The sequence below is a fragment of the Biomphalaria glabrata genome, chromosome 12 (genome assembly GCF_947242115.1).
Source record: "Biomphalaria glabrata chromosome 12, xgBioGlab47.1, whole genome shotgun sequence".
Taxonomy (NCBI): Eukaryota; Metazoa; Mollusca; class Gastropoda; family Planorbidae; genus Biomphalaria; species Biomphalaria glabrata.
The window spans coordinates 31107348-31174975 of record NC_074722.1 but is presented as its reverse complement, the minus strand read 5'-3'; the positions used below and the strand labels follow the sequence as shown (position 1 = coordinate 31174975).

Sequence of the window (67628 nt, the reverse complement as noted above, 5' to 3'; positions counted from 1 at the left end):
TCAAACTTAAAAAAAATGTGGCGGGATTTTCTTCTCTTTGTACCGACGTTTCGGCGGGCCGGATGAAACCACGTCACGGGCCGGATATGGCCCGCGGGCCGTATTTTGGGCATCACTGATCTAGACTTTATATCTAAAAGATGACCAATTTAATATGTGAAAATATTGATACAAATAAACTTTAACTATGGTGAAGTAAAAGGCAACTACTCATACAATGGACATAAATATATTCAATCTCGGTTGAAGCTGAAATGCAGCAGAATTATTCAATTGTCTTCTACACACTCGAGCTTTTATAATAGATTTTAAGGTACTTCAAATCAACTCGAACCCTTGAGAAAACGAAAGTTTTAGTAGAGTGGTGGTTTTTAATGAGGCACTCTGAGAAACATGCTATTAGTGAGGCCCATGAGGAACATGCTATTACTGGGGAACATGAGGAACATGCTATTACTGAGGCCCATGAGGAACATGCTATTACTGAGGCCCATGAGGAACATGCTATTACTGAGTCCCATGAGGGACATGCTATTACTGAGGCCCATGAGGAACATGCTATTACTGAGGCCCATGAGGAACATGCTATTACTGAGGCCCATGAGGAACATGCTATTACTGAGGCCCAAGAGGAACATGCTATTACTGAGGCCCATGATGAACATACTATTACTGAGGCCCATGAGGAACATGCTATTACTGAAGCCCATGAGGAACATGCTATAACTGGGGCCCATGAGGAACATGCTATTACTGAGGCCCATGAGAAACATGCTATTACTGAGGCCCATGAGGAACATGCTATTACTGAGGCCCATGAGGAACATGCTATTACTGAGTCCCATGAGGGACATGCTATTACTGAAGCCCATGAGGAACATGCTATTACTGGGGCCCATGAGGAACATGCTATTACTGAGGCCCATGAGGAACATGCTATTACTGAGGCCCATGAGGAACATGCTATTACTGAGGCCCATGAGAAACATGCTATTACTGAGGCCCATGAGAAACATGCTATTACTGAGGCCCATGAGGAACATGCTATTACTGAGGCCCATGAGGAACATGCTATTACTGAGGCCCATGAGGAACATGCTATTACTGAGGCCCATGAGAAATATGCTATTACTGAGGCCCATGAGGAACATGCTTTTACTGAGGCCCATGAGGAACATGCTATTACTGAGGCCCATGAGAAACATGCTATTACTGAGGCCCATGAGGAACATGCTATTACTGAGGCCCACGAGGAACGCAAACGAAGGGGATGATGGTTTACATTAACAATGGTTGCTGCGACGTATAGGCCTACTAGATCTTCATTCATTGGCCTCCTTCAGTCGTAGGACGACTATGGTTCATCTCAGAGCACACTTCTTCATGTGGCCGTGGAGCCCTATTTTGGAGAGACACTCCCGTCCACAGATAGCGCAGGTTAAGGTGGCTTTTGCTTCGGTGGTAGAGGAGCTGGCCGTTTTTCGGATTGTACGTTTTTCTTCCTGAGCTGAGACCCATGTACTTTCACTGTCCATAGCTTTCTTGGTCACTGTCTCTCTCCATCTGTTGCGGTCTAGAGCTATGTCTTCCCAATGGTCAGTATTGATGTTCACTGATTTGAGGTCACGTTTTATTACATCTATGGTCTACCAAATCTATATAACTCTTTCATTATTTAGCGGCAAGGAAAAGTTTTAATGAAGTTATAGCGTTGTTTATTTATAAGGGAAATAATTTGCACCAAAATTCATAATATACTATGAGATTATCACATTAAAATTCGTGAAAATAAATTATATCATAATTATCTTATATAATACAGACGTTACTTCAAAAAAGAAGATGATTACGTCCTACAGTATAGGGACAAATGATTTTTATTATAACTTTTTATATAATACAAAATTTGTTTAGCAAAATAGCACTATTTGAAAATTGTATTTAAAAGGTGACCAATTTTATGTATGAAAATATTCTTACAAATAGACTTTATATTCAGTGTTTTTATTCGATCTTCCACATGTAACCAATTTAGAAAAACAACCAATTTTGTTTGAAGCTGAATATTTGCATAATTATGTATTTATTGTCCCAACACGAGTTGAGATATTACATTCTGAGGGTACTTCAAATCACCTCGAACCTTTGAGAAAACAAAGTCTTAGTAGAGTGGTGGACCGGATCTCGAAAACTATGTCAACAACAGGTCTAAACTTCCCACAGGTTGTGACGTTGCAGGTCAGTCTCCAGGCCTTCTATAACGATTGGCTTCAACCAAACACATACGAGAGACCAGGGCGATGACGTGCGTGAACACATTAGAGAGAGCAGGGCGATGACGTGCGTGAACACATTAGAGAGAGCAGGGCGATGACGTGCGTGAACACATAAGAGAGACCAGGGCGATGACGTGCGTGAACACATTAGAGAGAGCAGGGCGATGACGTGCGTGAACACATAAGAGAGAGCAGGGCGATGACGTGCGTGAACACATAAGAGAGACCAGGGCGATGACGTGCGTGAACACATAAGAGAGACCAGGGCGATGACGTGCGTTAACACATAAGAGAGAGCAGGGCGATGACGTGCGTTAACACATAAGAGAGAGCAGGGCGATGACGTGCGTGAACACATAAGAGAGACCAGGGCGATGACGTGCGTGAACACATAAGAGAGAGCAGGGCGATGACGTGAGTGAACACATAAGAAAGACCAGGGCGATGACGTGCGTGAACACATAAGAGAGACCAGGGCGATGACGTGCGTGAACACATAAGAGAGACCAGGGCGATGACGTGCGTGAACACATAAGAAAGACCAGGGCGATGACGTGCGTGAACACATAAGAGAGACCAGGGCGATGACGTGCGTGAACACATAAGAGAGACCAGGGCGATGACGTGCGTGAACACATAAGAGAGACCAGGGCGATGACGTGCGTGAACACATAAGAGAGACCAGGGCGATGACGTGCGTGAACACATAAGAGAGACCAGGGCGATGACGTGCGTGAACCCATAAGAGAGACCAGGGCGATGACGTGCGTGAACACATAAGAGAGACCAGGGCGATGACGTGCGTGAACACATAAGAGAGACCAGGGCGATGACGTGCGTGAACACATAAGAGAGACCAGGGCGATGACGTGCGTGAACACATAAGAGAGACCAGGGCGATGACGTGCGTGAACACATAAGAGAGAGCAGGGCGATGACGTGCGTGAACACATAAGAGAGACCAGGGCGATGACGTGCGTGAACACATAAGAGAGACCAGGGCGATGACGTGCGTGAACACATAAGAGAGACCAGGGCGATGACGTGCGTGAACCCATAAGAGAGACCAGGGCGATGACGTGCGTGAACACATAAGAGAGACCAGGGCGATGACGTGCGTGAACACATAAGAGAGACCAGGGCGATGACGTGCGTGAACACATAAGAGAGACCAGGGCGATGACGTGCGTGAACACATAAGAGAGACCAGGGCGATGACGTGCGTGAACCCATAAGAGAGACCAGGGCGATGACGTGCGTGAACACATAAGAGAGACCAGGGCGATGACGTGCGTGAACACATAAGAGAGACCAGGGCGATGACGTGCGTGAACACATAAGAGAGACCAGGGCGATGACGTGCGTGAACCCATAAGAGAGACCAGGGCGATGACGTGCGTGAACACATAAGAGAGACCAGGGCGATGACGTGCGTGAACACATAAGAGAGACCAGGGCGATGACGTGCGTGAACACATAAGAGAGACCAGGGCGATGACGTGCGTGAACACATAAGAGAGACCAGGGCGATGACGTGCGTGAACACATAAGAGAAACCAGGGCGATGACGTGCGTGAACACATAAGAGAGACCAGGGCGATGACGTGCGTGAACACACAAGAAAGACCAGGGCGATGACGTGCGTGAACAAAGACGGAAGGGGGGAGGGGGTCGACCTGAAATCGGCCGCACCTTTTGCCACCCAAACGCCTAATATGCTCAGGTTTCTTTTTTACTTGTTTTCAAAGTTTTTGTAGAAACATTAGTGTCAGGCGTTGACCAATGTTTTTGTATGTGTTTCAGGCGCGGTTGCTGTCCAAGACCCTGCTCCTCATGGGAGGATGCTCTGGAGTCTGTGTGTGTGTGTGTGTTTTGGATGTTAACAGGAAAGGTCTATCAAAGTTATAAATAAGGGCGTGTAAGTTGAAGCAGGGAAAGACAATCGAGTGACACAAAGTCTTATAGTTTTTACAATGGGTTTTGTCATGTTTTTTTTTTAATTAATGAATATTAAAGCCATTGTAAGTCTTGATTTTGGTTCTTACCCATCGATATTTGGTGCAGACAACAGGTGGCGTGGTGGTTTCATTAGGCAAACAAAGGCATACAATTATTACAAAATAGAATAACGTGTAGGCTTTATGGGTAAATAAAGTAGGCCCGTAATCGTGTAGGGGGAACATGCTCCCTACAATTATTAATCACTATACCGTAACAATGATTGGAGTGGATATAAGTTAACATATCAAATAGTAGGCCTAGTGTCCTACACTAGAACAATTATCATAGAGTTTCACAAACTTATCATAAAACACGTATTCTCCCTTTAAGAGACAAATTTAGACAACTTTTACTTCATAAAGAACATACATTCATGTTTTTAGTTCTCTCGTAAATTTGATGTTAGATTTAGATTCAGTTCCTATATTACTTCAATGTGGCGTATTTTCTATAATTTACACGTGACAAATATATTTCATTTGTGTTTCTACAACACACCAGCGGCCCAAATTATTCTACGCTTTAAAATCCTTGGTCCTGATGATTGATTGATTGATAATCACAAGTTGTTCCCCTTGCCATGTACCTAATGTTTCTGAACTTAAAACTAGGACAACTTAACCATATTCAAGACCGAAACACCAGCGGTTACATTCAACAAGATGTTGTTTTTTATTCGCAATTTCAACAATCTATATATCTGAAAGACAACAATTCAATGTCCAAAGTAGTGCTCAGTAATGGATTTTCTAACTTCTAACTACAGATAAATTAATAATAAACATTAAAACACAAAAAAAGTAATAATTTTTTACTTGAAAAAGGTGCCGGTACGCCGTACCGGTGCGTACCGTCACAAAAAACAACACTGGTCTAAAGTATAAGACAATAATTCCTTCCGCTTATGCACCTATTAATACTTTTTTGCTGTGTGTGTGTTTTTTTTTTAAGACGGCTTATACCGATGGGTTATTCTAAATAAGATGCATATCTAGATCTATGACTAGCAAAATAAAAAAAAATATGTAAAGAGTAGATGACATTACCAAAGAGAGTATTGCAAGTGAAGGGGCGTTTCATTAAAAATAGTGTATAGTGGGCATTATAATACAGACAGATGAGAAGGCTACAACTAATGGGCCTAAGAAGTGTTTATGCATACTCCATAACAAGAGATTGCGTGCCGTTTGATTGAAGGGTAAAAGAGACAAAAATAAAGGAGATTTATATAAAATTAAGTGCTAGAAAATTGTGGGGTAGAGTTGCTTGAATTTAAAAGTGTTCAAGGCGATATACACATATGCCAACTATTTCAACAGTAATGTACTTTTCACAAAGCTTATATCAACTCACTCTGTCTGTTTGTCTGGTAAAAAGTGTGTACACATTATTTCTCCAACACTCATTCTCGGATCAAGCTGAAACTTCGCACAATTATTCATTGACGTAGACAAGACATGAATCAATAATAATAAAAAAGTAACCAATTGGACAATTAATTACTGGTAATCCATTATTTTGTTTAATAGCAATAGGGAAAACTAATCTTTCAGTACCTACAGATATGGCTAAATTATATAATTGTTATTTTATTGCTATCTCTTCCTCACGCATTCTCCGATCAAGTTGATGCTTTAAACAATTATTTATTGTAGCTAACAAAACATGAAAAAATAAACCAAAAACACTAAATTAGTCAATTAATTATTGGTAATATATTATATTGATTAATATAAAATAAGGAAATAAATTGTACATTACTGACAGATATAGGTTTAGGGACGAAGTTCTGCCCCTTTACATAAGCTTTTTTTTTTAAAAGGATTTTTTTATATTTTGCTTGTGCTACAAACGGGTATCAGGTATATCTATGTGTTTTTAGAATTCAAGGGCAGCCGTTTTACTAGACTATACAAGGGCCTAACTGATGGGCCCAAGAAGTGTTTGAGCTTACTTTATAATAGAGAGTTGCGGGCCCTTCCTTTGTGGGATGAGCGAGACAAAAAGGGACATAGAATGTGAGAGCTAGAAGGATGGGTTGGGGGTGGGGCGAAACGTTGTACTACTGGCCGTTATATTGACGGGGTTTAAGAGTGTTCCGCGGGATAAAACATATCTACCAACTAGTGAAACCGTTGCGCAGCGCTGGGGCTCGGGGTATGTAAACAGTCCCGTGTACCGCAAAAATGTTACTGGATAGATTTCAGCTTCAGCCGGAATACCAGCCAAACTCAGAGAATGTCTCCAGCAGATAATGAATTAAGATGATGTCAATGAAGGACTACAGAATGTACACCTCGTCATTATCCATAGCAATTTAACCTCAACATTTGGAAAAAAATTTGATCCAGTTTTGTGATGTCAGTTGAACTGTAAAATCGAAAAAATAATTGGCTCATTATTACCCAATATTATAATAGGTTCCTTTAGTATTTGTGTCTGGAACTAAGCTTAATTCGAATCAGTTTTGTTCTTAGGAGTGGATCGTGCTTGAATAGTAATTTCACAAACCCCCTAGAAATGACCTAGATTTTGTCTTTTAGTTCATTCTTCTTCCACTTGTTCGCGAAGCCCATTAAGTGCCAGATTCTGCTATTTTAGACTCTAAGGCAGGGGTTCTCAACATGTGGGTCGCGACCCCTTAGGAGTCGATTGGCCAGGGGTCGCCTAAGACCATCAAAAATATAGATTGTTTTTGTCTATTCTTCTATTGCTTGTGGATGGGGGTCGCCGCAGAGTGGGAATTGTAAAAAGGGGATCGCCGAGCTTAAAAGGTTGAGAACCGCTGCTCTAAGGCATTTATTTATAATTTCTAGATCAGGATGAAACCAGCGTACTGAACAAATGGAGTAACAAAATATGCGCGAGCGTGTAAAAGTGCGTTGCCTTCAGAGATTTAAACAAATCTAGTCAACTTGATTCAACCTGGTGAACAGCTTACGTTTAATTTTAGAAAGAACATAGGAGATTAATTAAATAAATTAAATTCTAGTAAAAATTTCAAATTCAGTAGTTTGTTCTTTGATTTTATTGAGAAAATTTATCTTTAGTTTGATGCCCCTCACCGCATGATGCCCCGTGCGGCACGCACCACTCGCACATGGCTAGCTACGCCATTATAGCTCCGGATTTAAGACTGTGCGTCTACCAAGGGCTTTGCCCTACACAAGCTAACAAAAAAATGTACCCTTTTTAAAACTCAAATATACGTATACATTTTTCTTTAAAAGAAAATTGAGATTAAATCCACCATAACTATTTTTATTTCCTCTAAAATATGGCACGCTTTTTTAGATGTCATTCATAAGTCAATCATTATTAAAGCTTTCTGTCCTCCACATCCGGCCCTGCCTCACATTGCCAGGTTCGGCCCTGATTACATTTGATTCGGTACTAGGAATAACACAATATTTGGCAGATTGTGCATTCCCAAAATTGGTCCAAAATCTGCAGATCACAACTGTAGCTTAGAAACTAGACCTAGATACAGTGTTTAGTTCCTATATGTGCCTAGCGTGTTTTATTTTCTTCTCCTTTTAGATTTCCCCCCTTTATAATTCTGTAGCTTTTTGTAAAGGCATTAAATGAAGCCAGAGATCTATTCTAAGGCCCCATTCACACGGATTTCTTTGAATTTATGATTAATAAAGTAATTCCCATGCCAGAGTGGAAAGTTTCATAATAAAAAGGGTGAAGATTATGGAGGGTTTAAAAAAAGCGTCCTAATTTACAGACGTAGGTGTATCGGGACAATGAAAGAAACCAAAGTCAAGGCTGTTACATTGTGGTATCAACTGTGCTTGTAGCAATTCACGAGTTGCCTCTCAAAAACTGGGCAATTCAAACCCTCAGTCTTCGTTTCCCCCCCAAAATAAAAATCTAAATGAGGTAAAATACCAATGCAACGCTACTGAAGTACTGACAATTGATAATTTTAAGTGCTCTATAAATAAATAATAAATAGTATAGGAACAAATCTAACATTGACATGGGCTTGTATATGGATATTAAACAAGTGGTGTGTGTGTGTGGGCTAAGTTTAACTCGATCGCACTACAAATATAGTATATACACGACTTATATTACATAGAATTAGGCCTGAGTCACTTAGATCAAAGTCACGTAGGCCTTAGTCACATATGTTTAAGTCACTTAGATCAAGGTCATGAATAATTGTGCGAAATTTCAACTTGATCCGAGAATGGGAAATGGGAGAAAAAAAAAAGTACGAAATTTTACCAGACAGACAAACAGACAGACGGAGTGAGTTAATATAAACTTTGTGAAAAAAAAACTACGAAAACAACTAGAATCTAAATATACAATTTAAAAATGTCTGTGCGTAACATAATGTGTGAATGCTAACGACCCGCAGGGGCCGCCCACGAGTACGTGACACAAACTCACTTCATTATTATTATCATTATTAAATTATTTAAACTGGTAGAAGGAAATGCAATGTTTTCATTGAAAACAGAATTTCGAAGAGAGACTTATGTTCAATATCTTACGTCTGCTAAACATTTCCTACGTCTGCTAAACTTTTCCTACGTCTGCTAAACTTTTCCTACGTCTGCTAAACTTTCCCACGTCAGGTAAACTTTCCCTACGTCTGCTAAACTTTCCCTACATCCCCTAAACTTTTCCTACGTCTGCTAAACTTTACCTACGTCTGCTAAACTTTCCCTACGTCTGCTAAACTTTCCCTACGTCTGCTAAACTTTTCCTACGTCTGCTTAACTTTCCCTACATCCCCTAAATTTTTCCTACTTTTGCAAAACTTTCCCTACGTCTTCTAAACTTTCCCTACGTCTGCTAAACTTTCCCTACGTCTGCTAAACTTTTCCTACGTCTGCTTAACTTTCCCTACATCCCCTAAATTTTTCCTACTTTTGCTAAACTTTCCCTACGTCTTCTAAACTTTCCCTAAGTCTGCTAAACTTTCTCTACGTCTGCTAAACTTTTCCATGTCAGCTAATCTTTCCCTACGTCTACTAAACTTTCCCTACGTCTACTAAACTTTCCCTACGTCAGCTAATTTTTTCCACATGTTCCGCTAAACTTTTCCTACGTCTGCAAAACTTTCCCTACGTCCACTAAACTTTTCCTATGTCCACTGAACTTTTCCTACGTCTGCTAAACTTTTCAACGTCTGCTAATTTTTCCTACGTCTGCTAAACTTCCATACGTTTGCTAAACTTTTCCTACGTCCGCTTATCTTTTCCTACGTCTGCTAAAGTTTTCCACGTCTGCTAAACTTTTCCTACGCCTGCTAAACTTTTCCACGTCTGCTAATCTTTCCTACGTCTGCTAAACTTCCATACGTATGCTTAACTTTTCCTACGTCTGCCAAACTTTTCCTACGTCTGCTAAACTTCTCCTACGTCCGCTAAACTTTTCCTACGTCTGCTAAACTTTTCCTACGTCTGCTAAACTTTTCCTACGTCTTCTAAACTTTACATACGTCTGCTAAACTTTCCTACGTCTGCTAAACTTTCCCTACGTCTGCAAAACTTTCCTACGTCTGCTAAACTTTTCCACATCTGCTAAACTTTTCCTACGTCTGCTAAACTTTTCCACGTCTGCTAAACTTTCCTACGCCTGCTAAACGTTTTCTACGTCTGCTAAACTTTCCCTACGTCTGCTAAACTTTTCAACGTGTGCTCTGTGCGCCTGTTACAATCTGTTTGGCTAAATGGTTTCCTAATGAACACGTCATCACTGCAGTTTAGAGTAACTTTGCCTCCAAAACTTAATGAATGGCAGCTCGGTTTTAACGTGTCTCTGTGTTTCAATGACTTCAAGTCAGAGGGACTTCATATTTAATACATCCATCCGCCCCAGTGGCGCTACAGCCCATGGAGGGCTCTGTCCTGCCTCAACACATCTCTCCATTCAGATCTCTCCTGAACCTTTTGTCTCCATGTCAGAACTGCAAGCTGTTGTAAATCTGCCTCCACATCATAGGACCGTTGGGGCACCACACGTGATCTGTTGACCATCTCTTTCTATACATCTCTTGCCCTTAGCCAGAGTCTCTTACACAGACAGATGTGTCTATTCTTTGACATTATCTTCTTTTGTCGGCCTTTCTTTGTCCTGGAACTGCTCCCTACAGGAAGGTCTTTGTGAGCCCTGTGTATCTTGTGATGTGGACCACAGTCTCAGTTGCGTTTTTTGAGAAAGATAAATAGGTCCATGATGAGCATAGAGCCGTGAGATTTATGGCAAACAAATATTCACATTCAGATTAGTAAAATCTGTACACCACTCAATTAGAGTCACTTCAGTGCAGAAGACTAATGTAAAGTACACACTTAACCATAATCTACAAATACAAAAAAAAAAAAAAAAAAAAAAAAAAAAAAAAAAAAATCGGAAAAATACACAAAGATAAAAACACATTTCTAATTCCATATGCTAGGACAAAAAAATGCTTCTTCTTTCCTAGTGCTATTAAAGCATGGAATGGGTTGCCTGAGTCAGCCAGGAAGACTTACCACTTGGAAGAGTTTAGTTCACTGATAAACATGCATAACTATATCTGGACACGCGAAGGGCGTAATTATCTTCTTTTTTTTTTAGAAGTAACGTCTGAAATCTATAAGATAACAAGTTTGTCATTAAGATCCTATTTTTCTATCGCATTATTTGCTTTAATACCTACGAGTTACTAGATTATTAGGCTCACGAAGGAAAACAAGGGAATCCATTTCAATAACCTGCACTACATCCTTGGTGTCAGAGCGAGTCGTCCCTCAGACTCTATAGTAACTTCACTGTATTTACATAACGAAATGCTGTCTGGTTACACCAGTGTTTCCCAAACTTTTGACCTATGTGTACCCCTTGCATATGTAATTTATTAACAGAACATTATAAAAGGGTATAAAAAAAAAATCAGCATAGTTAATAAAGTGCAACGCGTACCTCCTCCAAAGTCTTCCTGTACCTCGGGGCGTACGCGCTTTTATATTTTTTAAATGCTTAGTACTCCTTGCCCACCACCACCACACTTTAATTTATTAACAGAACATAATAAAAAGGTATTTCAAAAAAAAAAATCAGCATAGTTATTGAGATGCAACTTTGGAAAACACTGGGTTACATCTAAAGTAGAACGTTTATTTATATCAACAAGGGCACAATCGAGTGTGAAAAGCGTGGGTCGTATTGTGGGATAGCGTCCCTTGGAATTCCGTGTCTGGATGAGATGAGGTACTGGGCAGCGGGAAGTGAGATCACTGATAGTCACTAGAGGGGGAAAATGTTTATAAGCACAAAGTAATGACAGGATTGAGGATACAGTGCCATTTCTTCAGGCTTTTAAAATACACATGACAGTACATACGTAAAAAAGTTGTATGTAGCAACACATTGATATATCGATAATCTAAAATTATTGACTAATCATTTCCATAAAACAGAGTCTTTTTTTTCTGTCTCTTAAATAATATCAGACAAGCGTGACACGGGCCGCATGGCTGAAAAAAAAAGTGGACAAAGCCTACAAGTGGTATCAAGTACCGGATGGGGCCCACGGGTCGTAGGCTGACCACCTTAAAAGTAAGTAAGACTAAGTTGAAAATTAACACAAGAATTTATTCTTCTATAATTTACGGGTTTAAAAAATGTGTGTAGTGCGTAGGCATTAAAATGATCCAACACGTAATGGAACAATGTAATCAGGGCCGGACCTAGATAATTGGAGGCCCTAGGAGAAGTGAATTTGGTGTCCCCAAATATTATAGAAAAAATAAACAGCCGAAAAAAAAAAAGAATTAAAAAAATTACAAAATTTATTTAAAACCTAGTCAAGCTAGTAACTCCAACAATAACATCGGGCACAAGTATAGCTTTTTCTTCTGAAAAAAAAATTCCCTTGAGCCCTGTGCGAGGCCCCCAATATTTGAAGGCCCTAGGAGGCTGCTAGTTTGCTTATGCCTAAGGCCGGCCCTGCTGTAATAAATACATAAATTATGTGTCATAGGGACATTGGAGATTTTCACGATAAACTAAACAATATCAAGGACTCTAAATTGAACCTTGTCATCTAAATAGGAAAAGAATTGAACTGTAATTTTAGAACTATCTCACACAAGCTATCTTTGTATCAAGTCATGCTTCATTTCACGATCGAAATAGCAGCAATTAAATTTACAAAAGCGATTTTTTTTTAAATCGCAATTTTGATCCAATATGTTTTTTAAGGCCAACATTTAAATGGTAAGTACAATACTATCATTCCTATGGGCGTAGCCAGGATTTTTTTTCGGGGGGGGGGGGGGGGGGGGGTAGGGGGGGGGGATTTCCCCCCCCGCGAAATTTTTTTTATATGTATTTATGTGTGTGTGTGTACATATTCTTTATTGCATTCTGACCCTTCATTCTTTCGGAAGACGTTTATTGTGCCCTAGAATAGGTTCTTCCATGAATTAGTGGGAAAATTGTAGATTCCCCGCCATTACTAGCAAGGGGATCTAGGGGAGCGCTAGGAGCTCCCCCAGCGCGGGGCGCCGCCCCGCCGCCAAGCACTATTTCTGATATTGAAAGCCAACAAAATGCATATTTTGAGGTATCTACAGTGCATTTTCCTGCTATTAAAAAGTTTTATTACAAAAACCTAATGTGCTATTCTTACTGACTTAGACCCTCCCGCGCCGTTTGGCGCATTTGCCGTCAAGCTGTTTCCATAAAATTGTAGATTCCCTGCCAATACCAGCAATGGGGTCTGGGGGAGCGCTAGCAGCTCCCCCAGCGCGGGGCGACGCCCCGCCGCCAAGCACTATTTCTGGTATTGAAAGCCAACAAAATGCATATTCTGAGGTATCTACAGTGCATTTTCCTGCTATTAAAAAGTTGTATTTCAAAAACCTGATGTGCTATTCTTACTGACTTAGACCCTCCCGCGCCGTTCGGAGCATTTGACGTCAAGCTGTTTCCATAAAAATCTGTCACTGGTAATGTCTGAAGCCTCTTCCCACCTGCCATGAGGACCTCAATGAATGAGTGGCGTCAAGTTGTACTAGGATATCATTGCAACTCTTCTTATGCGTAATTCATTTTGTCGGAGAACATGTCCCGCAAACCTCATGCGTCGCTCTCTCACAATCTTACTATGGGGTCGACTCCCAGTTCGGCATAGGATTTCCTTGATTTAAACCCGATCTCTATAACTATAACTCAAAACCCCTTTGGCTACGCTCATAGATTTTAGAGTGAGTAATTTGCTTTTATTTATATTGAAGAGGTACTTTTTAGCTTCAAACTCCACTGGAGGGGAGTTTAAACTCAAAGCCCCTTTGACTACACTCGTAACATTTTGAGTGTATAATTTGTTTTGTTTTTATTATTAAAGAGGTATTTTTTACCTTCGAACTCCGCTGAAGTGGGGTTTAAACTCAAAACTACGCTCATAACATTTTGAGTGCGTAATTAGCTTTTTTTTTTATATTGAAGAGGGGGTTTATCGTAAATTTTGGAGGGGGTTTTAAAATCAAAATCTCCCTTAACTGTGCTCTTGGAATTAGGGGATTTTCGTTTGCATTTTTTTTGTTTTGTTTTATAGAAGAGGGGGAGTTAACTGCAAAAACCCCAAGTAGGGGGTTTAAAACTCAAAACCCCTGGTAGGGGTTTTTAAACTCGAACCCCCCCTGGTAGGGGGTTTTAAACTCAAAACCCCATTGGTTGTGCTGGGGCAAGTGATCGTTTAGTATTAAAATCTCACCTAAAATAAACAGAATCAAAGCAAAAAATCATTCACTAAATTCCGATCCCCCCCCCCCCCCCAGGGGGGATTTCATTTCGGGGGGGTTTGAACCCCCAAACCCCCCTCTGGCTACGCCCATGATCATTCCATCCTATTTAGGAAGTTATTAATACCTTTTGCATGATGTAGCACTTACTAATTCCAGTTTTCTTTCTTTTCTTTTTTTTAAAGTTTGTTTCTTAACAGGTCTAGATCTACATGTTAAATCTAATTCTTCTCAAGATCTCGATAATTGTCAGAGTGTTTATCAAATGTGTTGTTTTTTTTTTTTTTTACAAAGAACACTGGTGACTGAACATCTGTATGAAAGCGTGCACGCGCCTGTGTGTGTGTGGAGAAAATGTCTAAAATTTGAAATATAAAGACTGTAGTTAACGACGTGAGGCCCAATTTTAGAATGACTACATTTAGATCTATAAGTAGGCCTCTATTTGAAATATAATTGTAGCGCATTCTAAAAATAGTACAAGTGAATATAACAGGCAATGAAAATATGTGTTGTTTTTAGCGGCCCCCGAAAGGGGAAAAGACGCTATTAATTTTGTGCAAAATGTCTGTCTGTCTGTCCGTCCGTCCCGTTTAGATCTTGTAAACTACAAAAGATATTGAAAATCCGACATCACAATATTTTAGACCATTCAAAGTTCTGATGCAACGGCTACTTTTTTTTTCTGAAAGCGAAAAATCTAATTTTTTAAATCAGTTATGCAAGCAGTTTTTTTAAAGAGAAAAAGCTAATTAGTATGCATTATAAGTTAGACCTAGATTAAATCGAATAGTAATCTTGTAAATTTCATTTTCGTGAATTTTTTCTATTATAACGAAAATGTTTGTTTTTTTGAGCATTCGTATAAGAGATTGATTAAGTAGCTAACACTTGAGGATTAATTCTGTGGATTACTTGTGTTTCTGTGGATTATTTTGTGATTCTGTGGATTTTTGTGTGTTACTGTTTAGAGTGGACGGCGCGAGGGTTGTGTAGTAAAGTACTGTGTAGTTTGTAGTGTAGTTATCGTCTCTTTTCTGTCTCTGTACTTGTGATAAACCCTTGTAAAAATGTCAGTTAAGACATTTTTTATTGAAAAAAAGGACCTGGATGGTGGACTTGTCCACGCCCCAGGTACCTTGCTTCTAAAGTTGTCAGGCCAAGGGGCTGTTAAGGCCACTGTGGCGAGCCTAATAGAGTGCCTGAAACTAACACCGGACGAAGTGAGTTCTCTCTATCGCTTCGAGAACCCCTTTGTCTGGTTCCTGGTCCCAACATCCGCCCGAGTGAGAACCCGTATACTAGGGAAATCATTTGGGAATGAGAAGGACTTCAAGGTAGATGTCTGTACCTTAGAAGACGAAAAAATCAGGGTTACCCTTCACTGGGTAGCACCAACCATAAACAAATCAAAGATAGGAGAAATCTTTGGAGCCTTTGCAGAAGAAGGCTCCAAGATAGAGCCAATCAAGCTAGGCAACTCAGATAAGTGGGCGGCTTGGATCAAACTCCGCAAACAGACTGAACTCCCCCATTATATTCAGTTACGATATGAGGACGATCCGAGGACCTACAAGGTCCTCGTGACCATCCCGGGACGTAGACAACAGTGCTGGCATTGCGGACAGGATCAGCACTGGTCAAACCAGTGTCCAAATAGGGCGAACCCCAGACGGGACCAAAACCCCACAGAAGATGCAAAGGAGGTAGGAGGGAAAATCTCTTATGCCATGGCCCTTAAAGGGGAGGGAGAGAAAAAGCAATCCGAGATTGATCAACAGCTAAAAAAAGATGGCTTCACAATGGTTGAAAGCAGCAAAGGAGGGGGAAAAAAACAAATAGAAGCTATGGGAGCTACTCCAAGTGGTCTCCCCCCACCTAACAGCCTTGAAAACAAATCTAAGCAAAGTAAAAAAATTAAAACATCCGGAGGGGCAAGTTCAGCACCCACCACCAAAAACCAAAATAACAAGAAAGAGGGCCCTCTATCTCTCTCTTCCTCATCAGAGGATCTAAACGAGGATCCCCGGGTAGAGGAGGAGAAAAGAGAGGAAGAACAGTTCAAGCTCGAGCTGAACTTTCCAGACTCCCCGTCAGTGCTAGTCATAGATGAGGGCGAGGACCCTAACACACATTCAAACACATAAACAACATAGCAACTCTTAAAGATAAAATGCATACACACACAATAGAATAACAAACACGCAAACCAATCTTACACAATCATGGCAGACATCAAAATTTTGACACTCAACATCAGAGGGATTAACAATAAACACACATACATAGCACATCTCACAAGGAAATAAAAGCCAGATTTTATCTTTCTGCAAGAGACCAACACACAGAGTACAAGGCCAAAAAAGCAGTCTCTCTTATGGGCCTCCAGGAGGGTTATTTTAGTTAAGGTAGAAAGCCACGAGGAACAGCCATTTTACAAACATCCAATAGGTTTTCAATCACACACTCATATCAAGACAATAGCGGGAGGATAGTAATAATTAGGACAAGCTCACAAAAACACACATACACATTAGTCCACATTTTTGCACCCGCTCAAAAAAAAAAGAGAAACACGAATTTTTTGGAATGCTAAGTGACATTCTGCACACTCAGTACGCAGGAGAAAATGTGATAGTAGGAGGTGATTTAAATTACATTGATTTCCAATTAGACAAGCAAAACACAAACACAGAGGGTCCTGCTCCTCGTGTAACAATTAAAACGCATGACTATTTGGGGGGGGGGGGGTCATCAAGGCTTTCCGGTTAGTAGATGCCTATAGAGAAGTAGAGGTCACGGGCCGGGTCACCACGTTCAGGGACAAGGCACACCAAATAGAAACACGGATAGATAGAGTGTCAAGGGCGTGCGAAACAAAAAGTGTAACACATCTCGTAGAGACGTTACAATATACAGACCATAAAGGAGTCTTAGTGGAACTGCTGAACCCAAAACTAAAACAGAAAAAACAAAAACACCGATCTGGAAACTTAACAACGACCTCCTAAATGACCCGCTCTATTTAAAAACAATCGCAAACCTCCTCAAAATATAATACATGACTCAAACACACCCTATTTCAAAGTCACACAAATATGGACGCTAAATAAAAGCTCCATTAAGCAGCAAAGCCTAATACTGGCCACACTAGTCAACTCAAAAAGGAAAAAAGAAGAGGAAAGACTTAAAAATTTACTAACACACGAAGAAGACGAAGCAGCCAAAACACATATACTAAAACAACTAGAAGAACTATTGAACTATCAATACAAAGGAGCGGAATTGAGGTGCAAAAGTAAAAAAATAACCGAAGGGCCTAACAAACTTTTTTTATCAGCAGAACAAAACATTCAAATTGACAGAACTATTGACAACATTGTTGATAGTAAAGGAGAAACTATACACGACCTGGACAAAATAACAGACACATTTACGAAACACTTTACTAATTTGTATGACAAGGAACAGACGGACGACAACGCACAAAAAGTATTTTTACAGAACTGCAAAGAAATACCAATGACAGAACAGATAGAGACAGACGCTCCCTTTACGCTAGACGAACTGAGGGCTGCTTTAGATACAACACAAAACAACAAATCCCCTGGCCCAGACGGTCTGACGTTTGAATTTTACAAAGCCTTTTTTCCCCAAATAGGACCCCTACTATTAAATCTATACAGCGACATGTTAGTGACAGAACAGTTACCTAGAGATTTCAACTTAGCATACATCACACTTCTACCAAAAAAACAAGAAAACAACACCTCACCTAGCGACTTTCGACCGATCTCACTTCTAAACACCGACTACAAACTCCTGACGAAAATGATTTTTTTAAGACTAAAACCCCTCATACCACACTTAATAGGACAGGACCAATACTGTAGCAACCCAGACAAAAACATCGACGAACTTAACCATTTTTTAAGAGACATTATATATTACTGTAAAGACAAAGACTTGAAAGCAGCCCTCTTTTCTATTGACCAGGAAAAAGCCTTTGACAGAATAGACCATGATTACCTTTTCAAAATACTAGACAAGACGAAGACAGATGGAAGAATGAAGAAATACATAAAGCTAGTTTACACTGATGCCACAAGCAAACTCATAATAAACCAAACCCTTAGTGGCAGTATCCCTATTAGAAGATCTGTTAGACAAGGGTGTCCCCTTTCTCCCTTTTTATACACCCTTTGCCTAGAACCCCTTTTAGAAACCATCAGGCTAGATAGTGGAATAACGGGGATAAAAATCCCAGGCCCCACGCCCGTAGTTAAAGTTAAAGCATACGCTGATGACACCACCCTTTTTCCCTCCTCCGAAAAAGACATAGCCGCAATCATAGATAAGTTTATTCAATTTGGGAGGGCAAGCGGGTCAAAAATCAACATAAATAAATCTTGTATTATGGGATTGGGCAGGTGGGAAATCCCCTTAAACATCCCCTTTAACCTTAAAATAGAGAAGGCAATTAAAATATGTGGCATCACGTGGACAAGCAACCCAACATATTACCACACATAGCAGTGGGAAAATATTTTAAACAAAACCAAAAACACACTTAAAAGATTTCATTATACAGCAACTACTATATTTGGTAGAGCAATACTAGTAAACAACCTGGTCATCCCGAAGATAGTTTATTTAGCAAACATCACAGAACCTCCACCAACTTTTATACCAAGCATAAACACAATCATTAGGAATTTTATATTTAAAAGCACTATCAGGAACATTAAACACACAACACTTATACAAAACAAAGAGGATGGGGGGATAAACTTACAGGACATCAGAACCAAAATACAAGCACTTAGATTAAAATACATAGGACAAGTAGCCAAGAACCCAAACAATTTTCCATTAACAATATACTACTACGGCTTAAGGTTAAATAAAATAATTCCAATAAAAAATGACACCCCACACCACTTTGGTACAAACACACATCCATTTTACAGATCCATATCAAGAATACTCCCCGGCAATGAACATCTAATACACAGTAAATTAAAAGACACATATACAACACTTAAGAAACAGTTACAAGAAAGATTATTCAATAGGATCAAATGGAGTAGAGAGTTAGGTGTAATAGATTTCAGAGACACTTTTATAAACCTACACAGCAAACACATTACACCCAAAGCCAGAGAAATAACATACAGACTAATCTTCGGGATGACCCCTGTAGGAAGTAAGAAAAGAAATGTACACACATGTGTTTTCTGTCACACAGATAATGGTAACAATGAAAGCCATATGTTTTTAAAATGTAAAATATTTGATAATGTTAGATGCACTATGAAAGTCCTACTAGAGGCAAACTGTAACACCAATGTTAATCTTAACCTAGCTATTGTTTTAAATAAAATGCCTAAAATCAAAAGTAAGATGATTCATACATTTAATCTAATAATAGTGAGTGAATACAGAAGTCTTGTGTGGCACAGTAGAATTAAAGTTGTTAATAACAATGTATCTTTAAATCCTTATAATCTAGAGTTAATATTTAGAAAAATAATTGAACATAGAATTGATAACTATACTGGTTAGATAGAAATTGTAATTATTGTATAATTTATTGTCCTTCATTAAATTGTCAGACCTCAGAGATAAAAATCTAAATACTGTAATCATTCTGTAAAGTTACTCTATTGGTATTATGTCAGTTAGTTTAAGTGGTTATGCGAGTGTGTGAGAGTGTGTATGTACCTGGGTTAAAGAGAGTTTGGGCTGAGAGATGCGGGATAGGAATCAAATTGAACTTTATTTATCTATGGAAAACTACTAAAGAACTGTTTTTTAAAGGGAAGTCAACACTTTTGAAGAATTATTTCTCCCTCGCGGTTACGTCCTCTTTGATCACATGATCGGAGAGCATGTCAGAAGTCAACATTAAGTGTGTCTGTACAACACTCACAGAACACGGCAAGCCCGTGGAAACGTAACAAGAACAGTATGACAATGTCTATATCTTAGCGGCAGCCTCATTCTAGACATACTGGGAAACAAAGGAACAAGAAAACAAGACGCAACTGAATGGAGCCTGCGAAGAGACTAGAAACAAAAATAACCAAAACCAATAATCCTAAAGAATATAGATAAGGGCAGACAATTGAAAGTCAAGAATATTTTATGAATAATGTAATAGTTAAGACAAATAAACTATTTTTTATTTATTTATCTTTTTTTTTTTTTTTTAAATTTTTTTTTAAACCCCTCGTAATGAGAGAAAAAAGAATCCTTAATCGACACCCCTATCCTGAAATAATTTACACATGACCCTAACAGAACCCTGAACAATTGTGATACAGCAGCACCTTTGCTTGGTTAACTATCCCAGAACGATTCTAACAGACCCAAGGGCTACCTTGATGATGCTAGAGTAGCCCTCTGACATCTCAAGGAGACCTTTAAAAATTGTCGTGAGAGGGATTAACCTGTTCCCTGATCAGTCTTTTTAAATACACAAGGCATACAAGGCAGCTGTATAAAACCTATATTAGCTTGCCTACTTGCTACTACCTGGGAACATAGCATTGCTACAAAGTCAATTTCCGGAAAGATTGTTAATGTTGCTGTGCAGCTTTGTTAATAAACTCATTTATGTAGAAGATTGTTACTGTTAAAGCAAAAATACTGAGGCCACTTATCAAGGAAGTCCTTTTTCTCTGTATTACTTTATAGAAAAGATGTTGTTCTGTTGTGTAAAATTAAATATTATTATATGTCTAAAATACTATTTGACGAGACAGAATGGAGGCTTAGGATGAAATCAGTCACTTTTTCCTCTTCGTACTACCACCAAGAGCAATACATTATGTCCCCTTTAACCATAAAGTGACAATGACAATGCCAAGTGCTTAAAAGGAAACATAAACTAATTGGATACAATCACACTACAGATTTCCCTTTGTTTCGTTTAATTTTTTTTTAAATGTCTACAAGATAAGATAACTTAAATTCAGTTTGACTACAATTGACAGCGTTGTCAAACTAGTGGATATTAAATGAATTGTAATTTCTTGACCACTCATGTTTTATTTTTATTTTTTTGAAAATGACTACAAATTAGTAGAAATTAAATGAATTGTAATTTCTTGACCACTCATGTTTTATTTTTAATTTTTTTGAAAATGACTACAAATTAGTAGATATTAAATGAATTGTAATTTCTTGACCACTATTGTTTTATTTTTATTTTTTGAAAATGACTACAAATTAGTAGATATTAAATGAATTGTAATTTCTTGACCACTCATGTTTTATTTTTATTTATTTATTTTTTTTTTAAAATGACTACAAATTAGTAGATATTAAATGAATTGTAATTTCTTGACCACTCATGTTTTATTTTTATTTATTTTGAAAATGACTACAAATTAGTAAATATTAAATGAATTGTAATTTCTTGACCACTATTGTTTTATTTTTATTTTTTTGAAAATGACTACAAATTAGTAGAAATTAAATGAATTGTAATTTGTTGACCACTCATGTTTTATTTTTATTTTTTTTGAAAATGACTACAAATTAGTAGAAATTAAATGAATTGTAATTTGTTGACAAAAAAAAAAAAAAAAAAAAAAAAAAAAAGTATAAGAGATTGATCCTTTTCAAAAACAATTACATCAATTCTAAGACTTCAGTTAGGCCAGGAGATGCGCTGTAGCTGAGCGGTAAAACGCTTGGCTTCCGAACCGGGGTGAATACTGGGATTTTCAACTTCGGAATCCTTGGGCGCCTCTGAGTTTACCCAGCTCTAATGGGTACCTGACATTAGTTGGGGAAAAGTAAGGCGGTTGGTCGTTGTGCTGGCTACATGACACCCTCGTTAACCGTAGGCCACAAAAAACAGATGAACTTTACATCATCTGCCCTATAGACCACAAGGTTTGAAAGGGGAACTAGTTAGGCCAGATTCACATCTAACTTTGCATTCACTTGCACCTATCCTTTGATCTGCTGGACCGTTGGGGCACTACACAAGATCTGTCAACCTTCTTTCTCCATTCTTATCTCTCATTTGTCTTTGGTATAATTTCATTTGGATGTTCTTTCTGAAAATATTGAAACCTGCCTGGGTGGACCACTTCGGGGGCCGATTTTGAGTTTGTGTTTCCACACAAACTGTCTTTGTAACCTTGTTTTTTGGTGTGTATGTGTGTGCATATTACATTTTGTGGAGATGGATTATTCTAAATAAAGTGCATCTTTCGATCTGGATCAATAAATGACAAAATAAAAAAAAAAATAATGTATATAAAGCGTGGACTAGATTGCGCATAGTGATCTTTCTTCTTTCCTACTGGTCATCGGGAAGAGAAAAGCTTCAATGATTTATTTTTCAGCACTTCTCTAGTCTACAGATAAAGAACGTGCGTAGCGGGAGGGAAGTGTTACAATCTAGGCTGCAACGGGGGGATTAAAAGAAATGTGTGCTTTGTTTAAGAATGTTCTCTACGGACCTTTCCATCGAGGGATGCTAATAAAAAAAAAAGTGTGTGTGTGTGTGTGGGGGGGGGGGGGCTAACTGTTCATGGACGCGAATGAGGACTTACTGTTAGAGGATAGGAGTCATTGCAATGCTGGCTGTTCCACTGACTATTTTACCTTTACCTGTTGAAACGTTGGGGCACTAAGTATGACTCGTTGGCCGTCTTATTCCATTCCTCCTTGTCTGAATATACAATAAGCCAAAACATGTGTTGTTTTGGGAGATGCGTTTTATTTAAAAGTAGTGTGTATTGTGTGTGTGTGTGTGGGGGGGGGCGTTATTTGAATGCATACTAGAAGGCTATACAACCGGCAGCCTGGTCGTGCGGTATGCGCGCTGGACTGTTGTTCGGACTTCTCGAAGGTCCAGGGCTCAAACCCTGCCCGCTGCCATCTCCGGTCGTCCTGCGGGAGGTTTGGACTGGGAAGTAAATTATCCTTAACTGCGAAGGAACATCCGAAACGTAAAACATTTGAAAAACAAACAAACAAACATACAAACAACTGATGGGTCGAAGAAGAATGTTTTGTGTATACACTATATTAGTGGGTCTCAACCTGTAGCGCAGCAAGGGTATCTGCTCGTTCAATATGATTTCTAAATAAAAAACGACGTGCTATAATCACATAAAAATCACGACTCAGTGGAAGGCGAAATTTCGAATAGAATAACAGGACCTAATAAAAGAAAAAGAAAGGGAAAGGTCAAGAGAGAGTATGTATTCGCGAGCTAAAGGTGGGTCAAGGGAGAGGGCGTCCCCCCCCCCTTTCTTAATATCATTTCGACACAGTTTTAAGACACGTGACTGTAGACATTACATCTTTTTTTTTTTTTGAAACACAAATGTAAAAGAAAGGTTTAGCTGGTGTTGGAAGAAATCGGGGGAGCTTTATTCTTCAGTCTCCTGGTTTAAAACCCTGCGAGTAAATGAAGCGTTTCTACGTAGCAAATGAAGTGGAACTGTTTCAAATCACGTGAAACTTGCGCCTGGGAAACCAATAGTGTTGGATCAATGAAATGGTCTATCCTTGTTCAGAAATAGAACACTCCTTGATATTCTAAGTAGAAAAGGGTGTGGGGGGGGGAGATCCAGATTGAGGGGAGGGATGGTGAAAGAAGTTAAATATAGAATTCTAAACACTACCTCCATAATTTGATATTGAGGCCTACAAAAAGAAACACTTTTTAAACGAATTACTTTGTATAACGCCATGTATTATTAGACATTGCCTCGATACCAAAGATTATCTTATATTATAAATTTCAGACGTTACTTAGTTACTTAATTATTCCGATGTTGTTCATATGTCAATTAAGTCATGCATGTTAATCAATGACTTAAACTCTGCCAAGTCACTGGTTTTCCTGGCTGTCTCGGGCAACCCATTCCATGCTCTAATAGCACTAGTGAAGAAGGAGCATTTGTACAAATTTGCACTAGCATATGGGACGAGGAATGGGCCTCTATCTTTGTGTCTTTCTGAGTATTTTATTCGGTCTCATTTTCTATTTGTAAATTAGGGTTGAGTGTTTTATGTATTATAGCTACTTTATTTTTTAGTCTTCTGTCCTGAAGTCTCTAAATCTATTCTACTAACGGTGTTGCTCTAATCTAATGTGAACATTTGTTTGCAATAAATTTCAAGGCTCTATTTTGCGTCTACTTAAGTTTTATTATGTTTTCTTGAGATGAGGGGTCCCATTGCCCCTTCAAAAAGTCCAAATAAAAATACGTGGTCACACCTGAATTGACCTTGTTTGATTACTCAATAAGCGTTTACATACATGGATTAACCTAGTTCTTTTTGAGTTGTTATTACTTAACTTTTTTACAACTCTTGAATTGAACTAGTTTCATTGGAATTGTTTGTTTTTTTCATTATTACTCAACATATTCACACCTGGATTGACTCATTTGACACCCTGCTTGTAACCGTTGGCCAAAGAAACAGATGACCTTAACATCATCTGCCCTATAGACCGCTTGTTCTGAAAAGGGTAGTTTACTTATGACCCATTTCGATGTTGCTTGTACTTTTACTCAACACTAGATTGACCTAGTTTCATTGTTGTTTTTTTTTAATAAACTTGTATATGTCAGAACGAGTGACCAATCACAATCAAAGATTTCTGATCTCTACGCTGACTGTGAATATAAGTGTGTCAATGGGCTTTTAGGAGAACCGTCCTGTTAATCTAAGCTGAAATCAAGTCTTATGACACAACACCAGATTACAGTCTGCTAGTCTAGTCAATAAGTTCCCGTCTGATGGCGTCAACGTTACAGATGTTAACCTTTTATTGAGAAAAAGGATTAAGAAGGATATAAGATTATTTTCTGTCTAAATCCTATGTACCGAGTTTTCATTTCCCATTGTGTAGGTCTATACTATTCTTCCTCTCTCTCTCTACCCTCTCTCTCTCATTCTCTTCACTCTCTCACTCTTATTGTTCCCAGGGTTTATAGGGTTTATTATTGCCGAAACATCCTCTCCCTTTTTTCAGCTTTGAATAAACGGGCCACATTTGAACAATATGGCCTCTCTCTCTCTTTCCTCTTCTCTCTCTTTTTCCCCTTCTCTCTTTCTCTCTCTCCTTCTCTCTTTCCCCTTCTCTCTTTCCCCTTCTCTCTTTCTCTTTCCCCTTCTCTCTTTCTCTTTCCCCTTCTCTCTTTCTCTCTCTTTCTCTTTCTCCTTCTCTCTTTCTCTTTCCCCTTCTCTCTTTCCCCTTCTCTCTTTCTCTTTCCCCTTCTCTCTTTCCCCTTCTCTCTTTCCCCTTCTCTCTTTCCCCTTCTCTCTTTCTCTCTCTTTCTCTTTCCCCTTCTCTCTTTCTCTCTCTCCTTCTCTCTTTCCCCTTCTCTCTTTCCCCTTCTCTCTTTCTCTCTCTTTCTCTTTCCCCTTCTCTCTTTCTCTTTCCCCTTCTCTCTTTCCCCTTCTCTCTTTCCCCTTCTCTCTTTCTCTTTCCCCTTCTCTCTTTCTCTTTCCCCTTCTCTCTTTCTCTCTCTTTCTCTTTCTCCTTCTCTCTTTCTCTTTCCCCTTCTCTCTTTCTCTTTCCCCTTCTCTCTTTCTCTTTCCCCTTCTCTCTTTCTCTTTCCCCTTCTCTCTTTCCCCTTCTCTCTTTCCCCTTCTCTCTTTCTCTTTCCCCTTCTCTCTTTCTCTTTCCCCTTCTCTCTTTCTCTCTCTTTCTCTTTCTCCTTCTCTCTTTCTCTTTCCCCTTCTCTCTTTCTCTTTCCCCTTCTCTCTTTCTCTTTCCCCTTCTCTCTTTCTCTTTCCCCTTCTCTCTTTCTCTTTCCCCTTCTCTCTTTCTCTTTCCCCTTCTCTCTTTCTCTCTCTTTCTCTTTCTCCTTCTCTCTTTCTCTTTCCCCTTCTCTCTTTCTCTTTCCCCTTCTCTCTCTCTCTTTCCCCTTTTCTCTTTCTCTTTCCCCTTCTCTCTTTCTCTCTCTCCTTCTCTCTTCTTCTCTCTTTCTCTTTCCCCTTCTCTCTTTCTCTCTCTCCTTCTCTCTTTTCTTCTCTCTTTCTCTTTCTCCTTCTCTCTTTCTCGCTCTCCTCTCTCTTTCCTTCTCTCTTTCTCTCTCTTCTCCTCTCTTTCTCTTTCTCCTTCTCTCTTTCTCTCTTTCTCCTTCTCTCTTTCTCTTTCTCCTTCTCTCTTTCTCCTTCTCTCGTTCTCTTTCTCCTTCTCTCTTTCTCTTTCCTTCTCTCTTTCTCTTTCCTTCTCTCTTACTCACTCTCCTTCTCTTTTTCTCTTTCTCCTTTTCTCTTTCTCGCTCTCCTTCTCTCTTTCTCTTTCCTTCTCTCTTTCTCTCTCTCTCCTTCTCTCTTACTCTCTCTCCGTCTCTTTTTCTCTTTCTCCTTCTCTCTTTCTCGCTCTCCTTCTCTCTTTCTCTCTCTCCTTCTCTCTTTCTCTCCTTCTCTTTTTCTCTTTCTCCTTCTCTCTTTCTCTTTCTCCTTCTCTCTTCCTCTCTCTCTCCTTCTCTTTCTCTTTCTCTCTTTCTTTCTCTCCTTCTCCCTTTCTCTCTCTCCTTCTCTCTTTCTCTTTCTCTTTCCCCTTCTCTCTTACTCTCTCTCTCTCTCCTTCTCTCTCGAACATCCGTTTTGTTTGTTCTTTTTTTTTTACACACGGCATCGTAATGTTCTCTTACATAGACTTTTGACTTGATTTTAAACTGGAACGGACCCTCTTTTTAACGCCCCCCTCGACACACACATACGCGCATGTGATTTTGGCCCATGGATTCTAGTATCGCTTTTACTTATCCGTCACCCCCCTCCCCGCCCTCCCACCCAAAAACGAATAAGTTAGTCCTACGTAAAATCTCTTGACTCTTCTTCTGTTTCTCCATTCAATATCAATATTTAATTTATTCTATGCTGCTTTTCGATCGGTAATCCCACGCGTGCACTTTTTTCGGCCTTTTTTTTTTTTTTTTACAATGACAAACCCCTAACTTGATTTTAGCATCGTTCAACGGATCGATACCTCACCATCTTCCAACGGATCGATACCTCACCATCTTCCAACGTATCGGTACCTCACCACACACTATCCAGCCCTTGTTTTGTAGATAAGGCATCTTCATTTAGTTTTAGTTAGTTTTTTTTTTTTGTTTTTTTTTCATCCATTATTTACAGGGCAAGCAATGTACTTTTTAGACCCCCACACACATTTCTTTAGACCATCAATTTCAGGACTAGAGGGGAACAATCGCATTTTCCGAGGACCCCCCATCCCGTTGTCCACAATACAGTTATTTGAGCAAAAGGAAATTACAATTTGTTTTAATTGTATTGTTTATAATGACCTCTTTTGAATGTCCTCCCCCTTCTCTCATTCTATATTCATTATAGCCATGATCAATCAATCAATCAATCAATCAATCTTTCTTACTTTCTGTCTGTTTCCATACCTGCCCACCCCACTTGTTCCATTCTTTTTATTTATTACTTTTTGTCCCCTACTGACCTACTGACAAAACTGATAAGCTGACACGGGCGCGCTAATCTTTGTGTCAGCTAATTCATACACAGGTAGTACTGTAGATATTTGTACAGAAGCTAATTTAAATTACTTCGATCACACTTTGGGAACTATTTTGTCAAGGGGAACAGTGGTTCTTAAACCGGCAAGATTCAAAACATTTCTCAAGTACAATGCCCTCCGTTTATTATTATAATGCAATATAATTGAATTAGTAATATTGCTTAATGCACATTTCCTCGTTCCATATGCTAGGACAAATTTGTACAAATGCTCCTCCTTTCCTAGTGTTATTAGAGCATGGAATGGGTTGCCTGAGCTAGCCAGGAAAACCAGTGACTTAGCAGAATTTAAGTCATTGATAAAATACATGACTAGATTGACTAAGAAACACGCGTAGGACGTTATCATCTTATTTGAAGTAACGTCTGTGTTTTATAAGCTAAGAAGACATTTGCAGTATGTTGCACACATTTTAAATAATTGTAAACTTGGTGTTTATTAAAGTTTTATTATTTCGAACATTTAATAATCTAAACATTTTTTTGATCACTGCCTGATATCAAACTGGGGTCATTTTAATCTAAACACTACTGCCATCGCAATGGAATCACACACATCATGAAAACCTCTTCATGGTATTCTGGCGCAATCCTGTTCAATAGCCTCACTCACTTCAGGTACTGTTTCAAGTTTCGTAGCGTAGACTTTGTCCACCATTGTGGAATGGTGCAAATGTGCGTTTAATAAAACAAAATTAGTGTGTTTGTTTGTTTGTAAAATGTTTTTACATGTTTCGGATGTTCCTTCAGAGTTGAAGATAATTTACTTCCTAGTCCAAACCTCCCGCTGGACGATAAAATATGTCATTGGGCAGCGTTTGAACTCTAGACTATCGAGACGACCGAATTGTTTCAATAATTTTAAATGTACTGTGTATGTGTGGATGACCACAATGATAATTAGCTTGGACCATAGACATTGAAATATATATAGGTCTGTGACAGGAAGGAATTTTAAAGAACTGACGTGGCTGCAAAGTTTACATTGCACCTGTTGGGAGGAGAGAGTAATCCGCCCTTTTTTTTTTCGCCCGCTTTTCAAGCCAGGACGAATCTGAGGTCTAGTTTGGTATTGTATAAAATTGTATTGTTATGATTATAATATGAAACCAAAACTCTGGCAAACATTTAGAACAGATAAAAGAATTCAGGCGAGGCCTCCACAGAAAAGAGTTCTACAAATTCCCTGGTGTCCATGAAATACCATTCTCGACAATGCCTCGCTTTTAAAAAAAATTTACTTCTCTTCCACATATTCCTTCTTCACTCTTATCCCTCCCTCACGCTTATCCCTCCCTTCCAATTCTTCCTCCTTTTCACTTATCTCTCTCTCTCTCTCTTTCTCTCTCTTCCTTTTATTCCTCAATTTACAGCTCCTTTCTTAGGAGTGAGTGTAAAGCAAATGACTGAAAGGCTTTGGATTTCAATAAACTTCAAAATAAGCATAAAAAAACAAACTAGATAAACGTTTTTAAAAATACATTGAAATTTAAAAAAAACAATACCTCCATTATTTAATTGAAAAAAAAATAATGAGGTAAAAATATTAGGCCACACCGGGTATCGAGCTCGTGTGATAATAACACCGTCATCTTCTTAGATGAACAAATCTACTAACTGCCAGCGAGCATAGTATAACAAAGTCAATAATTCATTGATACCTTCATTACACGTATCTGATTAAGAGCTAGATCTTGTTGCTATTAAAACAAAATAATTAATTACCAGTGATTAATTGACTATGTGGTTACTTTTTAAAAATTGATTCACGTCTTGTCTGTGTCAATGTTATATTTGGGGGGGGGGGGATGACAAGTGACCTGCGTTGGAATTTGGATTAAAGTGAGGTGGATTCGCGCAACACGTCGACCTCACTCTCTCGCCTTAAAGCCCATCCTTTTCCGGAAGCAAGATTTGGTCAAGACGTCCGGGGACAAGTTTGGGTGCAGTAGATGACCAGAGACCTTCTGTGTGTGTTGCCCTGCTCTTGAGTTCTCCACAGCACTGTGCTGGTACTTGCCTTTCTGTCCGATTAGTCTAGTTTTGTGACGTTACGCACAGGCCGCCAAGTCCAGACTTCACATGCTAGGTTTGTCAGAACCTCAGTGTACTGAGTGCCATGGACACGTCAGATACCCTCTACCTGGTTTAGCCGGCCAGTCAAAGCCGTTTCCGGGGTGTGGCCGCTGCGCATGCTACAACTTCTGGGAGCCACAGGTGAGAGTTGGGTACCGAGTGGGGACCAAGAGTGAGCCAAGCTACCCTCAAAAAGAGGGTACGACAGCCTGTCCTCTAGAGGTGCTACCCCTCCTAGAAACCCCATACACCCCCTGTGTCAATGAATAAGTGAGCGAAGTTTCAATTTGATCCGAGAATGGGTGTGGGAGAAATAACGTGTGCACACTTTTTACCAGACAGACAGACAGACAGAGTGAGTTGATATAAGCTTTGTAAATAAATGATATTGTAATAACTTAAGTGAGGCAACTCAACGAGGCACATATATCTTTATTTACACGACATCACAGATACACAAAATAACATCTATCTTAGGCACAGTCTTTTCACTTCGGCTCTCAACTTGGGCGGAAATCGTTCTCCTCTCTTCCTAATGTTGACATCCTTCTCAGTCTAGTTTATCACAGTGCGCACCTTCTAGATTAGATGGCGGTGCGCATGGCAGAGTTATAACAATATGATAGCGAATGGTTTTATAGTGAATTTTACCACTATTTACCTTAGACCTTTGACCAAACCTGTTCACTGACCACCGAAAAATGGTCTGTTATATATAGTATTATTATTTGAGACACATCCATTTAGTGACCGTTAACGTGTTTCTGAAAACGTCTTCATTATATACAATCACAAGACACACTCCAATGTCTCGTCTCACTGTCTAGAAATAAAATCTAATGTTAAGACCGTTTTATTGTGGGTCCATGACTGCCAGCAAGATTATACTCACTAGTAACCACCAAGTGTATACTTAATTTAATAGAGATCTACTTGTATCTAATTTATTTTATTAAATCTATATTATGAATTTTCTTTTCTCTTTTCCTTTAAACAAACTTCTGTAATGTATTGGATAAGATAAATTATGAGGCGACGAAAGACGAATTAAATAATTTTATATCCATTATTTTTGTTTACAAACTCCAAGAACTATTCGGTATTACGTGTTTCCCATTCTGTTCCGAACGTTGAAGACCAAACATAGGCCTACAACTGTTGTTCAGGGGAAACAACTGAAGAAAATACGTTCAAACATGGGCAGCAGCAAACTGAACTCGAAACAAGCAACTAACTGAGATCAGGGCCGGTCCTACAGATTGTGGGGCCCTATGCGAAACGGATTGCGCGGGGCCTAGTCTGGGTAGGGATAAGGATAAGTGAAATTTAAGATTTTTTTATTAGAAAATAAATTTGTCTTTGCATTTTATTCAAACTTTACTAAGTACAAAATCACGTTCAAATTAACTTTACGAGACATCTAGAGTAGATAGTAGTTTCCAAATAGAATGCAGATAAACATTCAGATGTCTCTTAGATTTACTATTAACTTGCAAAATATCGCTTTTGTTTTTTTTTTTTAAAGAGGTCTGATAGATTTATATTTATATTTGTATGCCAGTGACTATTAAAGTAAATAATGTATTTGAACTTTTTGTTTTGTTTAAAATTCGCTGTATTATTAAATTTTTATTTAATGAAAGCTGACAATGCATTTTTAAAAAATCGCGAGTAGGATTGGTGTTTTCCATATTGAATGACACCCCGAAATGACAATTTTGTCTGCTTTTAAGGAGATTTGCATCAGTTTTCAGAAGATTTTAATAATTTCAGGAGATTTTCATGACTTTCCCTATATTTTGCAATTTCAATAGAATTTCAGGAACCCTTTAATACTAAGTTAAAATGATTTAATTTAATAATTTACACCTATAATTCGCGCGGGGCCTATGGAAGTGCGGGGCCCACTGCGGCCGCATAGGTTGCAGTGGCCTTAGACCGGCCCTGACTGACATGACTATCCAGAGTGATCTAAGGGGGAGGAGGAGGGATACTTTGAAAATCCCCCAGGGCCCCCCAAAGAGGTCCACCCCCCGGGCCCCCAAACGATGGGAAATTCCTAGCTACGCCCCTGATAGCACAATGATTGAACAGGAGACACATGTTTTACAACCAGTGCTTTGCGAAGGATGGTAAGAGATGTTTCAGTTTTTGGATGGTCAAACAGTCGAAATGTCAGCAACAGAAGCGTTGCTAGAGTTGGTGTCACCTGGTGCGGTTCGCCAATAGTATCCCACCGAACACAATCGAATTCCCTTCCAGAAATATTCTTGTCAATCAAAGTGTTAATTTTAATTACACGACATCAGCTTGTGTTGGTATTTGGCTGATGTTGACTCTTAAAAAAACATTTTTTTTTTACTTTAGTGTCATGTTTATGTACCGGTATATGGTAGTTTTTATGTAAATATTTTATTCGATTTCAAAGTCACTGTGAAACCTGTTTCCTGTATCGTCATTCTTTTTTTTTTTTATTTCTTGCACGCGCCTTGTCAATTACCTCCACCTTCAAGAGGATCAGATGTCCAAATCTCTAAGAGCAGTGGTTAATGACCTTTGAACTTCTCGACACTGTCAAAAAAAAAAGTCAATAGAACAGAAGACACTGTAGCGTCTGCTGGGCAAACAATAAATATGAGACTTTTGATGTTTGCACATGTTGACCTCGACCTGAGGCCATGTTGTAGACGATATGATCTGGAACAAGTTGGGGGCGCCTCTCCTACAGGCTTGGCCTGTGAAAAAACGCTTTAGATCTAAATCTAGAATATTAGCATAAATCATGAAAGGACAATACTCTGCTCGTTCAATAAAATAGAGGAGTCCAAGTGGGGCCACTTCTAACTAAATAAGTCATCTACCCACCTCAAGTGGACCGGGGGATGGGCTGTTCATTTTGTCTTGCGAGAAATGTTTTTATATTAGCATAAATCATGATAGGACATTACTCGCTCGTTCAATAAAATAGAGGAGCATGTTATCTGAGTCCAAGTGGGGCCACTTCTAACTAAATAAGTCATCTACCCACCTCAAGTGGACCGGGGGATGGGCTGTTCATTTTGTCTTGCGAGAAATGTTTTTATATTAGCATAAATCATGATAGGACATTACTCGCTCGTTCAATAAAATAGAGGAGCATGTTATCTGAGTCCAAGTGGGGCCACTTCCAACTAAATAAGTCATCTACCCACCTCAAGTGGACCGGGGGATGGGCTGTTCATTTTGTCTTGCGAGAAATGTTTTTTGCGTTTCTATAACAGAAAATGAATGGTTAGGAGTTTAGGAGTTAGAAGGGCACTATTGAAACGAAAAAGAAAAAAAAACATTAAAAAGTTAATAAACAGTAGTGGAGATTTTCAAGAGAAACTAAACGTTGTCAAGGAAGCTAAATTGAATTTCACTGTTGCTAACCAAATAAGAATTGACTAATAGTTTTCTTAACATCTCAATGCATGGCACTTGATTTCCTTATCAGATTTCCTTTATTACCGCTAGTTTGTGACCCATTCGTTTTTAAATAAGTATCAAGCCGAAGAGTTGAAAGTCTAATGTTTCCTACACAGTGAAACTATTTTGGTGTTACAAAACGGAATAGCTTGGAAAAAAATCTGATTCTGCAGTTCTTAAAAGTGAAAAAATAAATAAAAAATTTAAAAAATTATAATGAAATAAATATTCCTTTGAAAAAAAATCATATCTACACTTCCTTTTCGAATACCGGATACACCAAATAGCCAGCTTTTTTTTTTTTAGTTTTTCCGCCATTTATAAACATTTCCAATAACGGCTGCCATCAGGGGATACACGCTTTCATCCGTCTGCCAGAGACAGTATTGTGGAAATAAGAAAGACATCAGACAACTGTTCATGAGAGACTTTAGGGAATAATAACGGCAATGTCTATAAAAAAGCTAACAAGATCCTCGAAATAAAGAATCACCCTTTGTGTCAGGATTTTGTGATTTTACCATCACAAAAGAGATACAAGACACCGATAGCAAAGACAAACAGACACAAACACTCTTTTGTCCCCCTGGCAATCAAATCATTAAATAAGAACCAGCTGATATAAACTTTGTCACATGTAAATTATGAGTAAGTCTGGTGTGAATGTACACTTTGGTTTCTTATAGTTATAATGTTTTTTCTTTGTTGTAATGCACAAATTGTAAGATAAATTTCCTTACGGACAATAAAGATTATTATTATTATGTTAGACATGAACGAGTAGTCATTCTCTGGCTCTGCCAGGGTCGATTTTCGCTAAAGAGAAACAAAATTCATCGTAGTCCCTTTAACAGTTTCCACTGAGGAATTTTCTGGTGATGTGGCAGGTCTGCAGCAGTACCGCCCTCTGACAGGCAACGAAGATGTTCCTAGGAATGTTAAGGGCCTTGAAGGTGTCTGTGAGGTCAGTTGTTATTATCCCCTCGGTTGATATAACAATGGGGTATATTGTTATTTTGGACAATATCCATAGACGCTTAATCTCCAAGCCTAGGTTCCCATATTTTCTTTGTTTTTCTATCTCAGTTTTTCTTAAATTATGAGACAGTGGAACGGCGATATCGATAATGGTAGCGGTTTTTTCTTTTTTATCGATGAACAGCAGATCCGGGCGATTGAAATCTACCGTTTTGTCGGTCAGAATAGGCCTATCCCAGTACAGCAGATGTTCAGTAGACTCGAGAACTTATTATTATTATTATTATTATTATTCCGAAGATAAATGATGAGTGCAGTGTTTCCCGTGGCTATGCAAACCCAATAGCGACCTGCATATTTTTTCAATGAACTACTTTGAGACATTATCATTACACCAACAGTAGATCTAACTCTGTTTCTGATTTTCATTACACCAACATTAGATCTAGCTCTGTTTCTGATTTTCATTACACCAACATTAGATCTAGCTCTGTTTCTGATTTTCATTACACCAACAGTAGATCTAACTCTGTTTCTGATTTTCATTACACCAACAGTAGATCTAGCTCTGTTTCTGATTTTCATTACACCAACAGTAGATCTAACTCTGTTTCTGATTTTCATTACACCAACAGTAGATCTAGCTCTGTTTCTGATTTTCATTACAACAACAGTAGATCTAACTCTGTTTCTGATTTTCATTACACCAACAGTAGATCTAGCTCTGTTTCTGATTTTCATTACACAAACAGTAGATCTAACTCTGTTTCTGATTTTCATTACACCAACAGTAGATCTAGCTCTGTTTCTGATTTTCATTACACCAACAGTAGATCTAGCTCTGTTTCTGATTTTCATTATACCAACAGTAGATCTAGCTCTGTTTCTGAGTGTTTACATCAGAAATCTGTGTTTCCCTTGACCCAAGAAAGTTTGGAGTCTGTAAAATGTTACAAATGGTAAGTTTTTTAAAAACAGTAATAGTTTACTTATATATCTCACTCAGTTTACTTTCTCTTCATTCCAATAGTTACGCTAAATGTCATTGACAATCCTGGTCATATGACATGCACGCAGGATTGTAACCTTATTGTGTCCCGTGATTATACCCTACCCATCTCCCTTCGTCCTGCGGCATGTTTAGATTAGGACGTAGATTAACTCTTAAAGGAACATCCGAAACATGTCAAACATTGTTATTTAATATCGATTCCTTACAACTCAACCATTATGCATATAAAAAACTAAACTGCAGCAGTTGAAAGAGTTACTTTTCCTTAACATATATATCTCTACATATATATATATATATCACTGTGCAGAAAGTCTTGTACTTTACAAGGAAGAATATCAAACTCCACCAAAACTAAAAATTCACAAGCATTTCTTAATTAACACATACATGCTATTTTAATTTGGACAAGGAAATTGTTTCAGGGACACCCTCATAACTTTCAAAAGTGCTTTCAACGTGGACCCTATCACATGGTAGAGCCTTGTGGTGCTGTGCCTTGAAAACTGACGCAAATATAACTGTGGACAAGAGCTTGATAGAAGAAAAGCGTCAAAGGAAAAAAACAACAACAAGGCAACCGACCAGTGGCGTAACTAGGCATTTGGGAGCCGGAGGCTTGACCTTTTTAGGGGCCTCTGTATTTTGTCATTCGACCTCATGACGTGAGATAATGTACTTAATAAATATATGTCTAAATTTCAATTGGTATAGTATATAAGTATAAAAATAATCATTAATACTCTATTAATGAATAATACCGTTGTCTATTTGCGAGATAATGCACAAGTGACACATTTCAAATTATGTACTTTTGAATTTGGATCGCCGTCCCCTCTCCCCACCCTAGCTACGCCATTGCAACCGACACAAGGTCCAGCTGGAATAACCTACCCAGTGGCCGAACATTCTAGGCTGAAAAGCCAATGAGGAGCCACTAAACCCCCTCAGCCTCCTGGACATGACAGAATTGTTCATCATCATATTACCGTGAACAAACTATAAATAAATAAATAAATAAATAAATATATATATATATATATATATATATATATATATATATATATATATATATGTTGGCCTCTTTCAGTCGTAACGACTCGTATAACACTTCTTCATGTGACTTTAGAGCACTCTTTTGGAGAGACACTCCCGTCCACGTATATCGCAGGTTTAAGGTGGTTTTCGCTTTGGTGGAAGAGGAGCCAGCCATTTTTCGTTTGGTACTCTCTTCTGCCAGAGCTGAGGCCCATGTTTTTCACTGTCCATAGTTTTCTTGGTCACTCTAACGATGGTCACCATCTCTCTCCACATAGCGCGGTCTATGGCTATGTTTTCCCAGTAGTCAGTATAAATATTCCCTGTTTTGAGGTCCCGTTTGATTACATACACATAACGGACGTGGGGACGACCAGTTTTTCTTGAGCCAGACGCGAGCTGTCAATAAAGGATGACTTTCGGGATGCGATTGTCTTCGGTCCGGTGAACAGGACCATGCCAGCGCAGACGTCGATTTATGAGAATCGCGAAGATTCTGGGAAGATGAACATATCTCTATCATTCCAATTAATCACCGGAAGTAGACATTTAATACTGGGGTATTGTCACATATCAGTTTTGTGCACAATTTCTGTCTCGAATGCTGTCTAGGTCTTGATGGATACAGTAGAGGTTGAAATAAAAAGGTAATTGAATTTGATTAAAAATAATTTTTCTTTTCCGAATGGCGAGTCCATGACGCCTACACGTCAACGAAATTCTCAATGACAGCCATTGCCAGCAGATGTCAAGACACCAAGAAATAATAATCTCAGATCACGTTCAGTCAGCTTTCACACTGTCTTGTTCAAGACTCAAAAAAACAACCCCCCCCCCCCAAAAAAAAAAAAAAAAAAACACAAAACAACAACAACACCCCAGAAAGTCAATTGAAACCTTAAACAAGAAAGGCAATAGGAACCTTAACTCTGTGATCCAATTCACTCCCATAACACTAGCTGTTTCCCAGTCCTATTCACAGCCTAGTCTTGTCATGAATCTCAATAAAAGCCAAGAAACACAATCACCTCAGAACGCATTCACGTTGAACTCTTCTATGTTTGAAAAGAAAGGAAACTCATTGTCAGCAGATACATGAACTACGGTGCATTGTTATTGAAGATATCTCTGTAGCTTAACTTGTGCCTATGTAACAGAAACGAAGATTTCTATATAGAAAAGTTACGAACGAACGCAGATGCCTATCACTGACATATATTAGACCTAGACTGGACATGGAAATCTCTAACACTACCAAAAACTGTAGTGAAAAACTTCAAAAAAAAGCTGAAACAAGGCGTTTTTTAAAATGCAGTTATAAAGTTTTGTTTTCAACCCTAACCTATGTGTTAAGATCTAGATCTAGTAATTGAACATCGAAAATAAGAGCACTCTAGTCTAATATTTTTATTTTTTTTTTACAATTTTTAGATACATAATTTAGAAAGATCTAGGTAATCAATCTAGTTAAATGTACATTAGATGATTATAATCAACAGATTTGAATTATTTCGATCTAGGATTTTCGAGACATTATCTCAATGGAAACTGACAGGAAATGGCTTTATTTCATAGATTTGCGTGAATATATAGTTCTGTGATTAATAGCCCTTTCTATTTAAAATCCGCAAAATGGTATTGCATTATTTCTAAACTTTGAAAACTAAAGATCATTACTTTTGTAAGACAGAAAATATCGATTTTCCTACATTCGGGTCGACTTCCCTTACAGATTGAAAAAGAGTAACGTACAAAACAATCAATAGATATAGGTCTGTGATCTGATCATTATCTGATAAGAATTTGTTTCCGTTTTCCAGTCTAGGTCTAATATATATAGGCCAGTGGTGCCTATACAGACAGAAAACTGAGTTAACAATTTTAATTAAGTCTCAGGTAAGCTGGTGTGAAGTCATGAGAACTAGGCGACGCACTGGAGAAGATTGATAATGAACGCGACAGTGATTCTGACGTGATATTTATTATTAGACATGGGGTAGTATAATAACGCTATAGACACAGACCTATATATATATATTGTGATGTGCCTATCTGTATTCTAGTTATTTGATGCCTGTCTTACTTCAACAAAGTTACTCTGGATATGTCTGGGTTTCTTGTGTGTGTGTGTGTGTGTGGGGGGGATTTCAATGCGACTAACCAACAGCACAGATGACACACACGATTAACAAGTATAGAAACGAACTCAAAAACCGTAGACAGTTCAGATGAAGGTTTAATCCAACAACAAAAAAGGTCACAGTCGATGTCTCAGTCAATAAAATACGTCTTACCCTTATGTAATCCTATCACCAACTGATTTCTGTCTCCAAGTAGCACTGGCGGATCCAGGGGGGGGGGCGGTAGGGGCGATCGCCCCCCCCCCCCCACTCGGCCGACCCCGACGAATTTTAGTATAGAATTCACACAATTTCTATACGAATTTATTACTTATGTTAATAATATATACTAATTATTTATATTTCAACCTATTTTTTGATTATTTCGCCCCCCCCTTCTAGTATTTTGGCCGATTTGGTAGGGTCGGGAGGGGGCGATGGCATCAATCCGCCCCCCCCCCCCCCATCATAAACTTTTGAGTGGGGGGCGGTCCTATTTATCTTTAGAGATCACAGCTTGCTTACAGAATCAATTAAATATCTATATGATTAAAACTTGTTATTGGTATTTTAACCGGTCTTTATATTATGTCGTTCATCTTTGGCCGATTGGAAGGGGAGGAGCGAATACCTCTACTGCCCTTCTCATCTAAACCCTTTGAGTGGGGGGGGGGCGGTCCTACTTTTATGGAGAAATCATAGTATGTGAACAAAATTAGTCGAATATCTATATAATATAAACAGGTGGAACTGCGATACATGCAATCACCTTCCCCCCATTATTACAAATTACAAAATTTAAAAAATCTGTCACTAATATAATTTATATATGCTATAAAGTAAATTCTTATATCGAGTCGTCTAACCCATATTCTCTAATGCAAAATGCAATCATTAGCAGAAATTATAAAAAGGAGCGAGGATAAATCGTTTTCATTTTACCGCCCTTCCCCTTTCCAGACTGAATTTATCATAACTATTTTAAGAAAGACTTTGCTTTGGAAAAGTTATAATTCAAACGAATTTTTTCAATATAACAGTCACTGTTGAGATGAGTTCAAAAGCCAGATAATCTTTTCCTAGTCGACTTTTTCCAACCATTACTCTATCTCATATTTTTCTAGTTAAATAAATTTAGGACTATAACTCACAATTTATGCTATAATTTTATTGAATATTATTAATCGAATATTTTTTTTTCAGCGGCGATCCTCAAAGCCTTAATCTAAATATGTGGGGTATCTGATCTTTTCAAAGAACAAATCGGTTGTATTTGCAATGTATTAAGGGACTATAAATTCATATTAGAATATTTTTCTCATTATTTAAAAGGTCCTTTATAATAGAATGAATAATGAGCTGTAGATGTCAGGAGAATGCGTTTCTGCAGTGAAGAATGCAAGAAAACGCTTTTGGTGTCGGGGCTTCGCCCCAAACCCCACTAATAAATAATGAGCTGTAGTTGTCAGGAGAATGCGTTTCAGCCGTGAAAATGCAAGAAAACGCTTTTGGCGTCGGGGCTTCGCCCCGAATCCCACTAATAAGTAATGAGCTGTAGATGTCAGGAGAATGCGTTATTCTGCAGTGAAGAATGCCAGAAAACGCTTTTAATGTCGAAGCTTCGTCCCGAACCTCACTGATGAATAATACGCTGTAGACGTCAGGAGAATGCGTTTCTGCAGTGAAGAATGCCAGAAAACGCTTTTAGCGTCGAGGCTTCGCCCCGAACCTTACTGATGAATAATAAGGTGTAGATGTCAGGAGAATGCGTTTCTGCAGTGAAGAATGCAAGAAAACGCATTTAGAGTCGGGGCTTCACCCCGAACCTTACTGATGAATAATAAGCTGTAGATGTCAGGAGAATGCGTTTCTGCAGTGAAGAATGCAAGAAAACGCTTTTGGTGTCGGGGCTTCGCCCCAAACCCCACTAATAAATAATGAGCTGTAGTTGTCAGGAGAATGCGTTTCAGCCGTGAAAATGCAAGAAAACGCTTTGGCGTCGGGGCTTCGCCCCGAATCCCACTAATAAGTAATGAGCTGTAGATGTCAGGAGAATGCGTTTCAGCCGTGAAAAATGCAAGAAAACCCTTTTGGCGTCGGGGCTTCTCCCCGAACCCCACTGAAGAAGCTTACAGCGCTTTCCCAGACCCCCAAGCTTGCAAGAGAAAGTCCTCAGCATGTTTTTTTTTCGCCGAAGATTGAGAAACAGTCTTATTTTATTCTCATATATCGAATATATATATATATATATATATATATATATATATATATATATATATATATATATATATGCTGTACGCACGTTTATGCATAGGATTAGGGTTTACTGGGCGTTAGGGTTAGGGTTTGGAAAAAAATCGCCCCCCCCCCATTCCAAAGTTCTGGATCCGCCAGTGCCAAGTAGTCTCTAACCCACTAAGTCATAAACGTCACTAGTCCGTCAATTACGGTGCGTCTCTATACAAACTAATAATACTAAGTGTCTAACAATATATTACATCTAGACTGGACATGGAGATCTTTTAACACTTAAAAATGTCGTGATAATTTTGTAAAACGTTGAAACAAGACGTTGTTTTGTTAAGTAGTTATAAGAAGTAAAGTTGTTTTTTTCCAACCCTAACCTATGTAACATATAATTAAATATTTAGATCTAGATCTAGTCCATTGAACATCAAAAAAGAGAGCACTCTCGTCGTATAATTATTATTTCATAGGATTTCATAAGGGTAGGACGTACTTATTGACAGAGACATCGACAGCGGATGGCTGCCTGGTCGGGATGGCTGGCTGGTCGTGCGGTTTGCACGCTGGACTGTCGTTCAGATTCATCTTACAAACAAGCAACATTTTTATTTTACAATTTTTAGATACATAACCCAAGAAGATCTATGTAATCAATCTATTAAATGTACATTAGATGACTAAAATCAATTGACTTGAATTATTTCGATGTAGGTCTTGGATTTTTTAGACATTATCTTAATGGAAACTAACAGGGAATGGCTTTATTTCATGAATTTGCGTGAATATATAGTTCTGTGATTAATACATGACAATCGATATATATAGGTCTGTGAGTTGATCAATCGAGGATAAGAATTTGTTTCCGTTGTTCAGTCTAGATATAATATATATAGGTCTGTGGCTATAGGATAAGGCAGTGATGACCAAAATACGGCCACATCCGGCCCGCGACGTGATTCCATCCGGCCAGCCGACACGTCGGCATAAAATGTAGAGAATCCCATCTCCTCAAAAAAAAAAAAGTTTAAAAAAAATCATCTTCCCCTACGTTAGGGTAAATGGCTTAGTACAAATAGTAAGTCAACATATTTGTTTTAAAAGGAAAGGGTGGCTCTTTTTAAAAAACATAACATTGAACAGCTTTGTGTAACGGTACTCCGACTTTTTAGTAGTAGTAGTTAGATAATTAAAAGTTGGCTTAAGATAAACTTTTCATGAATTAATGTAAGTATTACATTAACGGGTTTCTTGATTTACTGTCTATTTCTTTTTTTTTTTTTTTACCTTTTTGTCGATGTGGCCCGCGACACGAGTGTCGGAAATTAAAATGGCCCGCCGGACGAATAAGGCTGAGCATCACTGCGATAAGCAATCGGAGAGAAGTACCAAGACTTCACACTGACATTGTCACATGGACAGAAGACACAGACTGGATCCCTTCGTTGAGATTAAACAGATGATTTCAGTCATACAGTGTTTCTTCCTTAGTAATTATACGGTACATCTTTAGGTGATGATACTGGTTAAATTCCTGCTTGAGAGAACTGCTAAGTTTGAAGATAGATAACAAATTTATTTATAGAAATCAGAGACTGCTGGTGAGATAAATATTGAAACTAGAATAGACACAAAATAGAGCAGTGAGACTCATAACAAACGAATATTCACATTTGACTAGAGAAACACCATTAGTAAAATCACTAAATTTAGAAAGCCTTCAGGACAGAAGACTAAAAAGTAAAGTAACAATTATACACAAAACACTGAAGCATTATCTTCAAATACAAAAACGATATCTAGTAAAATACTCAGAAAGACACAAAGATAAAGGCACATTCCTCGTTCCATATGCTAGAACACATTTGTACAAATGCTCCTTCTTCCCTAGTGCTTTTAGAGCATGGAGCGGGTTGCCTGAGCTAGCCAGGAAAAACAGTTACTTGGCAGAATTTAAGTCATTGGTTAACATGCATAACTAGATGCATGACACGTAGGACGTAATCATCTTCTTTTTTGAAGTAACGTCTGTATTTTATAAGATAACAAAAGAAGATTGGATGTGGACTTCTGTAGAATCAGCGTACGGAAGATGCTAGAGGTTTGGGGCCTAGGTAAAAAAAAGAGAATGCGGATACTACTGGAGGCTGGTATGAACTCGTTTTATACATGTGCAGATTTCTGGTACACACTGGGCTTCTTGCCAGTCAACTGCGCGCTCTTTTGCAACCAACCAAGGTTCTAGTCTCACTCCACTAACTCATTATTTTGCTGGTAGAATTGATTATAGGGGGGCGAGCTGGCTTAGCGGTAAAGCGATTGCCTTCCAAACCGGGGATCCCGGGTTCAAATCCAAGTGAAAAATGGAATTTTTAACGTCTGCCCTATAGATCGCAAGGTCTAAAAGGGGAACTTTAGAATAGATTATGGATTAAAATGATAATCAGTTTCAATTCTAACTCTTAATTTATTTGTAAGTGGCAGGCTTCTTACCATTTTTAAAGCCAAAACAAAAACTGAAGACAGTTCATTCACGTCAGAACATCTGACGGTTTTCCGAAAAAATTCTCACACAGCACAGTGAAAATTGGTAGAAAGATTGGAAGACTAGATGAAATCAATGTTGGATGCTTTCTAGGAATGGATCTAACAAAATGTCTGATGTTGGATCAGTAAACACCTGAACTCGCAAGTACACCCCCTTGGCATTATAGTTTAGAAGAAAAAGAAGAATGTCCAATATAGTTCATAGTTCATATTATACAAGATAAGTCTTAAGATATTCTTGCACCAGTTTCTCTTTTACTCTAGTACTTTTACTATTCCTCTTCCCAGTTTGCAATTTCTTCATCGGGTCAAAAAAACAAACAACAAAAGGTCGGAAACAAAAACCTGGACAATGTTCTCGAAAATGGAAAAGTTCCCCTTTCAGATCTTGTGGTCTGTAGGGCAGAGGATGTAAAGGTCATCTGTTTCTGTGGCTCAAGGTTAACGAAGGTGTCATGTGGCCAGCTCAACGACCAATCGTCTTTACTTTTCCACAACTAATGCCAGGTTCCCGATTAGAGCTAAAAATGGAATGGTCTTTAAATTTTGTGTGTGTGTGTGTATTTCTTGTCTTGATTGAAATCACTCGAGTCGAAACAGTTTCCCTCTCCAGTGAAATTGAAATCTAAGTATTTGAATACATATCTCTACGGATCTCTGACTACCATTCTAATGTTTCCCTCTCGAGTCTGTTCCAAACTGTAGTTTGTACTTCAAATAGAAAGGTGCGGTGACGCCATACTAGAGACCCACCCAATGCACGTCAACCTTCACACGTAACGCATGGGTTACGTCTCGGTATAACATCGGAAGTCATCGTGGCGTAACGAGCTACCTCCCCTTCACCCCCCTCCTACCCGCGTCGTTTTTATTCCCACAACATTTTTTCATTCATAACAATTTTTTTTTCTATTATACACTTTTTTTGTCATGACGCCACACGACCTACTTCTCTATTTTAGCAACGCCAGACTAACACTGCGGTGACTGTCAACAAACATACACATACACACACTCATACACACACTCATACACACACACGCACACACACACACACGCACACTACGTAGAGCTAAAAATAGTTTCAAAAGTTTGTGACTACTTAGAAAAAAAAAGAAATATCGATCCCTCTCCCAGAATGTTTTGACCGACTCCAAGTGAAACAAAATGACAAAACACACAAAAAACGCACAGATTGGGTGATATCGATGCTGGAGATTGGGTGATATCGATGCTAAGCTTTTAAAAGAAAATCTCAAACCCTAGCTACCACAACACAAATAGTGGGAAATTGTCATTTAGTCGTCCTTGTGGTTCTCACACTTTGAAACAGGACAACTGCCTAGTCGTGTGGTATGCGGTTCGGACTATCGTTTCAAAGGTCCCGTGTTCGAATCCTGCCTGCTTCCATTCCCCCTCCCAACCTATCCGAGATTTTTTAAACAAATTATTTTTCCCACACTCATTCCCGTATCAAGGTTTTACTTGACACCATTATTTGTTTGTACTTAACAACGTGAATCAATAAACAAAAAATGATCCGATCATTTCATTAATTATTGGTAATTACTTATCTGGTATCGACAAGGGGAAAGAATTTTTTTTTTAGATGTGGCTGTATATGTGCAGTTATTCTACTATTTATGTTTTGTACACGTTTTTTTTCCCACTTCCCATTCTCGAGTCAAGTTGAAATTTTGCACAATCATTCACAATCGATGACAATATATCAATCTATACAAAAATTAAACAATTAACTAATCAATTAGAGGTAATTAATTAATCTAGTTTTATATAAAAAAAGGAAGCTAATTCGAGCAGTATTGAGATATATAATAATTATTTTGCGATTCTTTCTCCTACAAAAGCATTGATGTTTCTCTTATCAATATTGGACGCTAGAGAATCAGTTTCATCATTGGTGATGGATTGCACAGTAATTTGTGGATCAGGAAGTTCTCCATACAGTTTGTCAAAGGTAATCTTGAACTGGTATCTTGACATGATATCTTGATGTAGCATACATCTTTAGATGGTGTCTTAAGCATTCTCTGATTACAGTCGTTAAGGGCATATTGCTGTTGTCTCAACTTTCTTCTCACAGAACATCATATTTCATTCTATTGTGGTTGTGGCTAGGGTGGGGGATGTGGGTGTCCAAATTTGAAAATACCCTCCGGGACCCCACTTTGGGGGGGGGGGGGCGAATGGAGTGTTCGAAATTTGTTTTCACATTAAATATTATCGCCATTATATCATGTCATGATGTCGAATGTCCAAATGCTGGGGCCCCTAAAGAGGTCAAGCCCCCCCCCCCCCCGCAGGTCCCCCCAATCCCTAACTACGCCACTACGATGGGGGGGGGGGGGTAGCAGGTTCACAAAGCGAACGCATACAGTTTATAGAGATTGGTCGCCCTGTTGTACAAGAGACCGTGGCCCTTGGTGGCTAACGTCCAAAGGTTTAAAACTGTACCTTGTTTAGAAGTGGCTTGCTACCAGGAATTTCCCACGGGATCGCCGGGTACATTCGAGAAATGGAAGAGCCCACTTACAATTTAGACTTTGGTCTCTGGCGTTATAATTTAATGTATTTACTTTTGGTTGTCTTTGGGGAAAGGGAGATCATAGATATTAAAAACAAACAAATTTAAAAAAACATTGCCAGGTCTTGGACTTTATTTTTATTATTAAATCAAGTTAAATAAAAAAAAGGGACAAACAAAAAGGAGAAAAAAAATCTTAAAATAAAAATCTTTTAATATTTTTTTTATATTTCGCATAATTAAATTCTGCATGAATTCGGACTTTAAGCTAATAGTAATTATTTCTGTTCAAGTACACTAAGGCTGATTTATGTGATCATTGAAATGGCAGGCGTAGTTCGAAATGGAAATGGTGATAGTACAAAACAAATGATATTGTTAAATCAACTCACTCTGTCTGTCAGTTAGTCTGTCTTTACAGTGGAGACCAATAGCTCGTTGCCACGTCGTACAGACAGATGGCTGCCTGGTCGTGCGGTTTGCACGCTAAACTGTCGTTCAGATTCATCGATGGTCCCGGGTTCAAACCTTACCCGCTCCCATCCCCCGTCGTCCTGCGGGAGGTTTGGACTAGGAAGTAATTATCTTCAACTCTGAAGGAACATCCGAAACATATAAAACATTTTACAAAAATTTTTTACAGACATGTGACGTGGCAACAAACAATTGCTCTAAGCTGTCCACAGGTTGTGACGTTGCAGGTCTCGTTTCACACCACAAGAGACGAAACGTCTTATCGCGTCTCTGTTGACAACATAACACTTACCATACAACACCCACCATACAATACCTACCATACAATACCTACCATACAATACCTACCATACAACACCTACCATACAACACCTACCATACAACACCTACCATACAACACCTACCATACAATACCTACCATACAATACCTACCAAAGAATTCCTACCATACAACACCTACCATACAATACCTACCATACAATACCTACCAAAGAATTCCTACCATACAACACCTACCATACAATACCTACCATAAAATACCTACCATACAATACCTACCATACAACACCTACCATACAATACCTACCATACAATACCTACCATACAATTCCTACCAAAGAATTCCTACCATACAATACCTACCATACAATACCTCCCATACAATACCTACCATACATACCTACCATAAATACCTACCATACAATACTTACCATACAATACCTACCATACAATACCAACCATACAATACCTACCAAAGAATACCTACCATACATACCTACCAAACAATACCACCATACAATACCTACCATACATACCTACCATACAATACCTACCATACATACCTACCATACAATACCTACCATACAACACCTACCATACAACACCTACCATACAATACCTACCATACAACACCTACCATACAATACCTACCAAAGAATACCTACCATACATACCTACCAAACAATACCACCATACAATACCTACCATACATACCTACCATACAATACCTACCATACAATACCTACCATACATACCTACCATAAATACCTACCATACAATACTTACCATACAATACCTACCATACAATACCTGCCAAAGAATACCTACCATACATAGCTACCATACAATACCTACCATACATACCTACCATACAATACCTACCATACAATACCTACCATACATACTTACCATACATACCTACCATACAATACCTACCATACAATACCTACCATACAACTCCTACCATACAATACCTACCATACAATACCTACCATACAACTCCTACCATACAATACCTAAATGTTATATTAAGGATTAAAGGATACATTAAACACAAATGATCTCGCCACTTTTAAATGTTCGTCACTTCTAGACTGAGATATAGCTCTATATTTGTCTGTTTCCTTGCTAGATCTAGATCTACTTCTTTTCATTCATTTCATAATGTACTACACTTTCCACATGTCTCTGTCTAAAAATGTGTCTCAACAAATGTCCTACATTTCTCGGAAAACGGAAATACGATGTATCTTACAAGTTATCTCAAAGTAAACATTTATCTACAAGATAGCTCGGCCGAAGTAATATTCAGTGGGTTGATAACCAACTCAACTACTTTAATGTTAGGAAAACAGTATAGTGTAGAATTGAGTATGGGGCCGTGAACACGCTATCCAAGGCAAGAATTTGACCTTTTATAAGTTTAAGCAGATCATAACCCTTAAAAGGACATTCGTATGTTCTAAATCCCAGATATTTTCTAATTACAATCATTTGATACTTGTCAAAAGGACGGAAACGATTAGGGTATGTCGCCATTAGATTTATTCTAATTGGAGTCCACTCTAATTATTTAAAAAAAAAAAGATCATTTAGACTTACAATACAGAAGCTGTCTTAAGCTCAATTATCGAATAAGTTGGCAAAAATATAATACTCTGAAAGCAAAAAAAAAAAAGAAACACATTTTTGTACACGTGAAAATCTCTCTCTACCCAGAAGAAATGATGAAACTAATAGAGTGTAGATTAAAAGAGAATAGGACCAGCTCACACTCCCCAAGTACAAGAAAAAGGAAGCCTATTATAAGCTATCAACGCATAATTTTTCGACTCAGAACCGGACACACCAGAATGAGACAACATATGTTCTAGTCGGGTGAATAACCGCTGACTTGTCTGTTCAAGGATGGCTGCCTGGTCGTGCGGTTTGCGCGCTGGACTGTCGTTCAGATTTATCGATGGTCGAGGGTTCAAACCCTGCCCGCTCCCATCCCCCGTCGTCCTGCGGGAGGTTTGGACTAGGAAGTAATTATCTTCAACTCTGAAGGAACATCCGAAACATGTAAAACATTTAACAAAAACATTTTACAAACAAGATTAAGATTAAATCTAAACCAGATCTAATTTTAGGAGTTAATATTTCGAAAAATTATAACGGTCAAACCAGAGTCTTCCTAGTGTGGCCAATAAGCTGGTAAAGATACACATCAACTGTCAAATTTCAAATCGTTAGAGCCATTTTCAAGAACCGTGTCCACCTAGGTTTTGGTTTACACTTTGTTTGTTTTTCATCGAAGAATTAGCAAGACGAATTGTAAAATTACACCATAATGTTACGATGTTGCTGCCAATGTCTTTACATAGGACAGTTTTGTTGAAATTTGATGTTTCTGGCACCTGTGGCTGTGGAGAAGGTCTCAGGTGGAGAAGGTCTCAGGTGGAGAAGGTCTCAGGTGGAGAAGGTCTCAGGTTGTTTGTTTTGTTTCAGACCACCAGAGTAGAACACGACTACGCCGTTACCCAGAATTCCACCATGTTAGGGGGTGGGGGTGGTGACGCTACCAGAGTTCGAATCGCTTACCACACTTCCAGGCAGCCATCCTAGTTGAAAGTAAAAAAAAAGCTTATATAAGGAACATAACTGCACATTTACAGCCATATATCTCAATACTGTAAACTTTATTTATAATTCTAAATAAAACAAATTGATTGCCTTTAATTAACTGATTAATTGGTTAATTGTTTTTTTTAAGGCCATTGAATAACCGTGCGACGTTTCAACTTGATCTGAGAATGGGAAATGGGAGAAATAACGTGTAAACAAAAAAAAATTGTTCTAGATAGACAGATGGAGGAAGTTGATATAAGCTTTGCAAACAATAGTTTCTTAAGTAGTTAGAGGAAGACTCAGTGTTTTGTCTTGTGTGATCAGATTAATAAGAATAACAAAGTATGTGCTGAAGAAGCGTCTTAGGATAGGAGAATTGGGCCAGAGAGAGACAGACAGACAGACAGACAGAAAGAGGGAGAGAGAATGGAGGGTGATAGAATGAATGCCTCTCCCTGACTAACATGATTAGTCTAAGTATCCGTAATTCTACCCGCCACGGTAGTTTTTCAAACCACAATCGCCGCCCATCTAGCCTACGTGTTAAGGCTGGGCCTTGTTTTGAAACAGGAGTGTTTGCAAATTTGAAACCGCAAGCCTATTACTGATATTCATTTTTAACACACCCTCTGCTCGTACATAAATAGTCTATAGTTGATATGTAATTCATTTTTAACTGAACAAAACATGGTCTTATGTTTGCAGTGACCTGTTTCAATATATTCGCCAGAGATATACACTTGTTGAACAAAATATTAGTTTGTACTTTAATAATCCAGACGGCTACTATTTTTTTGTTTTGTTTGTTTAACTTAGATGTATCGTGCGTGGCACAACACAAAGACATTGGCACAAACACAGGCATTGGTAAAAACATGGACTCTTACAAGACGGGCCATGCATGGGGAGACAATGGGAGCCCCGCGGCGTCACTCGTCGCTTCTTTTCGACCATTTTGTATTACTGCGCTGTGCATTTACCGCTGCACAACGCGCGAATCCGCAATGAAAATACGTCACGCTGGCTTAGCAAACATGTCACACAACCTAACCCCCCCCCCTTTTCCCCGATGTTTTTATTACACACAGACACAGGCAATGTTAAATGTAAGGACATACACAAACCAGGTCACGTGAAGACATGTCAACATAATATTTCTCTTTCCGCTTCTTTCATTATTTTTTCTCCTTTCCGAGTCTCCTCCCCTGTCCGTGTTGCTCTCTCTTGCGTTCTTTTAACTTGGCCTTTTTCACGTATAACTCTGACATAACGAATAATAATAATAACAATAATAATAACATGGCTAAAAGCAGGTCATCTCTGAAACTGAAGGCTTTGCTACAGCAATACAGGACAGAGTTATTAGGACAAAAAATTACGAGAAGCAGATCTTACAACTCGATGTTGTTGACCAATGACGAAAGTGCGGAAATGCGGGTGAGTCAATTGAAGACATAACGGCAGGATTTCCGCTTTATCAGAAGCTGCCTACATAGGTCGCCAAAACCAAGCTGAACAATTAATACATCAACTCTTGGCTTTGACACATAATTTGATTCATAAGGATTCTTCTCCTTGTTACAAATACTCGCTACAAGAGGTTCTCGGGTTATGTTGGGATAAGTCTATTTTTACTGACAAAAAATCACTCTGATCTGCTGTTTATTATTTAAAAAAAAAAGAGAAAAAAAAAAAAAACCGCTACCATTATTGACATCGCCGTACCACTGTCTCATAATTTAAGAACAACTGAAATGGAAAAACACAGAAAATATAGGAACCTAGGCGTGGAGATTAAGCGTTTATGGAAGTTATCTAAAATAAAAATATACCCCATTGTTATATCAACCGAGGGGATTATGACAACCGACCTCATAGATACATTCATTTCTAAGAAGACTCTCGTCGCCTGTCACAGGTGGGGGGGGGGGGGGGTTAGTGCTTCAGACCTACCACATCACCAGAAAATTCAAAAGGATCGAAATCTGGTAGAAGACTGGAATTTTTAATTTCGGGATCGTTGAGTCCACCCAGCTCTAATGGGTACATGACACTCTTGTTAACCGTGGGCCACAGAAACAGATGATCATTACAACTCTGTCCTATAGACCACAAGGTCTGAAAGGGAAACTTTACTTTTGTTTTCTGTGGTACACACACACACAAAAACACACACACACTCACACACACACACATTTTCAATGCTAAAATTGGGGATAGTCACGATAAGCCAACCATTGTCAAGGACAAGTAACTCTAAACATTCAGTTACATATGGAAAGTGTGAGAACAAATTGAATGTGCAGTGCTTTAAATTGAACACAAATACAACTTTCAAAAGTTAACAATTCCTTTATTCTGTACTTCCGGAAAGTTGTAGTTTGTTTCGTTATGAGACTCACTGATTGGGCAACAGAGATTTGTATTTTCAGTTTGATCTCATCTTAACACAGCGTCTTCACCTTGTTGTAATATATATAGATTATATATGAAGTGTCCAAATTTGAAAATACCCCCCCCCCACACACACACACTTAAGGGGGTCCCCCAAATAAGTATCCCCATTTTTTTTACATTAAATATTAAGCTAATGCCATATTATCTTGCTATCCATATTGTTATTAGTGACCATGTTGCATGCGTTCCACACTTTACACTTATATAAGTATATTATCTAATGCCATGATGTCGAATGTCAAAATGCAGGGGCCCCTAAAGAGGCTAACCCCTCACCCCCCCACCCCCCAACCCCGAATCCCTAGCTGCACCACTGTTTACACCATAGTTGAAAAGACTTTCCATGATTTCTGCACATCTATGTTACACAACTATTTTTAGAATTCCACATCTATAATTATGAAATGCAAATGTGATCCACTCCTCCTTTTTTTTAACTAAGACCAACATCATCACTCTGTAGAGTGGGGTGTCTAATAAACTTAAGATAATCTCACTCCCCCGACCCTCTCCTCTCCTCTCCCTCCCCCCCCCCCCCCCCCATGCCGTTTTTTCCACCCCACAAAAGGACGCTCGCACAATGCTGCGTAGGGCACCCCTGTACGAAACGACACCCAAACACTATATCTACCCCCATTGCCTAGTTCACATTATCTCCTACGTTAAATAGAAAAAGAAATGTCCCATGGCCCTATTTTTTTTTAAGGTGCATAGCTATATCCGCCCCGTTCACCTGTCTATTGCGTGGTCCCTCCCCTCCCCAACCACTCCCTACCCTGCCCATCCCCCCCCCCCACCTTTTTTAAAACGATATATATATACTCTCCCCTCCCCATATCGCAAGGTCTTAACGTCTCTGTATGATATAAAAGAAACATTTCAACATTGAAGCTGATTCAGTGGACTGTAGTTCAGTGTTCAGAAACATGGCTTGGCTTAACAGACACATTAGAGCTCTGGTGTCAAAGATTCAAACTCATCGGAAACATTTGTTTCATTATCTTTCCAAAAGGTTCGTCCATGTTTTTTGTTTTTTTCAACTTTTGCTTTCAATGAAAAATCAATTTTACAATATATGATTCCAATTATTAGCCTAAATTTTGTTTGACAATAGGAATTCTAGAAAGTTGAAAGTTACTTATTTATTTCAAGCTATTATTTCGCTTCGTAATGGCTTGTTAGCTATGTTGATAGAGTGTCGCGCTAATAACGCGATTTGACCTACATACTATTTTTGATCCTTTTCTTATTCAATGACCTTTTTTTTTTAAGTTTAGGTAGTCGAACATAAAGTAGTAACTGATTATTTGGTTTTTAAATATTTTAACTTTAATCAAATTTAGTCTTCAACTTTTGAACTATTTAACGTGGAGTCCGATATTGATATTTGTATTTATCATGTAGAGCTCGGTGGGTGAGGAGTTAAGACCTCCGTAACAATAGGTCGCGAGTTCGAGTCACGACTGAAATTTCGAACTTTGGAATTCCTAGGATGCTTATGTGGAAATACAGTCGATTGGTCATTGTGCTGGTCAAATGACACACTCACCTTACGTTATCTCCACCCCCCCCTCCCAATAGACCACAATGTCTGAAAGGGCTACCTTTACTCTTCATGTCACTATTGTATTTTGTATTGATGAATCAATAAATCAATCAGTCAACCAATTAATTAAAAGATAAGATTTATATAAATATTACAAACAGAGCTTAATTTGTTTGCTATTAGTAATTTATAATGAAGTAATTTATTAGTAATTTATAATGAAGTAATTTATTAGTAATTTATAATGAAGTAATTTATTAGTAATTTATAATGAAGTAATTTATTAGTAATTTATAATAAAGTAATTTATTAGTAATTTATAATGAAGTAATTTATTAGTAATTTATAATGAAGTAATTTATTAGTAATTTATAATGAAGTAATTTATTAGTAATTTATAATGAAGTAATTTATAAGTAATTTATAATGAAGTAATTTATTAGTAATTTATAATGAAGCAATGTATAAACTTAACAGATAAACCAAAACAGGATTAGTTTGAAACAAAAAAAACTTGAACTACACAAGAATTCAAAACAAAAACAGCAATACTTTATTTGTTGTTCTGCCTGAAGCACAGTGTACACGCATTGCACAATATGCTAGATCTATAAATAGACAAACACGTGTTGTTGTTTTAAAAAAAATGAATATCTATTACTTTGGTGTTTTCGCTCATGACAGAGAAATATAGATTTTAGGAAATACGGGAAACATGTGACTAGACTACAGAGCTAAGTCATGTGTCGATAAATCAGAAACAGATGGATGTGGGGATAAATAACGCTTATAAACGTTTCTCAAGAATAAACAGAGGGGGGGGCCCAAAATGGAAAGGGTAGATAATGGAAGCCAACAAAAAATCACGATTAAAAGATAAGACGTGGCCGCTGGGTGAAGTTAGTTAATTATATTAGAACTAAATTATGAGTCTAACGACTCCCCCTTTGTCTTTGTTATTGTTTAGTTCAACCAAGCTTTAAGTGTCAGGCAATCGTTTTCATAATTTCAGGGCCAGCCTTGGATAATTAGAGACCCTAGGTGATGAGAATTAGGTGACCCCAAATGAAATAGAAAAATAAAAAAAAAAGTAAACAGCGAAATAAAAATAAAATAAAATTACACACTTTAAAACCTAGCCAGGCTAGTGACTCTGACAATTACACACTTTAAAACCTAGCCAGGCTAGTGACTCTGACAATTACACACTTTAAAACCTAGCCAGGCTAGTGACTCTGACAATTACACACTTTAAAACCTAGCCAGGCTAGTGACTCTGACAATTACACACTTTAAAACCTAGCCAGGCTAGTGACTCTGACAATTACACACTTTAAAACCTAGTCAGGCTAGTGACTCTGACAATTACACACTTTAAAACCTAGTCAGGCTAGTGACTCTGACAATAACATTGGGCACATGTTTAGCTATTTCTTCTAAAAACAACGTTGTCGAGTCCTGTGCGGGGCCCCCATCCAATTGGAGCCCCGAAAAGAAAACATTGAAAAAATATAATTAAGCACCTGCCTGTGTCTATATCTAAACTGACAACGAACTGAACTTCATATGTCGCAATTTCCGTAGTAGAGACAGAGTTCGACTTGTAAACATAGAGTCACAGTGCTCTACTAGGTTTAAGATCTGATCTAAATTTCACATTTTTTTTCCTCTAAAATTTTGTTTAGTGTTGTGTGAAGCTCCCTCCAATTGGAGGCCCTAGATGGCTGCCTACTTTGCCTATGCCTAAGGACGGCCCTGATAATTTATACTATAGAAAGAGTCTGTATATAATTGAAGCGGAAGTTTCTAGATACGTTGAGGTCTATTGTTACAGGCAGTGCGTATAACGGACTTGTCAGTTGTAATGTGGCTGTCATTATTTATCTAGGGAATATTTTCACGTCATAGTTCTCCAGATCTAATTTAAATAATCTACAAAATATTTTGTTACTGTTTGAGAAAGAAAGGGGAAGCAATTTCGGAAAGTAATCATTGGGTTATTACCTCTTTACATACCAACAATTACCCATTATTGAGTGATACTTTTAAATTAAGAAATATATCACCTATACCAGTGATGCCCAAACTACGGCTCGTGGGCCATGTCCGGCCCGCGACGTGGTTCCATCCGGCCCGCCGCAATGTCGGCACTAAGTGTAGAAATCTACCTTCCAAACAAAAAAAAAAAAGTTGAAAAAATGTATTTTTACCTACATTTGGGCCCTCACTTTTTCTCTGATGGATTGGTATCATGATCTTCAACATTTGTGTGTTTATGAACATGATAATAAGCCAACATATTTATTTTATAAAGAAAGTGTGACTGTTTGAAAAAACAACTACATAAAAACAGCATTATAAAATTAATATGGTGGCATTCTAGGTTTGAGCCGCAAAAAAAATTCTTAGATATTGGCGGATCCATGGAAATTTATCAAAAAGAGACCACAAAATGAGCCGCTGCTGCTTACATTTAAGTAAAGAAATAATGACTCCGTTTATCGCGTAAAAAAAAATATAATTGTCAAATAACCTATTAATTAAGTATTAAATCCATAGGTTTCTAGCGAAATAGTTTCATAACAATTTCATTTCATTTTATAACTTTTCGTTCATGTGGTCCGCGAGACGAGTGTAGGAAATTATAAAGGCCCGCGGGCCGAATTAAGTTGGGCATCACTTACCTATACCAACTATTACCAACGTGAACTTTTGTAAAAAAAAAACAACAAACCCCAACAACTTAGATTATAGCAAATGGCTTGCTAAATGATACAGTTAGTAAAATACAATTCATTCTCTTACAGGAGATTTTCATACATGGCGAAAAAACTATAAATAGCTAGCTTTCTGGTGTATCCGGTGTGCAAAAAAAAAATAAAGCGTTAATAAACTTTTTTTTTTTTTTAAGGTATATGATTTTTTTTTTGTGCATTTTTAGCACTGCAAAAATTTTCTAAGCTCTCGCCTTTGTGGCACTAAGTTCAATATAGAGGAAGCATTAGACGTTCATTTTGTAAGTTAAAAACTTATTTTAAAACAAACAGGCAACTCACTGGCGGTAATGAATACACTGTAATACAAAGACCAACTGCTTTGCATTGAGATGGAGTTAAAAGTTTAGCTCAATTTGTTTTTATTTTAGTTGGCAACAGGGAAGTTAAATTAGGCGTCGTGAAAATCTCTAATGCACTTCGTCTATAGTTATCTCTATAATTATGTAAAGTTTCCCTTTCAGACCTTGCGATCTGTAGACGTCCAGGTCATCGGTTTCTTTGGCCAACAGTTAACTAGCAGGGTGTTATGTGGTCAGCACAACGACCAACCGTCTTTACTTTCCCCCCCCCCCAAAAAAAAAAAAAGTCAAGTACCCATTAGAGTTGGGTGGACAACTAAAAATATCGAAATGCGAACTTCCAGTCTTCACCGAGATTCGAACCCAGGAGACCATATTGGGAAGTCAAGCGCTTAACTACTCAGCCACCGTACCCCCTATTATTATGTCAAGTAACAATAATCTTGTCTTTGATTATTGACTAAAACTGTTAATAGACTCCTTGAGGACGGGGTAGGCAAAGCTTTTGGAAACCGTTAATGACACGCCCAAAGGAATGTGTCTTAATGTAGGCCTTCCGTCCAGGTAAGGGTCAATCCCACGAGACACACAGTTCTGCCGAGAGGCAAATAGTACGACATTTAAAACTTGTTTAATTGACCTCATTGTCTGGTTGGGGCACTACAGTCTCGTTATGTTAGAGTAATAACCGTTATGTTACAGTAATAAAAAGAAAGCCACGGTCTGCGGGCTTTTTCAGTCCTCGGACCAAGGGATCTCCATTGATCTCCAGACAGACAACATTCTACACTACATTCAAGAAGAATATTAAGACCTGTTTAAAACTTTTTTAGATTAGTTTGTCATTTTATCTCTCATGTTAATGTTTGTAATGTTATCACAGCGCCTTGAGCCTACATTTTGTATTTTTACAGCGCTCTATAAATTAAATAATTATAATTAGTATTATTAAGAACAAAAAAGCAACTAACACTCTTAACGAACCTACTGATAACGTGCTTATTATTTTAAATGGTTACAAATTTTGCTAGTGGTATATGTCACAATTTCATAGTGACCGATTTATGAATACTATTGAAGCAATTCTACGTTTCAATACAGCTTTTGTATCCGCCCGGAAATGACGCAAGTCAATAGGTATTAGTAAGGAATGTTTGCTAAAGTGCATCGCTTGAAAATACGTTCGCAGTTTTATTTTGTTTAAACAAAATCTATGAAGTGATGAATCCTTGAGTTGTTCGCTGTGAATTATTTCATTTCCTGCCCTCATAAGACTGTGACGCTCCACTGCGAACGGGTTTTTAAATCAACACTCTTCGCAAACATCACGGCGGCGTAAATTGGGCTTTCGCTCGGTGGTCTAGATGGTCCTGGGTTCCAAGCTGTTCGAACCCTGCACGTGCAGGAATGACAAGCTGAAACTGGAATGTTGCTTAGAAGAACTGTGTCAGAGAAAGCTTTTTTCTTTCCTTTTAACTGATATTTAAATCTAAGTGGGATTATTCAAAGCTGCATGCTTAAATGTACGGATGAAGACAAACAAGTATTAACTATGGACTGAACAATCAGTCTTTGAACAGAAGTTTGAGAATTTCAGACAAAATTGTTAGATAAATTATAAGATGATCATCAATCTCCATTAAGTAAGAACTGGACAGGCTTAAATCTTCTTTTTCAAAAAGCTCTGGGTTATATTCCTGCAGTTACACTCAATACAAATATGATGCTAAATGCTGAAACAATGAATACACATTACATTTATAAATTCCGCTTCAGGGACCACATTTTTAATGAGAGACTAGGGACCACATTTTTAATGAGAGACTAGGGACCACATTTTTAATGAGAGACTAGGGAGCATATTTTTAATGAGAGACTAGGGACCACATTTTTAATGAGAGACTAGGGACCACATTTTTAATGAGAGACTAGGGACCACATTTTTAATGGAAAAAAAAAGACAATATAGCGAATTAAAGGAGAGGTCACGAACCATAAATCCTCCGATTCGACAACTTCTAGCCTAGCAGATCGTCTCTCGAGACGTAAAATGCCGCAGCAGCGCAATGAGAAGCGAACAAAGCGCTTGACCATCCAGATCCAAAAAGAATTTTTCTGATCTGTAGCGTTCGTCAGCATGCACTCTGAACCCAGAACGGTCGTTATAACAGCTCAATGCACGTAGATCTATATCCCCATATAATTCAAGAGCATGTGGCCTCCCAGGCATGTCAAAACGGAATTCGGTATGTCTGGAACAATGTTTAGACAAGAAAACGTCCTATGACTTTAATCGGGAAGCAAAAAACAAAAGCAAAAACAAAACAAAAAATATATTCTGAAGAAAAAAACAAAACAAAACAAACAATAATTCCACTCCACCCCACCCCCAAACACGATTAAATTATTTTCAATTAAGAACCCTCGCCCTCTCATTAAAGAAACAGTTAGCTACGCCACTGCCCCAATTCCCAGTGCCCTATTTTTATTTCCCGCGCCCCCTTTATTCCATTAGTCAATCTGAAAATGAAATGATCAACAAACCCAGTCTATTACCGCAGCCTGCCAGGGCCTGGGTACTTTGCCTGGAGCGAATTCCCAAGGCTCGATGTGTTTGGCTGAGCCCTGGATTGAAACATAATGGTGACTTGGGGTGAAAGGGTCCGCTAAGCTTGGTGACGTCTTTTCAAATGCTGTGGCACAGCTGAAGGTTACGATTGGATTTATTTTGAAACTAAATTTAGACCGTATTGAGTTTTTTTTGTATTTTCTCTTTTCAAAGATTAGTGTTGTTGTTGTTATCGTTGTTGTTATTGTTGTTATGGTTGTGGTCAGTGGCGTAGCAAGAAATTTGGAGCCCGGGGTTAGGGTTAGGATTTTGATATTCAACACCATGACATGAGATAATGTACTTAATAAATATATAAGTCTAATGTGTGCAATATATACAACAAGGTCACTAATTTACTTCACAACATCAATAGCAAGATTACATGGCATTGGCTTAATATTTCATGTAAAAAAAATGTGGATACTTATTTGAGACCCTCCCCCCCCCTCAAGTCGGGGCCGGTTGGGGGGGGGAAATTTAGGTTTCCTCTCCCCCACCCTAGCAACGCCACTGATTGTGGTTGTTTTAAGGTCTCCTTGTCGCTGTTCTGTTTTGTTTTACGTTAGACAAGCATAGGAACGATATTAGTATTATTTTTTTTTTGAAATGGGACAAGTCAGCATGACCTACACAAGTATTTTGATCTGATTGGAGATTTTAAAACATGGCTGAAGGAAATATAAACAGCTAGCTTTATGGTATATCCGCTCTACAAAATACAAGAAGTGCAGATAAGCTAAGGGGGGGGGGGGAGGGTTAATGTGCACCTTTTAGCTCTTCAGAATCAAATTTTCTAAGCTCCTTCGTGTAGAGCATGAAATAATTTCAATGTTGGGGGTGGAGGGAGCATTTACACTTTCACTCTATGACTTCAAACTTATTTAAAAACTAGGCGCCAAATAGCAGATCGACTGCTACACAGTGAGATCGGGTTAAAATTACAGTTTCATTTTTTTTTAAAATCTCATTTAGTTGGGAACACGCCGAAGTTCAATTGAGTGTCCTTGACACTGCTTAGTTTATCGTGAAAATCTCCAATAGAAAGAGAAATATTTTTGGAAAAGTTCACGATAAAATATACAATGTCAAGGACACTCATATGAACTTCAATATTACCAACTAACTAATAATAATAAAAAAAAATACAAACTAATTTATCTACAAACGGAAGAGCTTAGAAAATTTGAGTCTGCAATAGAAATAAAATGCAAAATAATCATATGGCTTTTCAAAAACAGGAGGCGAGGTGGCTGAGCGGTAAAGCGCTTGGCTACCGAACCGGGGTCTCGGGGTTCGAATCCTGGTGAAGACTGGGATTTTTAATGTCGGGATCTTTGGGCGCCTCTGAGTCCACCCAGATCCTAATGGGTACCTGACATTAGCTGGGGAAAAAGTAAAGGCGGTTGGTCGTTGTGCTGGCCACCTGACACCCTCGTAAACCGTAGGCTACAGAAACAGATGAACCTTTACCTATTCTGCCCTATAGATCACAAGGTCTGAAGGGTCGACTTTATTTTAGTAATGGCAACATACTCTACTAATATTTCAATACCCTAACATAGTTCGGCGAACAATATTTTCCTTCTTCCCGGGAAGCAAAAACGCCAAAAAGAACTTTCTAAACTAAATAAAAAAAATACAGAATAACTTTGTAAGAATACAATTGACTAGTCACGTGTTAAACATCTATCTATATTCAAAACATGCTAAAAGCATGGGTGGAAGGCCCACATCTGATACTGATTATACATATATATTAAAAGTATGTGAAGATATCCTATTACCTCCCGTAAGTTAAATTTACCACAGAGTGCTCTGTTATACCGCACGAGAATTTGATGTGTAAACAAAGGCGATGCAGACTCATTGAAAGCTAGATCTATATCTTAAAAACATCCAACTCAATTATTCATGTATATACACATTTTTATAACTTGGAATCAACACTGTAATTGATAGGTATGGATTATTAAAAAAAAAAATATTATTTTGTTTCGGGAAATTGTGTCTAACGTGATTTTAAGTCTGCAGAGTTTTTAAATAGTTTAGACAGGCCGCGAAGAGCCGACGTGGCGAAAGTTAATTAAATGTCTCATATGTCGCAATGGATCTCATTCATCAGTCGTAAACAAACAACATTTAGCCACGTGATAATATTGATTAAAAAAAATGAAAAAACGTATCACGTGACAGCATTTATGGATAACGTAATGGACCTCATTCACCAATCGTAAACAAACATCATTTAGCCACGTGATCTTATTGATAAAACAACGAAAAAAACTGTCACGTGACAGCCATCATGAATTAAACATGAGATCGTAAATTATATAGAAGAGAAAGAACACCACGTAAGATCACGTGGCTAAATGTTGTTTGTTTACGATTGGTGAGTGTGGTCCATTTATGAAGTACTGATGAGCGAGAAAGAGAGACAAAGAGAGAGAGAGACAGACGGCAATGTCCCCAATTTTTTTATTTCATAATTAGGATTACACGTTTTTTTTTCTTTTTACAAAAGATAGAATAATAAGACCCTGAAAACGATTTTCATTTGTTACAAAACAAAATAAAAATAAAACTGAAAGCAATTAAGGTCAGAATTTTACTTCTTACATTTGCGTATGATGACACACTTGCTCACAAGCCACAAATCGAGGTACAACAGACCGTAAAGCTGACAAGTCAGTTATGACTGAAGGACCCGTCACTCTCTTTCTTGACCAGGCCTTGACGTGTAGATTATCCCCAACATTTTATTGTCGACCCACTTACTTCAGTTGTATGCGAAATCTACATCACCGCTTTTACAAGTGTAATATCCATTTTATGCTATAATTACTATTTTAAATGTACATACGATAACAGTCTGGGCGGCTGAGTTGTAAAGCGCTTGGCCTCCATGCCAAAACGTCTCGAATTCGAGTCCCGTGAATACTGGAATTTCGAGCTTTAGAATTCTCAGGAAGATCACGAGTTCCCCGGGAACTCTGCGGGTTGCTTGATTTACGTTGTAGAAGTAAACGGTCGTTGTGCTGGTCACATGACACCCTCGTTAACAGTCGGCCATAGAAACAGATGACCTTTACATCATGTACCCTCGTAGATCGCAAAATCTGACATGGGTACTTTTATATTAGTTAACAATAGGTACTTACCAACTTGAGAACACACGCTGCGATTCAGTAGGTCATCAAGTTCAATTATTATGCGTAGGACGTAATCATCTTCTTTTTTGAAGTAACGTCTGTATTTTATAAGATAAGATTGTCTGTTATTGTTTTGTTATGAGATTAATGAGAAACCTGATTAGATCTCCGCTATTGATTTTTACCTAATCTAATGTTATCTATCGATCTCATAAGTTTGGTTGTCGACACGCCGTGACAAACAAGGGAAGCGTTCAAAGCATGTCTGTAAACCTCTATCATGCACAAATATTTCTAAATAGACCAAACATGCTTAAGGCCTGGGCATGTTTACATATGTTTGTGATATTTAGACCAAAGTTGTCCTCCTATTTATATTATATTTATATTATTAAAATGAAAGTTCCTCTTTCAGACTTTGCTATCAATAGGGTAGATAATCTGTTTCTCTGGCCAACGGTTAACGAGCAGGGTGTCATGTGGCTAGCACAAGAACAATCGCCTATAATTTCCCCCATCTTAAGTCAGGTACTCGCAACAGTACGGTGGAATCAAAAGAGCCCTAAAAATCCCAGTCTTCTCCGAGATTCGAACCAGGACCCCAGGTGTGAAATGAGATGTCCATATTATGGTTCGAGACGAGCACATCCCTTTTATGAACCCTGTGACCCGGAAATACTTTTATCCCGTGGCCAGGATGAGGAATTGGCTCTTCACCTACCTCTCTGTCCACAGTGTGGATCATATCAAACTCATTAGTTTCTATGGCTAACGGTTAACGAGCGTGCCATATGGCCAGCACAATTACCTTAAAATGTTACAACTAATATCCCCCATTAGAGTTGCTTGACACCCTAAAAATGCCAGCTTCGACTGGAATTTAAACTCACTCCCCTCAGTTTAAGAGTCAAACGTTTTACCTCTGGGTCAAGACTCCCCCTTTCTAAAATACTGCTTATAAATGTATACATTGTTTTATGCGAACATTGTATAAGTAGGGAGGCGCAGTGGCTGAACGGTAAAGTGCTTGGCTCTAGAACCGAGGGTCCCGGTTTCGAATCCTGGTGAAAACTGGAATTTCAAATTTCAGGATCTTTGGGCACCTCTGAGTCCTCCCAGTTCTAGTGGGTACCTGACATTAGTTGGGGAAAAATAAAGGCGGTTGGTCTTTGCTGTGACACGGGTACTGTGTGTAGTCAACCGTGACACACGGTCAAGTGTTGGGTATCGGAGAGTTAGGGGACTTGCGGGAAGTGACGAGTGTGTTGTAAATATGCAGAAGGAAGTCATCTAGTAGAGTTGGTTATCTGTAGATAATGCTCGCCTTGTAAATATGTTAGTTTGAATGCTGCACAATAAAAGGCAGTTTATACTTAAAAGGACTTGTTCCTTCAGTCTTTTTGTTGGCCACATGACACCCTCATTTACATGGGCCATTGGCCTTTACATCATCTGCCCTATAGATCGCAAGGTCTGAAAGAAAAGGGAACTTTACTTTTTTTCTTCTTGTAATGTAGATTTAAAAAAAAAAAAGAAGTGCCAAATACAATTTAGTGTATTGTCTAATTTTGTTTTCCTCAGGTCAGTTCTGCTACCGATGGCGATGATCATGTTTATGATTGGTTCGTTTGGACTAATACGTCAGCTACCCCACCCCAGCGACACACAGAAGAGCGCCAGGTCCTACGTCATCAAGTTCAGAAACGCCGCGCCGTTTCCCATGTACTTTGACCTCATCACCATCGAGGCCGTCGACAATCAAGGCCGTGGCCTCGACCTCGGCGACGACTCCAACATTTTCAAGAACGTTGGCCACGACGAGGCAGCAGACATGAAGCCGGACGACTTTGAGCAGGTCCATAAGGTCCTGGAAGTCCCGAACGAAGAGTTTAACCTCAGGTATGAGGACGGTGACCCCGTGGGCGGCCCCGAGCAGGAGAACGCTCAGCAAGAAAACGCCATCTTGCATTTTAGAAAGCACCAAGAAACAATTCTGTTTTCGAAACAGAACACGGCCTCTAGATCGTTGAACGAACTTTACGAGAAGCCGAGGCAACTAAATATACGCAATTTACGTAAACAATTTAGAAATAAACATTTACCACACGAGCTGACCTTTAAAAGGAACAAAAGGTCTGTGAATGCTACATCGGGCAATTTACCTGACCTTGACAAAGACCTTGACCCTAAGGGTCTTAGGAGAAATAACGAGGAGAAACTAAACTATTCTACGAAGAAAATTACGGTGTCGACCATACCAACAGTGAAAATAAGCAGACGCCGTGGTTCAGTGAACGATAACTCTAAAGACAGAGTGTACGTTAAGAAAAGAGTTGTTGTTCCTGAGTCACAGAAGGACGGCAGAATCTTACCAGAGACTAAACTTAGCTCTGCTGATGCTCTGATTGAATCTCTGCGAGATCACCCGCACGCCACGCCGTACCTGTCTGCGTTGCCTTACAACAGCAGCGAGCGCCGGAACGTGGTGTTCCTCAAAGTGCACAAAGCAGCCGGCACCACCGTGTTCAACATCATGATGAGATTCGCCCTCTCGCGCCAACTGGACGTCATGCTCCCCAACGCCTCCACCGCCATCACCGAGACGAGCTCCGTCATCGACGACAGCGCGCTTCTTCCTTACCCGGCAGACCTGAAGTTCAACATCATCTGCAACCATCTAGTCTACAATCGTCCTCAAATATCAAAGTTCATGAAATCCCCGGACAAAGCAGTTTATATCGGCATCGTCCGTGATCCGTTCGAGCAGTTCGTGTCAGCCTTCACCCACTACCTTAACGTCCTCAAAAGACCTTTACTGGTCCAAATCGCGTTGGACAACCCCAGAAATCCCATCCGAGGGTTTTTGGACAATCCGCTGAAGTACGCTGACGTACCCAACTATGACCTGGGAGTGACGTTCATTAACAACAGGATGGCGACAGATTTGGGATTCCCCATGTGGAATCTAGACATGGATAAATACAGGATCGAGTTTATTAAGAACTTTCTAAAGGAAACGGAAGAGAGCTTCCACCTGGTCATGGCCGTGGAGCTCTTCGAAGAGTCTTTGGTTCTGATGAGAAGGCTTCTGAATTGGAAGCTCAAAGACATTCTTTACGTAAGGCAAAATGACGAACTCTCTGCGCAGGAGACTTTGAAGCTCCCCTGGAATACCAAAGTCGAATTCAACATGGAAGACAAAAAGAACCACAAACTTTTCTCCCCGGTTGACTACGCTCTGTACGAGCATTTCAAGGGCGTGCTTCTGGATAAAATCCAGGCACAGCCACCGGACTTTGCTGGGGAGGTGGCCATGCTTAAAACAGTATTAAAAGACCTAGCCTCCTTCTGTGAGACGGCCGAGGAAGATTCTGAGTTGTTGGTCTCGGCCAACCAGTGGACAGCGTCTTTCACAGTCAACGTAAATGACTGTAAGATAATGACTTTAGGAGAATCGGAACTTACAGAGCTGGGACGAAAGGTTCAAAGCGACAAATACCACTGACCAAGTGACCAATGACTAAAAGACATTGAGTAAAAATTAACTGACCATTGACCAAAAAGTAATGGAACTAGTGTTAAATTTGAAAAGGTGTTCTCATGTACAGTTGACCAAGTCAGTATTTGACTAGAAGTGAAGCTATAATGTAGCTACATTACAAACGAATACACACTCACAAGATAACACACACACACTAACACACATACACACTCACACCACGACGTTTTGTTTGGTTGAAATATGGCACGTCAAATTCCATTTCCGCTGCTCTGATTTACATCGCTACACATTCAAGCCATCGTGTGTGTTAGAAAACTTCACTGTGACATGTCACGATGACATTACTGTCTTCGACTGCAAGACACGCTGCGACAAGTCTACGACCTCATTAGTCTGAGGATACATTTTTTTGTTTGGTTTCTTTAGATTTGAAGTGTTCATTTAATTTTCTTGTTTCTCTGAATGAAGTTTCAAAACATTCAGATTTATGCTCAACATTTACAATTGATATTTATAGTTATTCAAGTTTCTTGATAAGTTCGAACTGCAGACTAGAAACCGAAAAGATTTTTTTTCTTTTATATTAGCTATAAAGAAATTGGCTTTAAACAATTGCCCTCACTTTCTGATCTTGCATGGTGCTTATTATGATAAGTTCATCTGTTTGTATGGCCTAATGTTAAGAGGGTGTCGTGTGGCCATCACAACAACAACCGCCTTTACTTTCCCCAGCTCTTATAATATACTAATTACAGTGGGGTGGACTCCCTGAGGGGCATTACAGTAAAAATCAAGTAGATTAAAATCCCAGTCATCACAGGGGCTCAAACTCTTGCCCTCTCGATTCTGGGTCAAGCCGAGACCAATTGTTTAGGTAGGCCTGAACTTTGAACTTCGACGTCGCAACCTGTGGGTAAGTTTAGACCAATAGCTCGTTGTCACAGGTCTGTCATCACGACTCTTGGACGAAGCAACGCGCTACTATTGGTCTACATTGCCCACAGGTTGCCACGTCGCAGGTCAGTATACAGGCCTTCTAGAACAAGCGGTTTCGGTCAAGCGGTTAACTACGTGGTCCCCCCCCCCTCCCTCCCTTTAATCCCGTACCGTAAAACCGCAATCCCTAAAGTTTGTATTTAAAAAAATATTTTCATAGTAGAGTCAATGTTGGCATTATAAAGACAAGCTTAATCTAGTGTCATTCAAATCGTTACATCCTAACCATGCCATTAGTCATTGGGGTTTAGTTCTGGTCTCTTGTAGCCCGGTGAAGGTCGGTACTACATGTTGTCTTACGTAGCAGGTTCAAAGTTCATGTGCCACCTAGTGGTGAGATAATCCCCCTCACTCGTGATAATCCTTCTCTACGTCACTGATAAGAGAGACGATAATCTCCTCCCAGGGGGTTTATGGGTCTTTATCTTTAAAGCTGAAGCATTTTGGGTAATATATATATATATTATGATGTTTTATTTAAAAAAAAATGGATGTTGGTCTGTAAGGTGTTATCGTAGCAACGGTAATGTGTTAGCTATGTCGTTGTGTGTGTGTGTGTGTGCGTTGTGTGTAGAAGTTGCTTGAAACGACCAATTTGACTATCATGTTGAAGATATTTATATATGCATAGAGAGAGAGAGAGAGAGAGAGAGAGAGAGAGAGGAGGGGGGTAATGGGGGTGGTGGATTGGGATTCCGCTGGTCGGATCATTTTATTTTTAGAAATGACAATACAATGTTATATTAATATTGTATTATACATAATTTTTACTACATTTGCTGATCTGTCAAATAAAAATTGTGAAATAAAAGAATCGTGTATCCTATTTATTTCTTAGATAGCTAGCTTCAAATATAACAGCAGCAAATAATGAACTTAAGATGATTCCAACAATGTTACTAATAGTGATACCATAACTACTTTATTCAAAGTTGATAAACGCAATGATTTCTATAAAAGTTAAGTTTCCTTTTCAGACCTTGTGGTCTATTGGGCAGATGATGTAAAGGTCATCTGCTTCAGTGCTTACGGTTAACGAGGGTGTCATGTGGCCAGAACAACGACCAACCTCTTTTACTTTTCCCCAACTGATGTCAGGTTCCCATTAGAGTTGGACTGAGGCGCCCTAAATAAAATCCCAGTCTTCACCAGGATTTGAACTCCGGACCCCCGGTTTTGAAAGCCAAGCGCTTTACCGCGTAGCCACCGCAGATCCCATGATTATTTGCGAGAAGAAAATAATTCCAAAGAAAATGCAAACTATATCTAAACAAATGAATTCACAAAAACTAAAATATAACCTGATGTTGTCCCATATCGTAATCAAAATTTAAATTCTCGCAA

At 38.7% G+C, this 67628-nt stretch overlaps 3 protein-coding genes across 3 annotated transcripts; 2 read left to right on the top strand and 1 right to left on the bottom strand.

Annotated features, from left to right (window-relative positions):
• The first annotated feature begins 374 nt into the window (after positions 1 to 374).
• Positions 375 to 1274, top strand: LOC129921943 (histidine-rich protein PFHRP-II-like). The gene has a single exon (XM_056005316.1). It carries the CDS (start codon positions 375 to 377, stop codon positions 1272 to 1274), a length of 900 nt encoding a protein of 299 aa, XP_055861291.1.
• A 7539-nt stretch (positions 1275 to 8813) lies between these two features.
• Positions 8814 to 9996, bottom strand: LOC129921942 (uncharacterized). Its single transcript, XM_056005315.1, has 4 exons — positions 9958 to 9996; positions 9199 to 9282; positions 9099 to 9137; positions 8814 to 8903 (listed from the first exon to the last, which is right to left on the bottom strand). The coding sequence occupies exons 1-4, from the start codon at positions 9994 to 9996 to the stop codon at positions 8814 to 8816; spliced, it is 252 nt and encodes an 83-aa protein (XP_055861290.1).
• A 42262-nt stretch (positions 9997 to 52258) lies between these two features.
• LOC106052963 (uncharacterized) lies at positions 52259 to 66071 on the top strand. The gene is made up of 2 exons (XM_013208433.2): positions 52259 to 52416; positions 63368 to 66071. The coding sequence occupies exons 1-2, from the start codon at positions 52331 to 52333 to the stop codon at positions 65289 to 65291; spliced, it is 2010 nt and encodes a 669-aa protein (XP_013063887.2). The 5' UTR covers positions 52259 to 52330; the 3' UTR covers positions 65292 to 66071.
• Positions 66072 to 67628: the final 1557 nt, after the last annotated feature.

Bases quoted from the DNA above. Each gene is read 5' to 3' on its own strand.
- LOC129921943 (XM_056005316.1), top strand. From the start codon at position 375: ATGAGGCACTCTGAGAAACATGCTATTAGTGAGGCCCATGAGGAACAT.
- LOC129921942 (XM_056005315.1), bottom strand. From the start codon at position 9,996: ATGACGTGTTCATTAGGAAACCATTTAGCCAAACAGATT. The intron at 9,138-9,198 runs GTTTAGAAGACG...ATGTAGGGAAAG, and splicing joins GTTTAGCAGACTTAGGGAAA to TTAAGCAGACGTAGGAAAAG. The intron at 8,904-9,098 runs GTTTAGCAGACG...TAGGGGATGTAG, and splicing joins GTTTAGCAGACGTAGGGAAA to GGAAAGTTTAGCAGACGTAG.
- LOC106052963 (XM_013208433.2), top strand. From the start codon at position 52,331: ATGGCTTGGCTTAACAGACACATTAGAGCTCTGGTGTCAAAGATTCAA. The intron at 52,417-63,367 runs GTTCGTCCATGT...TGTTTTCCTCAG, and splicing joins TTTCATTATCTTTCCAAAAG to GTCAGTTCTGCTACCGATGG.